The 53,819-nt window shown below is 38.4% G+C and overlaps 1 protein-coding gene and 1 long non-coding RNA gene across 7 annotated transcripts; one reads left to right on the forward strand and one right to left on the reverse strand.

The window, feature by feature from the left end:
* Nucleotides 1–4,676: 4,676 nt before the first annotated feature.
* On the reverse strand, nucleotides 4,677–53,346 carry MTMR7 (myotubularin related protein 7). Of its 5 annotated transcripts, XM_027456165.3 has the most exons (15): nucleotides 53,230–53,346; nucleotides 52,927–53,024; nucleotides 36,137–36,259; nucleotides 35,224–35,386; nucleotides 31,393–31,550; nucleotides 29,671–29,799; nucleotides 26,169–26,303; nucleotides 22,225–22,357; nucleotides 17,468–17,577; nucleotides 14,861–14,986; nucleotides 14,049–14,098; nucleotides 12,132–12,332; nucleotides 10,203–10,343; nucleotides 7,819–7,945; nucleotides 4,677–7,376 (listed from the first exon to the last, which is right to left on the reverse strand). In XM_027456165.3, exons 2-15 carry the CDS (start codon nucleotides 52,948–52,950, stop codon nucleotides 7,020–7,022), a joined length of 1,977 nt encoding a protein of 658 aa, XP_027311966.1. In that variant the 5' UTR covers nucleotides 52,951–53,024; nucleotides 53,230–53,346; the 3' UTR covers nucleotides 4,677–7,019. The 5 variants fall into 5 exon arrangements, with proteins under 5 accessions (XP_027311966.1, XP_012957234.2, XP_038034977.2 ...); XM_013101780.5 differs by lacking the exons at nucleotides 52,927–53,024; nucleotides 53,230–53,346 and adding an exon at nucleotides 51,728–51,921; XM_038179049.2 differs by lacking the exons at nucleotides 12,132–12,332; nucleotides 52,927–53,024; nucleotides 53,230–53,346 and adding an exon at nucleotides 51,728–51,941.
* LOC140002431 (uncharacterized) lies at nucleotides 20,740–45,969 on the forward strand. 2 transcript variants are annotated; one of them, XR_011808961.1, is made up of 4 exons: nucleotides 20,740–21,107; nucleotides 32,686–32,790; nucleotides 44,910–45,063; nucleotides 45,911–45,969. It is a non-coding gene; the product is annotated as an uncharacterized lncRNA (long non-coding RNA). The 2 variants fall into 2 exon arrangements; XR_011808960.1 differs by lacking the exon at nucleotides 45,911–45,969 and having other exon boundaries at nucleotides 20,750–21,107; nucleotides 44,910–45,386.
* Nucleotides 53,347–53,819: the final 473 nt, after the last annotated feature.

Below are 53,819 nucleotides of genomic sequence, written 5' to 3' on the forward strand. Positions count from 1 at the left end.
ACATGTATATTCTCTCTTGGTCTTGCAAAAAGACAAATTATTTTTCTTAATCTCTCAGTGAATTAGGTTTTCGTGGGGATAGTCAAAGTTCCAGAAGAACAGAAGTAACTACAGTTCTGGAAGAGGAATAAGGTAAAGAACTGATTAAGTAATCTGTCAGAAAACAGTTTGGAGATAACCTTCTTAGCCCAGAAATTACTCTCTTACCTGGGTAGGGCCAGAAAACATCACAGAATCGAGTCTGAAACTAAAGCAGGTCAGTCTAGGAGAGAATTTCTTTATATCACTCATCTTCAGCTAGTGCTAAACACTGGCAGAATGGAATAAGGTATTTCTTTATTCACTTTTCTCCAATTTTAAATTTGAAGTTATGGTAAAAAAAAAAAAAGTGCAAGAAGTCTGTACCGCAGCCTAGTGAATCTTCAAATGGAGCTTTAATCTCAGCCCTCTTGTACTTCATAGTTTTGTTGCCTGTTTGCTGCTGCCGTTCAGGGCAAGTATAGTATTTGCTGATGTTTGAATTTTTTCTTTTGAAAAGCCAGGCCAAATACTGAGATTGGATGTCCCCAGGTAAATACAACTATCATCTGAATCAAAAAAGATACTTAGGTGCCTGACAAAATAAGTAGTTTAAAAATGCCACCAGTTAAGCAATAATGTACAGAATATTTTCAAAAAAAAAAAAAAAAAAAAAACACACCAAAAACATTTCCACTGAGTGTGCATAATACTGCTTTTTTATTGATAGAGCACTTCTGCTAGCTTGCTAACTAAAGCCCTACTTTAAAATGAGATTGAAATATTTTCTAAGAGGTTTTGGAAACAGGTCTCTGAGTAGTGTGATTTCTGCATCTCTAGAGAAGTTAGACTTAAGTCATCAGTGTTACCTTCTTGGCAAACCCCATCTACTTCTGTGTTGAGTGTACAAGTAGCTTTGAATCCTTCTGAGTATCTAGCTAAGGAAGCTTAAACACTGGTCATGCAATTCTGTAGTGGTCTGTCATTTTTTATTTTTCCCCTATTCCTTGTAAGAAGAGAAAAGGATAGATGAGGAAACATCTGGTGCTCTTCCTCAGTTGGACTATTTTCCTTACACGTTTTATGTTGCTATGGAATGACAGGCTTCTATCTTCATTTGCCACCTCCTGTTCAATGTTCTGTGGTATACTATGGTGCTCTTCTGCCGTGACTGAACTCTCCAGTCAGGTCACTTTCAGATGATTTGCTTCCAAAACTAGAACAAGTTCACAGCATTTCAGCTTTTCCTCTTTGCTTAGTCCTGTTTTCCAAGAGATCAAACTTACAAATGTAGGTCTTCGTAGCATCCTGATGGTATGTCAGTCTTCCATGCAAGTTCTTAGTACAGTGTTTCTTTTTCAGGGGTATCAATGTTGAAAGACCTCTCTCATCTCCCTTCTTATTTTCTCTCTCATATCTGTTCCTATTTCTAAGGAGATTTTTCTCTTATTTTTTTTAATGGTTACAAACCCATCCAAAGGAGCACACAACTCCCTGAATCCAGTAACAGTGTACTTCGCTAACTACAGGTGTCCTGTAAAATATGCAGGAATGGCTTCCTTATGACCCTTAAAAGATAAAGCAACCTGCTGTTGTTTTTCCTACTGTTGTTGCTTTGTTATTTTAAGTCCAACGATATTTGTGCCAATGCAAACTTTTCTATATATGTAACCTTCATACTGTCACCAGAAGACATGGTAGAACAGTGATAAATACTCTGGCAGAATTAGCTGGCTTCTAGCTTGCTAGTTGTTAACTGTTAAGGATATTCTTTATTATATTTTACAGAAATGTGTAGTTGTAAATCCAGCTTTAAACAATTCCCTATGAAGTGTAAGAGGATGGAAGCTGCTGTGAGATGCATATCCTAAAAGTCTTTTGAAATGTGTCAAGTGAACTTTTAAGCAGCCTGAAGTAGTAGGCTGCTTATTGCTTACTGGTTTCTGAAGGGCCTTGCATTGTGTAAAGCTCGTACTGAGGTGTTACACCAAATGGAAAAGAGAAATGAGTAAGAAATACGAAAGTAAGGAGGCAATTTGTCATTGGTATTGCGGTAGTTTGGGGAGGGTTCAAGGGCACATTCTGTATTGTAACTGCTGATTGAGTCTGATTTTGCATACTTACATACCTCATCTCATTGCAAAATGGTGGTTTTTAAGCTGAATTTAGGCCTCCTGCTCTTCCCTGAGTCAAGAGACTACTTAAATCCAGAAGTGAATTCTCCATATAGCAATTGTAACTGATGGTATTGCAGACCAGAGAAACTTTAAAACATCTGAAATCAAGTAGGTTTCATTTTAACTGCTGTTAATGGTACGTTCTGCTGGGGGTTATCGAAGAAAGTTTTCTTGAATTTCACAGTATATTTGACATGCTAACTTTTCTGAAAGACAGATTGTCAGATACATACAGCTATGCTAACCACCAGTACAAACAAAAGACTAGAAAGTTAGATCTAAGTAATATCTAATCTACGGTATTTGCTGTATTTACTCTCTACGTACTCCTGCCACTTTGGACTTTGACCAGATACGGAAGTTAGAAATCTTTTAGTCTTGTTTCCATCTAAGTTCTTACTACTCCCTCTGAAGACTAGGAATAATCTCTCCTAGAGACATTCAGGTAAAGCTGAATTAAAACACTGGCAAGAGAGTTAAAGTCAGTTATTACAGCCTTATTGTGTACATTATTCTGAATAATAAATACTGTAGCGTGTTAAACATACGAATAAAGGCTTTGGGATTTTTAACAAAACTGGTAATTGTCTTAAATTATGGATAGAGTTGTTGGGTAAATACAGAATTGTGTTGGAAACTGGTACAGTAAGTTACTCAAAGACAAACTTTCATTCTTTGTACATTAGTGATTTGAGTTTTTCCAGCTTAACCCTTTCAACAGCAGTCATTACTAGAGCCATCTTCACTGAAATGGGTTTTGGAAACCCACACTGCAGCTCTGGCTACTGCTTTTGTAAATGCTGTAGTTTGGTCAGACAGCTACAGAAATCAACTTTACTGTCGTTCTTTGTAGCTTATTGCTATGTACAGTACCAATAATAAGGGAATACTTTAACAAAGTGAGAAAATGACTAAATTAATCATCAGAAACAATAAATTATTCTGAATAAGCTTGACAACCAGTAGACTTTTAAAAACAGGTCCTTGACTGAATTCATTTATTGATTCTAGTGAACCAGTAAAGGTTCATTAGCTTCTTTTACAGAACAATCTATATTAGAAGACCGCTAAATTTTAAGATGTAAAATAGTTTGATTTTCTGTCTCCTTGTGTTTTACTGGCAATTTAAATCATGTAAATAAGGTTGAATGCTTATTTTAATATTCCTTCCCATCTCCCCATTCTCTGGCAATGTTTCTGGTGTCTGAATTCCCACTTTCCTGTGCTCCTGGCTCTAGAACTTTGGGAGGTATTTCATTAGTCTTAATATTGTATAAATTGACCTACTTTCAACTTACTTTCTGTTCCACATGTTCCTCCTTTCACAAAGAAATTGTCAGAAACTTACCTGTCACTGTTTTTCAGTCCCTGTAGTGTTTACCTATCTCTGCACTATAGCATGGAACAGTGACCAGCCAATGCGAAAGCTGTGCTTGAGCTTCAGCTGGAAAATCATCCCATTGCCTTGGCTAAGATAGTGATAAACGTGAGGATTCTGTGTGCAGATCAGGGCAATGTCCTTAATTAAGCATCAAGTTAGCTTGTAATAAAATCCTTATCTTCATTGCACACATTACCTCTTTGTTATTGCTGGATTTTAATTGTTACCGATTTCTGTCATCAAACACTTTTTTATGCTACGCGAACTTGTGTTCTGACTTGCCCCCTATCTTCAAGGGGTATGTGTTTGTAGTATGAAGTATGTGGTTCCCCTCCCAGTCATTTTACAGAGAACTTTACTCCCTGCCTCCATCTTTCTGTTATTTTTTCTTCCTTGCTTGCAATGATACTGTTCAATCTCAGCTGTCCCCTCCAACTTATTTCATCTTACTTCTCGACTTTTCAGAATCCAATTTACTACCTTTGTCTATATTGTGTATAGAGCTACTACTAAAAGCAGTTGATGAATACATTTTGTCTGTTCTTCAGCTGGAGATCATGTGTAGAAAAAACTTCCACTGTTTGATCTCATTACCCTAAGTGTCCTCTAGATACACATTTTCATACTAAAGAACAGCCTGAACTGTTCTGCGGCTAAAGTTACACTGCAGAAACCTCTAATACTCTTCTAATCCCTTCTTCCCAGCAGTTTGTTATGCTCATGTGTGTCCTATTTTAAATTACAGTGGACTCATGCCAGAGTTGCAAGGATTTGCAGCAGAGGGAAGATCCCTACAAGGCTCCAAGGAATTAAGGTAGTTCATAGTGTGGTTTGCTCATCCTTTTTGTTTTGCATAGAAGAAATACAGGGATGTAACAGACTCCTATATAATGAACTCAAGTCAACTGACAGCAGCTGTTTTCAGCTGTAGGTTTCTCCACAGTTTAAAGTAATGAACCCAAGTATGAAACTAGGAAAGATGAAATAATCCCTTGACCTCAGTGACAAAATGCGTCTTGAGTAACTGAAGAACTGCATTACAAGAACTGGGAAAGCAAACCTTTGTTTCATTCAGCATTATGAAATAACGTAACAGTATGTGACCTTAAGTATTTATTTGGAAGCATTTCTCAGCAGGCTAATAATGTCACAAATACATACGTTACAACGATGAAAACAATAGTAAATAATGCAGAATTTGAAGGACGCAGACGCATCAGAGAGGGCTGCTAAGCAAAGACTTCATTTAAAATGTTATTATGTTAACTAAGAACTTGCATTAGCTCCATGAGGACAGTGCTTTGAGTATGCCTATATTCCTGTTCTGCATCTGTTTCTAAACCTGTTTTATAAGGTGCAATACCACAATACAGTTTTACATTTTAAAGATGCACAATGGTATTGCCCGGTCTCAAACTCATTTTTAGGAAGATAGCTGTATGTTTTGTTTCATTGCTGACTTTACAGTGTATTTCTTTACTTTGAGAAAACCCATTCAAAATCTCCTCTAATACCATAAATTTTACAGGGTATGTTCAAAATATGAAACATTTTTAAAAGTACAATTAAAATCAGGATTTTCATTCATTAAAAAGCCATAAAGATTAAAAACCAGAAGGCTGGATCCTCAGCAGAAGGTAAGGTATCATAGCCCTATTTTTACTTGAGCAACAGGGATTTATCAAACTGAGAATCTGGCCTTTCCAGTATAACAATAAGGTCTATCTTGTTAAGAATTAAGTTTTTTCTTCAAAGACAACAGCTCTCTTAAGAGGATATTAATCAGGATAGTAATCATACTGAAGTTTACCTACTCAATAACAAGTTCTTAGAACAAAATGAAGAGCCATTCCACAAAAGCAGGCTGAGAATAAAATCTAAAGCTTCTAAATTGAGGTATATTTATATAATTTAATTCTGCCTGTAAATCTGTACTTGAAGGAGTAGTAGGAAGTGCCATCAAAGTAAACTTACATCACTACCATGTTTTGCTTTACTAGAACTCAATGCTACATCATTATCTCCAAGGAGTTAAAAGCAGACATGAATTATATATTTAACTAATTTGCTTTAATTGGGGCATGGGGGAAGAGGAGGAGGCTTCATCTGGAAGCCTTTTAGTGAGTTTCAAAACATCGCAAGTTTTAAACATTTTTGAGTGGTTTATTTTCATATCTATAATTATGAAAGCTATTGCTTCTACTGATAAAAAATGAAAATTATTAAACCAAACTTAAGACTGAGTTTTCTATTGTGTTGTTCTACTCCATATTTAATACTAGAAAATGATTCTTTGAATCAGTCTTAAATTAGCATTGCTATGCTCAGGTTGGCAAATGCTATAAGGGAAATTTTGTGTGCAGATAAAAAAGCAACTTTTAGTTTAGTCTGAACAATAAAATTTGGAAGAAATATAATAATTCCTTTATGGGCATAACCATCTGCTAATTCTGGATTTGGAGCAACACTTGTAGGTGACTTTTATAAGTGATTTTGGACTATGCACATACCTCACTCCCACTGAAATAAGACTGACAAGTAGGAGTCAACATAGGCTGAAGAGCCTGGATTTTTATTATGTGTAAAACTTTACCTCTCTATCTTACTTAGGCATTTTTGAACAAGAGTAAACTATAAATAACGTTTGAGAACAAAAGACAGAGGCTGTAGTATGCAGCCTAACATCTTTCATTTTAAAGGGATGTTTTACCACAAAGATTGTGTTAAGTATTGTTATAGTCCTTGAAGTTTTGTTCACAGAAACTACTGAACTTTCAACACTGGTTGAGAGTTGAGTACAAATGGGATGCATTCACGTGCTTCTTACTAAGGAATCCTTCTGTAGTATCAAAGCTGCATTTGTTCCCTAAGCAAGCGTATTCATTTGTTAGGTTTACAGTGCCTTAAAGGATTCTAGTAGGAGAATATGCAAAATAAATAATTGTTAAAATTCAAAAAGTAATACCTCTCATGGAAAAAACAAAGGATGCTCACAATACATCTGAAGGCAACAAAAGCTATAAAAATAAGTTCTGACTGCTTCACCAGTAGCCTAGCACTAAGTGGATCTTCAACTTTGTCCATATATGTAAGAGTACTTTGGAATTTCATGTCTTTGGAGAATAACTTATTTTGTACAATAAATATGGAAATGTACAAAGTAAGGAATAATTATGTGCAGCATTGATAAAGTGAAAACAAACACCACATTGGCTTAAATTAAATATTCATAACAGCAGAGATTACCTTTCATTAGCATTATGTCTAAAAACTAATCATGGCTTGTTCTGCTTAATCTTTACTTACACAATTGCACGGTTCCCTTTCTTTGGATTATTTCTTTAGGCCACAGACCATTCCCATTCTTCATCTGGTGAAAATGCATCATTCTAGACCATGAAGGACTTGGCTTCCTCTAGCTCCTTTCCTGCTGAGAAGGTGTTTCAGACTGCCAGACATACAGCTTCATCTGAATCCTTACCACTGTCCTCGCTAGGCAAGCAGCCACCCACACTGGGGGACCTGCAGCTTAAGTCCTCCACACCAGACTCCTGATCACTGTTGGCTGAGAGGTCAGGATCAGAGCTTTTCAGGTTGTCCTGTGTCAAAATCAAGGCTGAATCTTCATCCCCTTGTGAAGGGCTCCGGGACGGGAATGATTTCAGATCGTTGCCATACTCCTGGGGAGTATTGGCTAAGCTGTTGGTGGAAGCAGAAAGCCCTAATTGTTTGCTTCGGTCTTGCTGCTTACTCTGGATTTTATTACCATTTAGTTGCATTTTCTGAAGATTGGCCAGCCTCTGAAATCAAGAAAACAGTATATGTTACATACACCCATTTAGCACCCAGTGGTCCCTTTAAGTATCTTTGCCTTTTGAAAAGTAAATAATTTAGAGCACAACCCAAGGGGCACCCTTTAAACTTTTTTTCTGTTTATGGAGTATCAGACATACACAAGTCTGTCACAAACTGATGCTGAACTGAATTACAGAAGGATATAAGTTTTCTTTCAGAAATAGTATGGATGCACTATCACAGATGAAATTCTCACCTTAAAGAGAGAGGTCTACCTTTGTGCCTCAGAATGTCAAAAGCAAAGAATGTCAAAATCCCCGTGATTTATGGGAGAACAGGGACATCCTTATGCCAGAAGAGGATGTATTGTGTAGGGGATTCTGTCACGTACTGGGTTTCATTTGCCATCAGCTCGAGTCTGGGACATACCAATCAAGTGTTTATTACCTCTCCTAAGACTTCCAGCTCTTCTTCCAGCTGCTGAGTCTCTTCCTTCACTGCCATCAGATAATCAGTAACTGACTGTCGAGGATGCAGCCCCTTTTCAAAGCGATTGTACATACCACTCCAGAACCTGGAATTGAGGGGAAGGTCAGCAATTTTCTCATTTGGCAAAACGGTATCAGAAGACTTAAATATGTGCATTTTTTCAGCCTTTTTTAGATCCATCACTGGAGTGCGTACACGCTCCATACATTCATTAGCTGTTTGGTAAGATTTATATTCATTTAAGTTGGAAAAGCTCTCTAAGATCACCAAGTCCAACTGTTAATCTAGCACCACCAAGTCTGCCACTAAACCTTGTCCCTAAGCACCATAGCAGTGGTTCATTACAGTTCATTTACATTGGGTCTGTCCTGAAGATGCAAATCTGTGGACATGCGCAGCTTGAACCACTTCTCATACACAACAGAAAGAAACAGGAATATCTTGGATCAGATGGCTCTGGCTGGTTCACTGATTAGGGTTTTCAGCAATTCAGGACATTAACTGTTAGAAGTGATATAGCTTATCAAAAGAACAGGTATCCTCTAAGACTAATTCAAACTTTTGCTCCAGTATTTTCTTGTTCTACACTGTCTGTGCTGTAGAGCAAAGGTACCTACCTAACCGTAGCCATGGTTACGACAGTTTTTCATAATCCTAGTTGTTAACCATTATTTAGCTTCCCACTAAGCCAGTTTTGGAATTCCGTATGCTTATTTTTGTCTGGGGTAGGGGAGTGAGGGGCAGCTAATTAGCAATTTGCTATTTTTTTCCCTGTGAAGAAGGCTTAAAAACAAAGGGTAAAAAACAGTATACTGTCTTGATCTCTTAAAATTTAAACTGAAATTTTAAACGACATGATTTTTTTTTTCTCTAAAATAATTATGGCATTTCAGTTGCTGCATAAATATATGCTTATACCTCTCAAGTAAACAGAATGCTTAAGAAAACAAGCAAGCTGGGAAAGAAAGAACAATAATTAAATAGCTGGAGGTATACTCAAGTGCTTTCCAGTACTGGGGACTTACATGTTGTTCTAATGGAGAAACCTCTGCTAGTGATACCAAGTTGCTGTACACTGAATTGCAATTGATTTAAAATAGCAATCCGTGGCAAAAGGAAAGGCAAACACCGGCCTACGGAAATTGCATGAAGCATACACTCTGGCTAGTTACCTTCCTGCTCTATGGAATTACCTGACAAACTCATAGCTAAACAGTTGAGTTGATTTTTCATCTTCAGGAGAAAAGGATTCAAACTGTAAGTAAGTCCGTAGCTTACTCTAGCATTCTTCTTTCCTGTTTTCCACACAACACATGGCCAGAACCTGACTTTGAGTATGTAAGTAGCTCACCAGACAGGTTAAGTAACTGAGAGACTTGCCCTCAGATGCACCTGTCCAGCCAAGCAGCTATTATTCCTACCCCAATACTATTTAAGTCACGTTCCCCCTTAAGTTTATGGTCTGATAGCTTTGAAATCTTTACACACCCAAGTAATTCAATTAAAATCAGCTGGATTGCTTTTCTAATGGAGTATTGGTATTTCTTTTACAAATCCCACTATGCCAAAGAATATGATTAATGTCTATTTTTAAACTCTTTTAACGTGGATATGCCCTGGAACAGTAGACGTCAGAAAATTCAGTTTCTGTAATCTAGGATACTTACTGACTTTTTAGCAGGTGCTTTTAGTTGCAGTTAGAAAGCAAATTAGTTGATTTTACTTACGTCACAGTTTTCATGTATTTCTAATCAAGTTCTCCTTAAGGTTATTAAAATTAATGGCGCAATTAATTACTCAAGTCAGAATGTCAATACCAACAATTCTCATTAGGTTTAGTTCAATTTTGGAAAAAAAAAAAAAAGTAGAATTCATCATGTATACTTTAAGGTATAACAACAATAACAGATAAAGTCTGCATTTTGTTTTACTGAACACTCAGTTTAGCAATTAAACCATATCAAATCATCATTCTAAAATCTTGAATGGAAGAAGTTTAAGGAAATTTAAATTTATAAAACATTGATGAGAACAGAACTGAAAGAGCCATTTCTCAGTGGAAGAAGTGAGTAACCATGAAATTAGGACACACCGCTGTCAATATAGCTCTAATCTTTTCAGATTCTTTTCTAAGCTTCTTTTCAGACTAATACTCTGCTGTGGACTGCTGCAGAGGTGTTGGCTGACTGTGAGCATGCAAGGAATGAACTCATTGCATCTGAACCTGAATTCACTCTCTGTAAGTTCTCTTATGGAGCAATAAATACATAAATACAGAGGCATTATGTTCTTTTACGTACTAACACATCCAATGCTTCTCAGCAGCAAGTGATATTACCTACTTGTACAAGAAGTTGCATGGAGCCATCTGTGGGTACAGGGTCCTTTGAGTTTGGCTGTGGTTTGATCGGTACAGAGGATTCAAGTAATCTGCACGATTTTTCCACAAGTGAGCCCACAGTGAATATGTTCGTTCTTGGATTCTGAAAAAATAGAGTCAAATGTATAAACATCTCAAGCACAACTCAGGTATCAATAAAGCTTGGGTAAGACATTCTAGTGCTCTGCTTGTTTACAGTCAGCTTTATACTTCCTTAGCAGAATAAGATGTATCCCTTTGTTGGTCATTAACAGCAAAATCCAATCCGTTCCCCATAAAGCCAGAGCAGCTGGAGAGAGAATGTAGAGAACTGGGTTCATTTTAGGTTTCCTCTGTAGAAGTCCTAGAAAAGCCCCATGAACCTTCCCCCGCAGTATGCATGGAAGGGTGACGGACAGCTTGGTGCTTTCTTTCCTGCCCCACTGCTCTGCAACCCCTTTGTGGCCTTGGTGAAACTCGAGGCATTCGTAACCCATGCTTGTTATGCAAGTACACATGCTTGTTATCAGTACACAGGCAGAAGCCTGACACGTATATGAACATTGCCTGGCTACAGAAGCTGCGTAGTCACTTGTTCTCTCTACTCTGAGTTAAATTCAGCCATTGGAGGGCTTGTAATTCTGAAAGCTGGCAACAACAGGTACTGTATAAAATAATTGAGATTGTTAAAAAAAAAAAAAAAAAAAAAAAAAAAAAAAAAACTGCTTTAAATGCCAGGATCTTGCTTCTGTGAGGTGAAGTGATTTTAAGCTTCTTTTTAAGACTCCAGTGATGGGTCACTTTTTTTCTGTGGCTGATGTGGAGTGAGTCACAGCAGGTGCAGGGCTTGGCCAGGTTGTGTGTTCTTGGTCTGAATCACATAATCATACATCTGAATCATATAATGGTGGAGTCTGTGGTCACATGTAAACTGTGATTGACAGTAAGATGCTTTGGGATGGTTTGCCCTAGCAGTATCAGCTAGAATTTATTTATTAGCATGAGAATTTGGGGGTATTTGGTCCCAAAGGTTTGAGAGATGGAGAGGATCCCCTCCATAAAATTGGCTCTCAGACCTATTGCTGCACTTAAAGGATGCCTACACAAGTGAGCTGAGATTTCTCCTGTGGTTATAGCTTGGGATATGATGAAGGTATATCAGATGCTCTGCATTTGAGCAGTGAAAGGGTCCAAACAGCAGCAGCAAGCAACGACTGCCATGTCCCTTGCAATACTATTGCTGTCATGATCATGATGCATGAGAAAAGCAGGGGGTACCATGAGGTAACCTAGGACCCAGGGCCCTGTACAGCAGATAACAAACATCAGCTCTGCCACAAGTGATAATGTTGGCTCTGTTTGGAACTGAGGACAGGTAGATTAATGCATAATTGCTTTGGAGCTAAACAGCAGGACAGTTTGGTGACTCAGTCCTCAGGAGGGGTACCAGACTAAAAGGCCGTTCGTAAGTATCCCAGAGGACAGGACTAGAGAGGTGGCTGGGAAGAACATGAGATCTAAAGACAGGTTAGAACACAGAAGAGCAGTGACTCTTAAACTGATAACTTAATTTTCATTAATATCATCTTTTCTTTTTAAAGCTTGCCTCATATGTTGTTAATGCTGCAATAAGGCTACGGCCACGTGGCTAAAGGTCTAATGCTCTCAACCGTTCTCACTAATCCCTGTCATGCACACAGTGGATTATACTCACAGCAGAGCCACATTGCAGAGGATCAACATTTTTGGTATTAATCTGTGTCACCAGAAGATGACAGCCAGGAATGCTATGCTGCACCTTGTGCCTTGTGGAAGCACATTCACCTGGGCTGGGAAACCCTGGAGTCTTAAACACAGCAACACACCCACAGACCCCAACATAAACATGCTTCTAAAGAAAAGGCTTTCATACTTCAGCTCTCGTCTCTCCTTCTGGCTGTTACACAGGAAATTACCGAACTGGCAAGAATAGATATGGTGCTGTATGTGGATCAGGAATCTCTCATTGAATTCAAAGGCACAAGGAAATTGTTCCATTAACTGCCAGACACATTCAATGAACTGGTCAATAACAGGGGATATCTCTTTTGGATCTCCATCTAAATTGCCGTACCTAAAACAGGACAAGATACATTCAGTTATAACCTGAAATCTGCTAGGAAAACTGAAATGATGACTCCTGAATTAATGAAAACAAAGCCCTCACACTTTCAGCGCACAAACTGTATTCATTTCTAAAATCTCAACCACTAGTGTGTTTTTACTTACAAAAATGATGCAAGGCTCATGGAGTAGAAGGAAAGCAGAATTTATCAAATAGAAACAGAAGCCCCTTGTGGGTGTCTTGTTGCTTCACATCTACTAACAACTGGCTGCTACATAGCCACGTTTTAATGCTATTAATACACAGTTATGCCACAGTAACAGAAGTCATCAGAAGAATGACTGCAGTGACTTTAGCAAGCTATCTTAGACAGTCTGTGTCAGCGTCAGACCATTGCCAAACCTAGAAGACTGAGCAGGAGAGGAACAGAACAACTTTGGCAGAAAACAGTTTAAAGCTGCCCTCTCTTGGTGACATTTTTAGAAAGTGGACAATTTTTTGTCCACTACTTTAGCTTTCCAGCTACTTTATCTGTAAAGTGAACACGAAACTTTCTAACTATAAAACTGTCTGTTGGAACCACTTGCTGTAGGGTACGTTGAAGAACAGGAACCTGAAAATACAGAACACACAGAAATAAAAAATATTTTATAAGTCTACCTAATAGGGAGAAGCATTTTCAATTAATTATTTTGCTTGTCTAGCGTCGTAAAGCTCGGGAAAAATGGAAAGTGGAAATCTATCAACATCTAAAATCAAAGCCTTCACTTCTACTGTTACTATGCATCAAAGCAAGCATAACAATACTGTACTGGAACTCAGAGTACAGCCATCGGTAATTACATTTCATTGTATCTATCACCTGATAATACTAGACATCTGACAGCATTATTTTTTAATGTGGTAATTCCTGCTGGAATTTCACAAGTGTTGTGGTGCTTATACTGAAAAGTTGTTTGTTTGTTTTGTGTGTGTGCTTTTTTTTTTTTTTTTAAGAATTTTAAATTTAAAATTAAATTTATATCTGAATCAAGCAATATCATGTAGTTAAGCTCCAATACAAAAATTACACTTTTTACAGAAACTAAAGGAAAAGAAAGAAAATAGAGAAAATATGGATATTTATCCATGTTTATACATACTCTTCAGACATTCTCATTATGTTATAGCCTTTATATTATGGATGCACAAAATAACTTGTCCAGATAGATGACTTTCTGCTTTTTCTTTACCTGATGTTTCTGAACAAATTCTATTGTTTTAATTGGAACAAAGCATAATAAGAAAAGTGTATTTTAGATATTAGGTAACTCAAAGACATGCTTAAATTAAAGTACTATCCTGGAAGACGTACACTCTCCTGAACAGGGACTTAGGTGGGAAGTCTTGGCACTACTGAAAGATCTGCTGGATTCCAAAGGGGATTTTCAAGCCAAATACTATTTTTTTTTCTCTCACATGCATCATAGCAATTGCAAGACCAGCACTCAGTATTCCTCACAGCAATCTTGTAGTGAATATGCAAGAAAAGGCAGATACAAAAATATTTCACTTTGATTTTTCCAGGCAGCTAAGTTATATAGAAGGGAAAAATGGATGTGGTGATATCCTGAGGGTGTGTTCTGTTGATATGCTTTGAAAGACAATAAGTAAAGTAAAACTGGGATGGCAGTGGATACTGACTACATAAAATATATATAGAGAAAAACTTAAGCACAGCCTTACCGGTGGTTAAATTTGTGACCAAAGGAAATCCAATCTTTTTCAATTAAAACCTGAAATGAGAATATTGCATTCAGTGTAGTGGAGCAGAGCTGACCTATTGAAGCAGGTAGAACAAGCAGTATTGGAATCCCAGGTATTTTTTAGAAAAAACAGAAAAGTGATGAACAAGATATGATATAAGCAAGCAGTATCGGAATCCCAGAAAAAATTTAGAGCAAGCAGGAAAGTGATGAGCATTGAGCACCACTGCCAACTGAGAAGAAAGTAGCATTTTTGATTATTGCAAGTAGGATGACAGTATTTCAACATAAATTAGGTTGCTTCATCATTTTCTAAACCAGAACCTAACTATGTTTTAAACCTCATCTTAATGTGTGCCCATTAACTTGATAGGCATTTCTAGATGCCTCAGTAGTGCTGGTGTGCTTGGTGAAGGATCAGATCTTCCAACATGCTTGCTCATTGCAATCTAGTGTCTGGGGATCACACACTTCTGACACTCATAACTTCACTTATTCCTGAAAATAAACACCAACTCATGCTTGCACCAAAAAGCCCCTTGGGCCGCAAGAAAGTTTCTTGGTTGAGATTATGAAAAAAAAAAAGATGGATACCCAACTGCTCCACACCTTTGATAGCATTTCATAAAGAAATGAGGAGACTTGGACAGATAAAAACCTTTATACTTAAGGAGAAAAAAAATATAGGGAAAGTTGATTTTCCATCAGAAAAAAAAAAAAAAAAGACACTCAACATTCTCTAAAATGATGCCATAATATTTTCATTGACTATGTGATAGAGAACCTGCTTACCATGAATCCCTTCATAGTTCTGTAATATGGGTCCAACAGAAGGCTTGCTACAGAGCAAACCTGGGCTGTTCTATCCCAGCCATCAGAGCAGTGAACAAGCACACTCACACCTTCCTCAGCCACAGCCTAAGAATACAGAAAAAGTCAGAGATTTCACAAGCAGCAGAAAGGCAATAGTAAGAGAGGAAAAGTGAGACAGCGCAGTATGGACGGCATTCATTTAAGAATTGGGAAAACTTTGGGTTTGTTTAATTTTGTTTTTAATTCTGCCACAGATTTCCTGAATGATGTTGAGCATTATTCCTCTCATTTGGAAGGTCTTAATCGCATCACATCCCATGCAATACAGTGTTTGCAGCATCACCTCTTTATGCACCAGTATGGGAGGACGAGGGATCCATTTCAACAGTTTCTTGTGCCAAAGGAGCAGTGAATCCTGTCCCACATGCCAAGCAGCTTTCTAACTGCTAAGTTGTTAGCTATTCTGGTTTTGAGTTACTTTCACCTCCTCTTCATGAAGCTGTTCTGAATAAAATAGCTAAGTATGCTTTTGGGCCATGGGCAGACAGAAGAGAGAACGAACCCTTTGACCTTATCCAGAAAGGAAGAGATCTGAATTTCAGCAGCTGTTTTTTTGTGAGCACCAGTGAGACACAAACATTGGATCTGGGGACTTGAAGGAGCACACTACAAAATCTCATTTGTAATTTGTGATAGGCATCCTTCCCTGTCCTTTAGATGCACTAAGAGGATAGATGCATTAAAAAGGGGTACTTAGCTATTAGGAACCTTGCAGATAAATACATTTCCAAAATATACCAGCAAATTCACCTAGAAGACAGCTTCACCGATTCTCAGTTCCAAAAGTCTACTGTGTACAAGAGGATCCATACCACACAGAGCAATTAAAATACATCAACTGACCAGAGTGCAGAACTGTCTAAAGCCAGCTCAGCTACTGCTAATGCTCCCACTCACATACCAGCAACAGAACAGCCATATTTCCATATGGCTCTTAATTTCCCTTCCTGATGGCAATGTCAATAATGGTAATGTCTGCCTCCAGTGCCAGGCTGGCATGGCTATTATTACACCATACTGAATTAAAGACATAATTGTAAAGATTTCTGACAAAGCCTGTGGTAGTAGTGAACATCCATACCTAATAAGCAAGATTGTACAAATACTTTTAAAGTGAATAACTGAGGAGAGAGGATCCCATTTTAACCATAATCCAGGAGAAACACACAAAGAGGGGATTTGTACAATGCTCTCCGAAGTCTCGTGTTGCATTATTTTTGGAACTTGAGGGTTATTTTAAATTCTAAGGATTTTGGCCTTTGCCATTTCTAAAGAGAACTATGTTTAGAAAAGCAAGAAATAAAATAGGTTAGGAAAGATACTGCTTAGATAAATAAACATTTAGGTTAAATTTGGGCTTAAAAGGAAACAAGGAATAATAATAAATTATCTATGTTTATCTCAAGAGACAAGTAAATTCTACCAAAATAGAACCCATACGGGCAGAAGACCAAAAACTGAGAACTGGGAACTGTGCAAATAAGAACAGGTCAAAATGCAAGCCTGAGTAAGCACGAGGCTGGCAAGCATATGGACAAAGGATATACTTTTTGGACATTAAACATTAGCCACTGGGGAAAAATGGGCAAGAGCTAATGTAAATGACTTGATTTCTATAAGCTAAAGAAGCTGGTAGGGCTGGGAGAAATGACATGGGCATTTATCTTGCAGCTGGCGTTCAGGTAAAAAGCTACAACTGCTGAGCAGGAAGAAGCAAAGCAAGAGAAACAGGCAGTTACTTAGGAGGCAGATCCATGAAGTTTATCCATATAGTCATATATAGCAGGTCTTGTAAATAAAATGGCCTGTAAAAAATTGTAATAGTAATCTTAAAAAGAAGAACTGAATCAGAAAGAGACAGAGCACAAGTAAGGGGGTGATAAAATTAAAACTACTGTTAGTAGATGAGAAATGTCTGTACTACTTGAGACGGGATTAGGAGAAATAATTTCTTACCAAAGCCAATACTTTTTTTTCCCTGAAGCAGTTATCAAGTAAGTAAGAGTAGAACCTGCTAGGGAATTTGGTCGTCATAATAAACAGGCACTGGATTAGAAGGTTAATTTAGGTGTTTCCTAAATAACTCAGAGTATAGTGCTAACATTCCTACAGTACAACTACCATGTGAAGTAGTAGTCCTAGAACAGAAATTGTCAGCAAAGAAAATATCCTGGAAACAGGGGAGGAGGCAAGGTAAATAGGGAAAGGAGCAGCAATAACCACTGCTGGGGCAGTAAAGAAAGGGCATTGAAATACATGGCATAACAAGATACAAGAAAGCAGAGGCCATAACACATTTGAGATCTTCAGTACAAATTAACACAAACTGTTTTTACCCTATTAGCAAAATGTTATGCCACAGCACCTAAAACCTTTCTCTCCTCATATGTGAGGCATCACAAGACACACTAGTTTCAGATACAACATCACTGAAGATAACAAAAATTACCCAAGTAGCTTGGGTTACTTGGTCCTCACTTTCTGTATCTGGTTAGTTCAAGTTTTATTTTATTTTACACACCTTACCTTTGCAATAAAAATGCCAGCATCCATAATGGCTTTGATATGCTTCAGCCAGCCCGAATTTTCAAGGCCCCACAGAAAGTCACTCATTGAAGGTGATTTCAGTTCACAAACTGCAAAATAAGCTACATCTTAAATGCATGGTAAATACAGGAAGCCTGATGCAATCAGTTTACCAAATACATCCTTCTGTGCAGCACAGATCTTCCCCAATTGTGTTGCAAGTGAAATTTTCAAACCCTTCAGAGAGGGGGGCTTCTATCTATTATTGAGGTCTTGGAATCAGAAAATGGACAAATTTCTGCCTTTGGACAGGCAGAAAACCACTAAATGCCATAGCCTCCTATTCACAACCATATTTGCTGTGAAGCTGGATTTGGTGAGCACTATAAGGGTAGCCCCACCAAATTTAGGTGTTAGCATCACCACACAGAATGGTGTTTCGGATAAAGCAATTCACTCAACAGCTCCCTGTCCCTGAATGAAACCTTATTAAAATTTCAGATGTAACCAAAAAACATCACCTGATAGCGACGAAAAATCATAGCTCCCCAAGGAAAACAATTTTGCTGAAAACTTTGCTATCTTAACACCATGTTTGAAGAACAAAATCTCCCAGCTTTTACAACATTAAATTTCTATCCTATTTACCCATTTTTTTTTTTTTCCCCACTTAAGGAATATAGTGAAAACACTATGTTTTTCATTGAGTTCATGTATGACCTGTGAGTTTAAAATGTCTTAGTAGATCTCATTTCCTCTGGACATCTTCTACAAGACTCAGCTCTTATTTTGAGCCATTATGACTGGTGGAAAAACTTCCATTTCTTTCAATATGACCAGAGTTTAATTTTACAAGCCAAGTTCAGACTTTGTACCATGTCTGAGTGAATCTGACTGTCTTCACTCTTCTTAATTCAGAGGCAAAATTCTGACTCCTTTTAATTCAGAGGCAAAACAGCCTAATGTGTCCATATGAAATCCAGTAATTTTTGTATGCAGGTCTCTTCCAGATGGTTATTTTAAAAGTCTTTTTGAAGGATATTTATAAAAATGCATAGATAGCAGCACTGAAAGCAAACATCTTTTCACATGACTAATGCTCCTGTGCAGATGGAAGCATGACCAATTAGTAGCTGGATTCTGCCGGAGGCTGCTGGCTCTGTTTACAAAAGTCCAAGGTAAAGCTGAAATAGTGCTTTGCTCATTCCCACCACCAAACTGGAATCAATATTTACCTACCACTTCACTGAGCAAAGTTCAGACTGTCCTAAATTAAAGGCACACACCATATATTTCAAATGATTTTGGCCACCAACCTGGACCTCAGTGCTGAGTTATGAATGCAGCTTATCCTGAGGGAAAAGGACATTTCTGTCTTGGCAGGGAAAAAAAAAAAAATATGCCAGCACACACACACACACACAAAAATCTTGCTACCTTCTTTCCTTCAGGAGAAATAAAATAAATAAATAAATAAACTTGATACCAAAATCTGGGAGAAATAAGACCTCCTGCACATATGCCGTGGGAAAGAGAGCATAGGCTGGGCACAGGAAAATCAAGAGCCTGTGCCAGAGTTCTTGGAAATCCAGCTGTGCTTCCTTCCCCTGGAGGGTAGGAAGAAATAGGGCACGTGGTGGAAACTGCCTCTTCCATCAGCACAAGTACCAGAAGGGGATGCAACTGATGCTCAGTTTTCCTCTTTCTGGCAAGGGAGAGGAAGGAGAAGGGCTGTGGGCCAATCCCTCAAGCTCTCTTTCTGGCTGATCTGTCACTGTAGTCCAAGGATCAGAGGGCTGCTCTGATCAACAACCAGTGCTCCTCATATGAGGAGAAGCTCATGTTTGCTGTTTAAATACAGACAGAGAGCATGTGGGGTCGCTATCTCAGTGCACAACAAACAGGGGTCAAGCTTTGGTTGTCTCCTGGAAGCCTAACAGGGCTCCCCCGCTTCACAAATACCAAACAACAGGCTCAGCACCTGAATCTTTCCTGAGAAAACATCTTCTTCTAATATTAAAAAATATTTCATGGAAGTTGTGTCCAGGATCAAAATTGGCACACGTTTCTTCATATACACCTCTCTTAAAAAATAGCAATAATAAAATTCAATATTATACAAAATGATATGAGGCAGCAGAGGCAATGATAAAACTTGTTGGTTTGTTTGTTTTTCTGGAAGGAAATTTCAGCACCTCAAAGTACATTTTTCTTCCAGTGTAAAGTGGAATCTCAACTTCTTTTGCATATTCTTAAAAAAATCTCATTATCCTACAAATTTAGTATTTACATTATTAAAAATCTGTCTTAATTTTTAACACAAATTTATAATGCTCTTACATTATGCTAAAATAAATATACAAGAGTACATACACGTTAAAGTTAATTAAATAAAACTGTTAGAATTGAAGTTATTAAAATTTCAAAGCTGATTTTTTTTTCTTTACTAATCAAATTCTTGGCAATAATTATAAACTAATTGCTTCAGCTTTTTTTTTCTAAAGAAATCAACATATTCCTAATTTAAGTGCATTTTTAGTTCAGATTTCTTCAGTGTTTGAAATAATTTAAAATTGTATGTTGACAACAAACTGCAGTCTTTCATCTGAACTTCACTTCTGCTTAATTCCAGTAAATGGAATAAAATTACCTTTGCTGCACTCCTGCACCAAATCAGACTTATAACACAGCACGATCAGTAGGCACATTTGGGGATGTTGGCAGTGTAATGTGATATTTACACTGGAGATTTACCCCGCTATATTCAAATACTTAATGAAAATGTAAAGCCAGATCAAGTGGATATTGTCGTTGTCTTTGGCAGGCTTTTTGATTCTGGTTCCCAGTAATAACATTTTAAAGGGCACAAGAAAAATAAGATGAAGGGACACTTCTACAAATGGAAAAAGAGAAAAACTGTATGGCTTTTTACATGAAAAAAGCCCTCGTGCACCTCAAGCCTTAAATTCAATGAGAGCCTCAAGTATTTGAAACTTCACTTCTTTAATTTCTAATCTTATCTGTTAGGTCTCTAAATGCGATTTCAACACAGAAAATATAAAAATCTATGAAAAAAAAAGAGACATATTTGGCATATGGCTCATTTAAGAACACATGCTAAAAAGTTATGCCCCCAAGCAGCATGAAATGTTAAATGTCTCAGAAATAACCTTGTTACCTATCAGTTTGTGCCATGGGCCTGGCTCATGAACTTCTGGCTCTAAAATAATACACAACACTACCCCGTGCAGCCAGGCTGGTTGTTTACTACTTTAACCTTGCTCGGCTCAAGCTGAACAAACAAAGGGAAAGGTTTGTTCACGAGGCCTCTGTTCCAGCCAAACAAGGCTTTGTCGTTCACTAAAACCCCTTCTAGTCTCCCCTTCTGAGACCCTTAGGCAAGGGACTAAGCAAGAATACACCACAGAGGGAGTGATGTACTAAAAATAAAACAAGTTGCCTAGCAGTTATTGATTTAACCTAAGATCCTGTGTAGGGCTGAGCACACATGCATCTGTAGTGGGCAGAGCAATGACTACAGAGCCTTCCTCCTTCATTTGGACAAGGTTACTGACCAGGGATCACAGAAGACTACGCAGACTGCCTTGGAATCGTGTGTGGCTGAAGAGGACATGGTAAGGTACGTTCCTGTGGTACCAGAAGGCATATTTCAGCCTGGAAAAGAGAAGGCCCCGAGGACACCTCTTTGTGGCCTTTCAGTACTTAAAGGGGTCTTATGAAAAGGATGGAGATGGACTCTTTACTTGGGTAGATAATGATAGGACAAGGGGGAATGGTCTTAAACTAAAAGAGGATAGATTTAGATTAGACATTAGGAAGTAAGTCTTCACTGTAAAATAGTGAGGCACTGGGACAGGTTGCCCCGAGAAGCTGTGGAAGCCCCATCCTCAGAGGGGATCCCCCAATTCAAGACCAAGGCCTGTTCAGGACCAAGCTGATTCAGGTGGGGAAAGAATTTAGAAGCCTTTTGTTGATGATATACATGAAATAAATACTAAGACTGCGTGGGATGGAGTGAGCACTTACTATTTGCCTGTTAAAAATCAACAAAACAACTGTGGGTCAAGGATGGCTTTTTATCCTTACCCTTTTCCCAGAAGGCCTCTAAACTGTAGTGTATTCCAAATGCTAAAGCTATAAACCAGTACAATGTGCTGGTTTATACACCGCTAGGTATTTATAAAGTGATTACTACTAATTTACAGGGGATTATGAAGGTGTTAAACGGTTACAGCCACTGACTGGGAGTTTCACAAACAGAACTGGTGTGATGTGCCCCATACAGGCCATGAACAAATTTCTGTTAAAATTTGAAGTCCCAAACACATGAGTTCCTTACTGACCAAATACAAAACTCAAGCCATATGTTTTCTGAGATTTCTTTTTTTAATCTTCAGTCTTTCCCACTATCATCTTAGTCAGATATAAGCATCTGTTTACTTTCTACCATCAAATTTTAAACCACAAGGAAAGAGTAGTAGCAGTAAGGTGTACTGAAGTCAAATGAGGTTTGTCATTAAAGTAAACAATACCTGGATTTCACTCGTGGAACAAGATTTTCACACAATTAGGAAAACATCCCTAATTGCAGTGATGATCCATGGTACAAGTCCACTAGACAGCAAGCAACTACATGCTGTACACCAGACTAAATTTTAGTTTGGTACTGATTTCAAAAAAGTTGTTCTGATTTGTGTCAAAACTTTTCCATAGCTTTCAATAAAGAAGAGTAATACCTTCAAGCATTTTCTGCAGACTATTTCTCATGACGTGGATGTTCTCAATGCCTATGAATTGAAACTTGATGTTGGAGTAGTTGTCTTCGTTCTCATATCCCTTCCCTGCTGCTCGATTTGCCATTGCATTGAGCTGAAAAAAAAAAAAAATAGGAAAACTGGATGAAAACAAGTAATACAGATTCTTTTCGAAACAAAGCTCATGGTCTACTGCAATAAATCAGAGTGATTTAAGTCAGGCATAAATTGGAAGCCTTCAACATTGTGTCAACACAACTGGTTAGGCAATGGGAATCCATTTACAGTATATTGCAGTCTGCTGGGTCACTAAGGCTCTGATCTCTATTTCACACACATCGAGTATTAATCAAACACACACAGAATACCCCACAACTTATGTAGGGCTCTTCTGCAAGAGCACAAAGGTTTGATTTTGCTTTTAAAAGGCCGTTTTGATTTTATTTGTGGTCAGCGTTATGTTTACTAGCAGAATACACCCAGAAGGTGGCAGTGTCTTATCTGCCATAACCCTGTTCCATGGCATATGGAACATATATTTCCCAGAAATACATTTTATTGCTCAAATCACCCAAAAGTTCATACAGCTTAGTTCTCTTAAGCTTGAAATAGTGAAGAGTCAGAGTAGCTTTCCCAAGTTTAGAGTGTCTTGGCTCCAGTTGTATAAGACCACAAAATATCTGAATTGACAAAATTACCACAAACATCTTCATCTACAATGCAGCACTACCAAATATTTTGCTGTGCTTCAGAAAAAAAAAAAAGAAAAAATACATTGAAATGGAAGCTGGAGCTTTGTCTTTGAATCTGCTGCTTGCTTGCTAGCCTGGGAAAGTCACTACATGCTTCTTTAGTTCAGTTCTCCCATGTGTAAAATTAAGTGTTTTGGTTTTTCTTTAATGTTTATTTCCCCCTTTTTGAGATTCTTGGGGGGGAAAGAAAGCTATCTGCCAAGCCCCTTATGCCAAATTCAGATCTCCACACACACAAAAAAATAGAGCTGATTGAAATTAAGCCCTTTTACTTTATTAACCTGTATCCTTTTTTTTTTAATATTTATTATTTCCCATACTTTTTTCATGTCTTACTCCAAACAGTCAGCATTACAGGAATTCCATGCCTCTAAGCACAACTAACAAGTTCTGCTCAGGAAAGATCTCTGATTTAAAGTAACAATGCACATTGCACATCTATACTGAAGGACACTAACAAAGCTTTTGGAGACACCTTGTGAGGTATCTGTTGACAAAAAAAAAAAAAAAAAAAAAAAAAAGAGAGAGAAAGAGAGAGAGAGACACGTCTTCATTGCAAAGAGACATTATGTTCTGAAAAAAATCAAAGTGAAGTATCTCAAGTATTGTCTAGGGGACAAAGGACTAGGTAGGGAACTCCTCCAATTTATTTCCAAATGTTGCAGGAAGCATTGTTGATTTGCTGCTTCTCTGGTTGCTTTTGAAGTTCACAATAGTATACTTCAGTACGCAGCTAATGGTGTCATGGGGAGAATGTGTCTCTTCCTGATCTCCACCCCAAACACACATACTCCTGCTATTCAATTTTAATTTGGAACTGAATGCAGGCCATTAAGGAGGATTGTCTGCTACCAGCTTATCTCCAACTAAGATGAACAGGTCTAGCTTTATGTCATAAGTCAAAACTGGTTCACATGCCCCATATCTGACCTCTTAACTTCCAGAGTATTAAAAACTAAACCCTTTTTATGAACTTTAACTTAATTTTATATGCATAAGTAAACAGGTGAGATCGCTTTTCAACTGTTTTATTCTAATTCAGAAAGGTGAAGACAGGGTTTTTCTCCCATCTTCGTGTTTTCTAACACATCCATTCTCTTGAGTAGAACTTAGCAATAGGAATGCATAGTTGCATTTGTGGAGGACCATTAGGAAATGAAATATTGCAGGACTTCCATGATAAAACAGAAGAAACTATCCTCTAAAACAGGAAACTAGACAAAAAAAAAAAAAAAAAAAAAAAGGAAATAAGAAAAAAGAAGAAATAGTCTACCAATGAGCAGTCTGCTGATCTTTGACAGTCAAGGAACAATAAAAAAAATTACTGCCTGTGAACAGCGTGTCCTCTAAGGACAGAGCCCTCAGTGTGACTTGCTAGAAAGATTTAAATCATCTGTCAACTCCTAATCTTTCTCTTTTGAAGTAGACCTCAGTGTTCTTATATCAGCAACATGAAGCTGTCCCTCCTGACAACAGCATATAGCTTCAGAAAAAAGATCTGTATGTATGTCTGAATCACCAGAAAGCCCAGAAGCCCTAAATGAAACATACCTTGCCCTTAACTGACCTAATCCTCAGCACTGCAAATGTTATAAACTGTCTCTGTATCAGAGCAATTTCATCACAGAAATCCTTAATTTAAATAAATAAATAAATAAACCCGAGACAGCTCTCTTTAAAAGTAAATAAATATAAGGTTAAATTTGCAAGGCTTTCTGACACTCATTTATTTTAAATATTATCAGTTGCCAAATTTTGCAGCTGCCACAATATTTACTAACAACTTTTCCACATCACCTACCCAAATTCCATCTGTTGCTCCTAAAGCAGTTGTTAATTTCTAAATTGTGCCTGCCCCAGTTTAATCTCAGCAAACAGGAGGATAAAACCTTTAAAGGGAACAGACCTCACTTGCCAGTTTTCCTGGAACCTTCTTTTGTGTGGAAGGTAACAAAGACCTTACTTTTTAAAAAGAGTAGTAGAACTAATGTGTTTCACTCATAAATTTATATTAACATCTTCCGTAAACATACAAAGGAAGGAGAAAATGAAGAAAGGCAGTCGCCAAAGTAAAAGCTCTGTGCTTGGTCACCCTGGCCTATTTAAATAAAGTGGAAACAAAACTTTCCTCTACAGCCAAATCTTTTGTTTTGAACATTAGCAATCACAACGAAAGACAGCATGCAAGAAGCACTTGGGAATGCTGGGTTCAAGGATCTGTCAATATTCATTGTCTTCACAAGTAACTAGTCCCGGTGAGAAAAGAGGCAGGTAGCTCTTTAGCTTAGCAGAGCAATGGAGGACCTTGCAGCAGACTTGATAATTTACCTGTGTGTTTGTTCAGGTCTCCCAGAGAAGTGCCAGGAGCAGCTTGCACTGGGATCTACCACTGCCTACATGCTCCAGGGTTATATATGCATGAGGAGCTGCACAGCTGTAACAAGGCTGCATTTGGCACCTGGGTTCACAGAAGCTTTGGTAAAATAGCCCAGTGCAGACAGAGATGAGTGGGAATCTAGGTATCTGAATTTCTTTCCATCAGAACTCTTTTTTCAGAGAAGTTCAGTGAAAACCAAAGAGTCTTCACCTGCTGACTGGCTCTTGAAGAACTCAGCACTGCTGGAAATACAGAGGTTTTTGTAATTTCCAGCCAATTTTGCTCTCTTTACTTAAAGTTGTGGCTTTTTTCACTGCTCACAGGAGGTGTCTCAACAAAGTCATTTACTGGAAAAATTTGCAGGATTAGAGCTTATTCCCCCACTTATAGGAGTAATCTTGCATGGTAAGTTTTATTATAAGCAGGTAGAGGTTTGCAAGACTACAAATAACTGTAAATACAATTTTGTAACAGAAATTATTTTTCACTAGCCTCATCAGTATTACTGTTAGCTCCTTCATGTGTTGAAACTAGCCTTTTATCTCATTACAGTTACTATTTCAAGTTATTATTTTTCTGTATCTTAACATGTTGCTAAGAACAAAAAAGAGAAAGACTCAGTGTAAAGAATAAAACTCTCCGAGTGAGAAAAACATGGGCAAGATTCCTAGTTAAGATATTCCTGATAAATCCTGATTTACCTGTGGATTTACACAGGTGCAACAGAGAGCAGAAGTACAGCCATTTATTCAGCCCAGATTCAGTCTTTTTACGGGCAAGAAAGGCAATATACTTACTTTGGGTCGAGTGTCAACAACATATAGGAAATCACTTCCTGGGTTTGCTTTTCGGATGGCCTGGAGCATCTGTTCATCCTCAAGACATCGAGCACTAAAGCCAGATAAAGGCTGGCTGCTCCTACATATGGAGGCCTGCAGGAAAAGAAGAAGAAATAAATAAATTAGTATACTTATTAAGCAGAAATGATTTAGGATCCAGAAGCATTTACAAAAGCAGCTTATTAGACGTTCACCATACGTGTACAGTTGCATGGAAATGGTAAAATGAATTGCATGTTACTAAATAAGTTATTTTTAGAAAGACAAGGGAATATTATGGCAATAATACCCCAGTGCCCAGGTCTAATTTTGAATCCAACTTTTAGAGCTATTTTAAATATAGACTTTTCCCTCGTGGAGAATATCTCCTGAAAGGTGGTCTCTAGAGAACGATGAGTACAGCACTACAATCACAAGAGCACTGATGTAGCATGAGGAATGGATCCCTCTGCACGGTCACTCATGCTTCAGTTACGATACCAGTTACACCCAACTTACACCAATACACACTCTACTAAACAGCCTTAGACATCATGAGTCCAGGAAGCAAAAATGCATACTGTGCGGCCAGATCAGTGATGCTGCTGTATTTTTAGCACTGCCTCTGGAGAAAGACCTCACAACATGGGAAGTGGGTCAGGCAGCCTGGCTCCTGGAGCACATTTATTAGCCAGAGCTGTTGAAGAAGGCAAAGGAGTTTCTCCCTAAACCCATTAGGAACAGGCTGCTCAATGAAACTGGGAAAGAAGGAACTGGATGTGGAACAGGGAGGTTTTATTTCCCTGTCACTGCTAGGCAGGGAGCAGCTAGGTTTGTAGGAGGCACAGGGCTATTGCATACACTTTCTAAGCACTGAATGTAAGCATGAAGAGAATCTGTACTCTGAAGGTCGTGACCCACACAGACTGCCCTACAGATTATTTATTACTGTGAGAGGGAACATGCTTATTTTCAGCCAAGTCTTTGAACTATCAGGGGTTAGTAAAATGGGTATCTTTAATACATAAATTCTGAATCGTGTGAGAGCCTGTTCAGACACTAAATGTTATTTGCAACCAGATTATTAGTCATTTAATTTTGCCTGCTGATCAGTGCAGTTCCCAGTGATTTAATATATGCTAACACCTCTTTTTCATGAAGCAAAAGATACTCATGAATATGTTCACAACTTATTATTTTAATAGAAGGAAGACATTTCACTCTCAACCATGGTGTGCCACACTTGAGGTAGATATGGACATCAAGACTAAGGCTAAAGTTAGGGTTGTGGATTAAGGTTCAGATTGAGGAGTAGAGGGGCTGGAGCTCATTATGTTGTGGCACTCTGGGGGCTCAAGGGCTAAGATATGTGCTGCCACCAGAAGGAGAGAGCAGCTTGTCTGTCAAGCTAAGATTGAGGTTAAGATCATGTTTAGCCTCAGCTTATGAAACAGCTGCACTGACAGCAATGCAAAACTAGAAAGATAAATTGACCTAGATACCCATTAGGTGTCAAGCAGGAATCACTATACGCTATCTCCATGAACAGCTTGCCTTCAGCTGACTCAGGCCAAATGCTTATGACGAGCCCATACGTCTGTAACGTTTCTTGGGATGTGGGGAGGGCAGGAGATCAGGTCACTTTGTATCGCACAGGCTGAACAAATAGTTCCAGGGTTTGATCTTAGCATAGCCACAATGATCCTGTGAGACGCAGAGTAGTGTCGCAACATCATTTGAACTTGGGCGTACCAAATTACTACGGGACAGTAGTGGTTATGAAAGACTGAATGAGTGGCAGCCACCCCCCTGCCAGCAGCAGACCTCTTCCCACCCTGCTGTTACTCTAGTTGTTCAATGCCTACCTTCACCAATCTTACCCCACTTCTTTTCCTAGCCCTTTGAACCTTGCAGGATCCAGGAGGGAACACAGTACTTCAGACGCTGGTGGTCTGAAAGTGAACCTTAGCCTTAATCTGAACACCAGCTTAAACGGGGAAAACATCTAGGTAGAAATTGGGGAATACATCCAAACTGGACAACTATATTGCAATCCAACTGACCCCCAAAACCTGTTCTTTTTCTGATATTTGAAAGTGTCCAAGTGTTTTGAATCCTAAATGCATGTATTTGGACTTAGTTGATTACGCAAAGTGATTCATTTTGAAAAAATTGGCTTTCATTAAATATTAAATACGATATACAATTTATACATAGACTGCATTTACTATTTAAAACCTTTATTTCCTCCTGTTTTGCAGTCAAACCCATAGATCTTTACTGAAGCAGAATTCTGCTGAAATAAGGGGGTAAAGAATGAGTCAAAAATAATGTCTCATTCCCTTCTGAAGCTTAAACCTAGGATAAGGACCACAGCAAGGAAAAGATTTCTGTGGACTGTAGTTTATCATTCCTGCTTGTAACAGCCTATGGAAATAGTTCCCATCCTGTGTGAGAGACTCTAAAAATGCACTGTGATCCCACAATAGCTCTGTCCTTGGGAAGTCCTGGCCATCTCCCAGAACTACCAGGGAAGACCTCTTGATGCAGTTGCCAGTCTGTGACTGAAACATAAGGAGCTATTAGACACACAGGTCTTCTGTGATTACCAGGGGGACACCATTCTCCTAACTGGTAATGACAGGCAAGCTAAGCCAGTTCCTAGAGGTCCAGGACACAAATGTAAAAACACTCAGTCTATGGGATCCTTCAACCCACCCATCTCCTTTACATCAGCTGCCAAAACCAGGAGTGCCAATAGCCTAGGTGCAAGTTTTTTTCCAAATGGTTAGACAAGTGGGGCAGCTCCTTACTCAGCCCTGAGAACATCTAGCACAGGGATTAGGTGGCACCCTTCTCTTCTACCAAAGACAAGGACAAGGAAAGCCTCTTCAACAAAGCCACAACACATCATACACACATAATACGTGCGCTCAGCCAGAATTTGGTAGCTCTTTCAGACATCCTTGCTAGGTCAAGTCGCAGATTTATTTTTTGAGAGGCTACTCCCAATTTTCCAATGGTTTCAAGTATAGTTTTTCTCCTCCTCATCTTGCTCTCAGGCTGTGGCTACCACATCCTAAATTCCTCTGTTCTCCTCCAGTCATCTCCCCAGTCACCTGTTACTGGCCTTCACTCTTCTGCCACCAATGTTTCAGGCTGCATCTCATCAGTTCTCCCCAGGCCCCTCTGACTTCTTGTACCTTGTCTTGATTCCTTCTCATACAGGGATTGCAATAATTTTTTTTGATGTTAGCTTGATGATGAGTTTAAATAAATGCATTAAATGCCTGTGAGTGATCTAACCATAATGTCAGTATGTGCCTGCTCACAATATGTAAAAAACACATTAACCAGATTACATCAACAATCTTTAAAAACAAAAACAAAAACTGATTCTTCTTGTAGATGTTTACTAGAAGAATTACAAAGTCAAGGACAAAAATAAGTAAACACATCAAAGCTACAAATCCACACTTACATTGTTATCCTTGCAGTAGTAGGAAAGAGCTGGGAAACGCCTTCGGCTCCGGAACTTAGAGCTCCCCACTATGATGTGTGCAGTTGCAGATTTTGGTACGTACACTTCTGTAGGATAGGAGTCACAGACCTGCAAAAGGAAACTGCTCATTTGGTCTACAGAATACAACAAACATTAGCCAGCTCCACTGCAAAAACAAAATAGCAAGGAGCCCTGTTCTCAAGCAATACAGAGGCATAGTACAGCTGCTGTACACATCACCTACATTTCTCAAAACAGTCTTCTAAAATTGGAATGTGTTAATTCTATCTTGCAGACAACAAAGCCAGAGGAGAAAATTAAAAGGACTGTATTTCCAAGTGTTAATTTAGGCCATGTTGAGAACATACATGTATATTCAAATCAGAAAAGAACCAGCATTATGCACAGCATGATTTTGTTTACAACTGCTGCTTCCTCCAGAGCAGAATTTGGAAGTAAGGATGGGAACGGTTGAAGTTCTCAAACATCTCTCTGTTATAATGGGGGCTGTAGAGCCAAATTTTCTGGTAAATCTGGGGAAAATAACAAAAAACACAAGCACTTGGCGAAAAGGAATTCATCTGTATGAAACAAGGATATTAAAAGGCTAGCAGCCCTGCCAATGTCTTCCTTCTCAAAGGAACACAATGACCAGGCAACAAACAAACAAAAAACTAGAGGTTCTTCTGGACACAAATAGGAAGAGAAATGGGATTCCTGCTTAACTTTCTCTTCTTGATATCATGTGCGGCATTCTGGCTGGGGCCAAAAGGATGTTTACTATTTCCCTGTGACTTGCTGAGATGAATAAAGAAGTTAGGATGCCCAACAAGAATTCAGTTTCTGAGACTGCTAGAGACAAATAATGAAGAGGAACGCAAAGGAAGGGCTTGTGGTTAAAGATGCTGTGGTGAATCGGGCTTTATGCATGATCCCATTTTTCCTATGCTTTATCTTAAGAGAGGTCAAACATTTTTTTCCGCTTGCTTTACCAAAAAGAAAACAAACCCTGACAGCACACTTAGTCTTCTCTGAGAACTTCACAGGCCTTCCTTATCATGGATACGATCCAGCAACAAAGCCAATGGAGGGCATGGACAAATTTCTTTCGGATCATATTTTGGTTGTTATTTCTCACAATTAATTAACATTCCGGGGACTTCGGTTGTACAAGACTGAATTAGACAGGACAGTACATGGCTAGGAAGAGAGATAATCTCTCAGACAACTGTAGAAAACTCTAATAGTCAATCATAGAGGCTTCAAAAGGACTGTGAGAATAGCCACTGAGGAAAAACTGTTGCCAAATTTGCTGTTACTAGTATTTTTTTCTTAAAATGTCTGTGTAGCAATTTTATGTAACAGTACATGTCAGGAAAATTCTCATTTAGACACTTTAACATTAGGTATGATTTACTTAATTTTAGGTATGATTTACCAGCAGCCAAGCACTAAGGTTTAAAACTTACTCTTGCCAAATTTCTGCTCTTCAGCTTCCAATATATTAACTGAAGACATATCCTTTATCCTGCTATCTATTTTCCTTTCAATGTGGAAGAGGAGAAGGTCTGCATTTTACTACAAGTGCGTACAGGACTGGGCACACAGGAATTCTGCATCTAAGCACTAGGGTAGCCCACAGTCGGACTGCTGGTCCACGCATTGCATGGGCTCCATGACATAAAAATCACAACAACTCACGCCATAGTCTCTGTTAACATCACTGATCTGCCAGTAATCGTTCGGAATACCCATCCGGTTATATTCTTCATTGAGGTCCACAAGCTTCCAGCCTTGTTCTCGTTCTTCTTTATCTAATTTTGGATTGAATGAGAAACAATACAGCTCTTCGTATTTCACTGAAACAAACAAACAAACAGAACAGTAAGATATCTAATTTCTGATCCTGAAGTCACTCTTCAGAAACAAAACTTGGCACTGTCTTTTTTTGTAGTTTTTCTTTTAAAAATAGCATAAAGTGCTACTCCAAATCCTACAGCCTGGCTTATAACTATTGTCAAGCATACTGTGATATTTTTGTTATTCACATAAGTTATAATATATGTGCCTTATTAGCAATGCCATTTGAAATATGCTGTTCCAAAGAATTAAAATTAAAGGAATTAATCTTAATTAAAATTAAGATTAAAATTCTCCCCCAGCGCGCACACACACAAAAACAAAAGAAAAAAAAAAAAAAGCAAACAGAAATTATATGTTTTTATCTGATGAAAATTGAAGCTAGTGACAGAATCGGTATTAGGCCTGCAAAGCAATTTGCAAGTCAGAGGTAGCTTATAGATCCCTTTATTAATATAACATCTGTTTTGTGCAAAATGACTGTTGCATCAGTCATTTCATTGTGACCATAAACTCATTTTAGCAGCTACGCCACTTGTCACCCTCAGTCAAGTACCATATAGTAAACTTTTCTTGTACTGGAGTTTTATTTATTTATTTATTAGGAATGTCTGTATTATCTGTATTTTTACTAAAGAGTGTCTTAATTGTGGTAGTTTATGGTAGTCAGACACCATTGGCATTAAACAGCACTTGTAACTGATACGAAAAACTATTCCACATATAGCTTGAAACAAAAGTTCTTGCTGCTGAAGATAGTGTTATCTCATGAGGGCATGTTTTATCCTGTTGATTTAAGTTCCTTAAAACTTTCTGATGAATAGGTTTTTAACTTTGAAATTGAAATATGTAAATCACAAGTTGAATCCTCTTTGGTGTCATAGTTCCCCATGGATACAGGTCTTTTATGATATAATTTTAACAAGATCAGTAAATTTTACTACCGCACTTTCCTTTCTAATAATATCTGCATATAATAATATGCTAAGCAGTCTTAGCATACCACAGTAAGAGACTCATGGATATAAAAATAATAATATCAATAACAACAACAACTATACAATTAATAATGATAAGGCTTCCACTTTTTTTTTTTTCTATAGGTAGTCTTTATTTTTATTTTAATTTTCACAGAATCACAGAATGGCCGAGGTTGGAAGGGACCTCTGAAGATCATCCAGTTCAACCCCCCCTGCCAAGCAGGATCACCTAGAGCACATTGCACAGGATGGCATCCAGGTGGGTTTTGAATATCTCCAGAGAAGGAGACTGTATAACCTCTCCGGGCAATTATGTCTTTTAAAAGTGTAATTTAAGTTATATTTTGCACTTTTTAATTAAATGGATTGTATGTACACTCATGAAAAATAAGAACAAGCATAAAGAAAGAAAACTTCATGTTAATTCTGTCAGGAAAGTACTGAAAGACAACAAGGTCATGAGAGAAGAGAAAGGAGAAAGAAAATAACGATTTGTGGTCTATTTCTCATCTGCTAACAAAGTTTCATCATTATCCATAAATCCAATCTGAGCTCATTTCAATAAAGTGCTTTAAGTAGCAATCTAAGCTCTTGCTTTTATTGTTCAGTTATCAGAAACATCTGGAAATTCTTCCCAAGTGGACCTGCTTTCAGGCATAGCGGGAAGCCTTTAAAAATCCACCTGTTACAAAATATCCAGGTTATTTATGACTGAAGTCTCACTCCACATTACAACTACTACAACATGATGGTATCTATAGGTGGTAACAAAATTGCTTAAGTATTAATAATCAGTGTCTTAAAGCTCATTTATCAATTCTTCTCCAGCACTTCCAGGACCTTCCACAATCTTCCACACTTCTTTGGTCATAAATGTCTGCGATCCTGTAATAACTGTTACAGTCTGCTTGTTTCACAAAATGTCTTAACTAAGCAAAAAAGGATGGATTCAGCTGACGGCATGATATTGAAATGCTATTACCTGCTGGAAAGAATTAAATCAAACACAAATTTCTCCTTCTCAGACAACATGGAAGAGATTAAGTCAGTACATGAGAAGGCTTCACTCAGATTCAGCTGTGCTGGAATCAATGCAAAGATCAGGCAGAGAAGGCAGAACAGCACTTAAACAAGTCCATTTTTCTCCTCATGGAGTAAAGCATACTTTATGATGCTGGGTAACTGTGTAACCTAAAGAAGTGAAGCTTCTTGCCCTGACAAAAAGAACAGAGCAGAGTACCATCAGGATACATTTGGGTCAACTTTTGGTTAGAGCCTTCTAAATTTTAAGTAAGCAAGATTTTATCCTGCCTAACTTGAAGATTGGATACTTTGCTGGAGAAAGAAAGCCACTGTGCACCTGAACTCTGCCAAAAGCAAATTCTGCTGTGCTATTACTGCATCTTCTTTGTTCAAATGTCTTTGCCCACTGTGGTCTGGCACTGAGCATGTGTCCGTGCTCCTCAGCCACTCTTCTCTTGGGCAGTCTGTATGTCCGTACCGAAGTGTCCATCCTGGTGCACAGCAATAGGCACACATTCTCCTGGCTCCAAGGAGATAGTGTTACAGAACTGCTTTCCTTCCAGCACGCATGAGCACATACTTGTGGTGAAGGCCTGTGGAATTAATCCAGATCTACATCAGCAGAAGCACAGGCTAAATGTTTGTCTCATTGTTTCAGAATTTCTCCAGTTGCTTTCATCTTGCATCACCTAGCATATCAAGTTACATCTGCTGCACTTGCATATTACTACTACTACTACTACCCTAATTATAGAAGGCACTTTACAAAGATCAGTTACTGTGCTGGCTGACTGTGCAATTTTTCCTCTCTACACACTAGATAAAACTGGTGTTGTCCTAGCAAGATATAAATTAAAGCCCATGCTGTCACTTTTGTACAGACTGTGGCAAGCATTTCTTTGCTTACTGTTAAAATAATACTACAAGACAGAGGTGGACATTGTCTTTATGTAGTTATCATTTTATACAAACAATCCAGAGGCCTTGTGAGTTGGCTCCTGATGTGGGGGATCAGATGCTGGACTCCACTGCAACATTTGGATTTTCACTGTAAAAAGGAAAGGCTTCAAAAGGACCTTGTTTGGGTTTAATAAATTAAAAAATGGCACATTCATCTTTCATCATTAAAATCTAGACAATAATAAGCCAAAACACAAGCACTCCAGTGGCATAAATTAACTACTTGCTGCAGCACATTTCTTTGATTTAAAAAAAAATTTATGCACAGCACAGAAAAATCAGATCTTGATGTGGTCACTAGATTTATCATAAGTTTTTCATCACCACAGGAATGTGAAAGTTCCCTGAATTTAGAGAGTTGTCAGTGTTTTCCTAAATTCACATTTACACAAGGCATCCAGTAAGCAACAGTGACATGTAAAATAGCATTATAATATATTTTATGGTCAGCAATCCCCTAGAGTATCATTTTAAGTTCATGTCAAACTTTTTGGAATGAACTACTTGTTATAACGTGTTCTTCATTACTCTAAAAGTGATTACTTCAATAGCTTGTGTGCTCAGAAACCTTTTTTTCATTGTAATGCATCCCCAATGAAGTCTTTTCTCTTAAACTGCAAAGGAGAAAGATGCACAGCTACACTTCTCCCATTACATTCTCTCTCTTCAGGAAAGTGATTGACTTTAGTGCCATGTTCCCTTCCCATACCTGGCCGTGCCAGACGTATTAGAGAGATGTAAACATCGTGGCAGTCTCGTTCCTGAGGGATGATTAGCTGGATGACCTGGAAGTTCTTGCAGCGGATCAGCAGTGGGCAACCTGTGGCAGTTGTGGCCTGCTTCTCAATGGAGGAAATTTGGCTGTGGAGAACCTGGGAAGGAATTGTAAATAGTTATGCCACATGATGTAAATCTTCAGGAAGAAAAATTGTTTCTTATAATGATCTGCCAGGACAGAGACAACAGCTTCCACTAGTGTTTAAGAAAATCACCCCACACCTCCTCTTGTAGTTTTGTTCCTACCTCCAGCATCAGGCTCAGGCAGTGCCGGATACATACCCTACAGACAAAGGCTTATAGGGTGTTTCAGTTGGTCAGACATTAGCCTGGTCATGCTATCCAAAGCTTTCTGGTTTTGTTTGTTTGTTTTGTAGGATAAGCTAATGGTTGCCAGAAAAAGAGCTCTTATCATCTATCTGTGCAGTGAAAAGATGAACCAACATCAGTTGTATAAAATTCTTCCAGAGTCCCTAGGCTAAAAAATTGGGCATCTCAACTAACAGAATGGAAGTACAGGCAGTCAGGACCTGATTGAGACTGGGTAGTAACTCACATTCAAAACAGATGTACTTTACAAAGGTGGTTCCTCTGTGAAACACATCCAGTACTTGTACAGTGAAGGCCCTTGCATTCCTCTGTATTACAATATCCAAAAGCCACTGAAAGTGCTCAAGAATTATCAAGCTGCAAAGGTCTTCAATTGGAATTTCACATGCTCTGAAGTTATAAAAGCAGCCATATAACCTGATTTATCACATTTAATCTACTTTGCAATATATTTTCAAACTACCATCAATGAATTGCCATGCACTTACAGCTAACTGAAAAATAAAAATTCATACCCAGGTTTCTTTACGAGTGTCAGAAGAATTCTCCACAAATATGACATGGGTAGCTGTTAAATACAAGGTTCCCAGTGCAGCTTTTCTTGAGGATACACGATCAAGTAACCGAACATTTTCCACCTAAACAAAGAAATGACAGAGAGAAAAAGAAAATGAAAAAATGAAACCAAAAACCTAGGCTATGGCATAGCCTTTCACAGTGAGATCTCAAAATTCACATTTTGTCCATTATGAACACAGGTTTTTCATTCTAAGATCAGACATTTACCTCCTACACAGTACATATATATGTGAGGTTGATCTACCTTCACAAGCAATAGAACACAGGATAGCTTCATAGGACAATTTAGGTTGGAAGAGACCCTAGGAGGTCTCCAGCCCAACCTCTTGCTCCAAGCACAGCCAGCTCTGAGGTTAGATCAGGTTATCCAGGGCTTCTCCCAGACAGGTCTTGAAAATCTCCAAGGATGGAGCTTATCCAGCTGTTCTGGGTGACCTGCTCCATTGTCAAACTGTCCTCACAGTGAAAATGACAGAAAAACATGCTGCAGGACAGAGTAGTACCAAAAGAACCATTGAATCCCTTAGTGATAAGCTTCGTCGTTACTTTTTAGGTTTAGCTATTGGGTTTGTGCCTATAGGCTTTTCTGAGGAAATTATTTTTACGCTGATTCTCAAAAATGGAAAAGCTAAAGCTAATACAAATGCATACCCTTCCCTTGAGCCCACTCTGTGGCCCCCACTGATCTCAGCTGGAGGGTTGCACGCACCAGTGCACAAATGTGGACCCCAGATTTCTACTGCACTATACATACGCTATATAGATGGAATAAACTGAAATTCTGGGAAAGTACAATAAGGGAAGCAAATTGAAACTGAGAGCCATAAGTAGATTTTTGTTTGTGTGGTTATAGGAGCAGTCTATTCAATGTCCCCACTCCCAGAAAATTCCAGTGAATGTCCAAGTCATAAACCAAGTGCTGGTTTATAAGGAAATACAGAATGGTCAAAAAAATAAATCAAACACAGGAATATCTCAAAATTAACAGTCAAGCCTGAACCAAATAATGTTGGAAAGCTGCCTCACTATTGAAAAAAAAAAAAATAAACAAACTATCTCACACATAATATGGAAAAGCATAGCTAAGACCATCTGAACCAGAAATGCTGTGTGTGAGAGCATGAAAAGATGTTTTTCCCATAAGATCTTTCCAGAGCCATATGAAATGACTATCAGAAAAGTATTTATATATGAGAAAATATGATTATATTATGTAGTCTAACTCCAGATCTTACTTAATGTTCATTTTTTTCCCCTCTTGTGGTACTTCTGTATCCAAACATCTGTTAGTAAAGAAATCCAAAGACAATTTCTCCCTTGAGCTCTTTCTTTTTATCTCACCTTACCAAAACCCTGTGATAGCAAGGCAGGGCCTGACATCCCTCAAGCCATTCAAGAATTATCAGCGATACAAAGAAACCTAAATTGAAAATAAAAACATATATATATATAATTAAAAAAAAAAAAAAAAAGAGGTGATCTTTCTTCAACAAGTTCCACTCAGGCTTGCAGACAAGTCTCTGGTAATAGTTCAAAAAATGTCTAAGCTATGCTGCTATTAGTGGACGTATCTGGAAATTTTTGCCTTCAGTCACCTTCCAAATGGAATCAAAGACTTAACACCCACTGTGGGAGGACATAATCACATTTTACAATGAAGTAAAAGTAATTTTGCACCATCTCATGAAACCAGAGTTGGTTTCAAAAATAAATAATGAAGATCTGCAAAGTCATTCTGATTTCCAGTAACATAGAGATCCCAGATTACATTGACAGAAGCTTCCTACAATACTCTCAGAGACGGGATGTAATGTTTCTTGACATGTATCATCTCAGTCTTTACGGACCTCCACTGAAATCACACAACAATCAGAATGATGCCAGCACCCAGAATTGGATGTTTGCAGTGTGTAATCTAAACACATTGCACTAATTTAAGAATAGGAACAGAGAGGTCCTTAAAACCAAAACAAGCCAGTTTGGTAGCAAAATGCTTAAAAATCTAACAATTAGCAAAAAAGCAAAAACCAAGTCTTCTCCCTCAAGGCCAGTTATAATCTGCTTTAAACAAAAATAAAACAGCTAGAAAGCATGAATAAAGTCTTTTCCCAGGACCATCTACTTCAGAGGTCACATATTGGGGTGAGGAGGAATGAAAGAAACACAGTGTTAACCCAAAACATTCACTAATAAGCCAAGGAGGAGATATAAAAGAGCCCAGATGGTACAAAACAAAGATTTAAGCAGTGCTCCAAACCTAAAAAGAACCCAAGAATAACAACAAAAATGAGGTTCATCTAGACAAAACAGGAGTACCTACAGTGTAGTCTGGCCATGGAGGACTCTGCTCTACAGGTTCTGGTCTTGTTCAAGGAAGCTGTCACCCCCAAATACCACCCTACACACCGAGGTACTTCAAGATACGAAACACAAACAATGCAGACTCAAACAGCAGGGCAGGGGCTGAACGCTGAATTTTCAGGCCTCCTAATCATACCTTCATCCTACTCTTCAGTCAGAGACCCTCAACTGAATAGCAACCAGGACTCACTATAATTATTTTTTGAATGCAAAGCTACAAATAGAATAAAGAGTAGTCATGAATAAAGAGAAATAGCTGCAATAGGAACTACACAGTAAGTCATATTTCATTAAAAAAAATTACAACTGCATGGTTCATCCAGCCCTGCAGTTTATCTCTTAGAGTGGAAGAGTATGGGGCAAGCATGAACTGATGCTCCCTCAGGATGTTACTCCAACTTCTAGAAGCCAGCAGCTCTGGGGTTTTTCTAAGCTGAGGTCATCGTTTCTAATAGCTCTAATTAGATTTACGTTCCATGAATTTTGTCCTGTAACGTTTTGAATCCCTGTAAACTAATGACACTGGCAATGCCCTGTGAGAGTGAACTTTACATTTTGCTATGCGTTGTACAAACAAATATCCTTTCCTCTTGCTTGTTTTGACTCCGCCACCAATGGCAGGTGCACTTTGCCATTTTGTGACTGAGTTCTTAAACAGTGAATGTTGTTCTTCATTTACCTTCTCTGTCATACACACTGTTACAGATCATTCCCTCCATTGTCTCATTCCCAGAAGAGCCCAACTTGATGTAGTTGCTACCTGTATGGAAGCTATTCCTGACAAGCTCTTCCATACTTCTGATTTAGTGACAAAAATTCAATTTCTTAAGAGGCCAAAAGTGCAAACATAATTCAGGATATGGATGTATGGCAGATTTGTGGAGTGAGATAGTATGTTTGCTCTTTTGTTCTCTATTGATTTTTTTTTTTTTAAGTTTTCAAACATTGCTTGTTTTTTTTTTTTTTTTTTTTTTTTCTTCCTTGATTAACACTATTTTTTTTTTTAGAACTAGGTATTGTAACTCCAAGTCAACCCTGCATACATAAGCTAAGACTCCCCCCACCCATTTGTATTATCCTACATTTATCAATGATTAATGTTGTCTATCAGTATCATGAGACATTGCTACAAGCCTCTACGGCAATCTTTCATTTCTCCTACACTAGGTAATTAAAGTACTGTCAGTGAAGGTTGCTGCCTATGGCATCTCCCCCCTATATCCTTTAAAACAGCTGTCAGCTGAACATCGGAGGCTTTCATATATTACTTGAATCTCTAGAGAGCAATTGCCTCCATTGCAAAAACTGAGTTAATTGTTTGTTTCTGTTGTGGCTTAGCCCCAGCAGGCAGCTCAGCACCACACAGCCACTCACTGTCCCCAGGTGGGAAGGGAGAGAGAATCAGAACAGTGAAAGTGCAAGAACTCATGGGTTGAGATAAGGACAGTTCACCAGGGAAAGCAAAAACTGCACACAGGCAAAGCAAGACAGGGAATTCATTTACTACTTCCCATCAGCACGCATTTCCAGGACAGCAGGGCTGATCGCGTGTAGCGGTTTCTTGGGAAGACCAATGCCATCACTCCAAACATCTCTGTTTCATCCTCCTTTACCCCAGTTTTATTGCTAAGCATGATGCCACATGTTGTGGGACATCCCTTGTGCCAGCCTGGGCCAGATGTCCTGGCTGTGTCCCCTCCCAGCTCCTGGTGTACCCCCTGCTTGAGGAGCTGGGAAGGCCTTGGCTTTGTGCAAGAACCACTCTGCAACAACTAAACCAGCATTATTCTCATCCTAAATCCAAAACACAGCATTGTGTGAGCCTCTATGAGGATATTAACTGTGGTGCAGCCAAACTTATGCCAGTGTCTTATTTTTTAGTTATTACTGAGAGGACCTTTGTGGTGATGAAGTTTATTTAAGAGCCTTTGATAAAGATATGGAAGATCACCTGGGTTCTAACAGACGGATTCACCCTAGTTCATATGTTCGATTACTTTTCCAAAGAAATTTAAAGAATTATAAGTTCCTCTATGAAACCTATGCTGATGCTTCCCCCTTTTTAATGACACCCATAAATCTAAAGATTTAGAAGGGAGGAGCAAGGGGTATAGCAGCTCCTATCAGTTTTCTCAGATTAGTATCATTCATCACCTCAATTTTATTTATTTATTTATTGGACTAGAACACCTTTAAGCAACTCACCATAGTTACTGGCTTGACAGTTTTGTACTTTCTTTTAATTGTTTTGTGTGGATACCATCTGGCCATGGTATTTTTTTTTTTTTTTTTTTTTTTTAAAACCATTCACTGTCGTCAGTTTCTCATGAAATCTTCTAATAACACTTTTATTGGTAACAAATATTCTGGCACATTCTTGACAGAGAGGTAGCCCTAAATACTTTTGCCACCTTGATCATTTATTAGCCCTATATAATTTTGTCTAGATTTTGTCTACTTAAAGACAGCTAAAAAAAAGGTTTTGCTACTTTTTTTTTTTTTTTTCTAAGTTGTTCTTCAAAATCTCTTTTGGCCTGCTTTATTTTGTTTATGTATCTGGCTTGTTTATGTTCTATTTTCCTCATTTAAGTACAACTTGAACTTGAAAGAAGCCCTTTTACTTTTATTAAAAGAAGTCCTTTTAATAAAAGACATCCTCTTACTCCTTTACCCTGCTGTTTAGCTATGCAAATCTTTTGTTGGTCTTTTAAAGCCTTCTTTCTGGAAGTTGGCTTGCAGTAAGCCCCCGTATTTAAACAATCTTCATGACTCCCATAAACATTTTAATTTTTGGCTCTCTTTCTTTTTAAACAGTTTTCATATTTTTATGTAGTTTCCTCTTTGAAGTTAAACATTACCATGGGAGATTTTTCTTTTCTTTTCTTTTTTCCTTTTGCTATTTCAGGAATACTCATCTAAGTATTTTCATTGCTGTCACACAGAGGTTCCAGTTTTATCTTGAACCAGGTCTTTATGTCAGGTCCTAGAATTACGTTCAATTTTTTTCAAAATAAGCAAATATCCTCTGTATAAACAATCATTTAAAACACCAAAACTTTTACTCAGAATCGCATCCCTAGCACATCCCTATACCAACTTTGTAATGTCTCCCTTCATTATTGTATTTTCTGCCTTCATGCCCTGTTTGATTTCAGTTAGGCTGCCAACAGGTGATGTGACAGCAAAGTTCCCAATTTTTCCTGTGTAGTTTGCCTGCCACATTGATTATTGTTCTTTCACCAAATTTCTAACATGTGTATCATAGCAACACTCTTATTTACAACCAGTAACTTTAGTTTCCACAACTTTCTTCAGACTTAATATTTGTACAGAAACACAGACACATTTGGTCCAATTGTCTATGATTTTTTTTTTTTTGCCATGGTTAAGTGGAACTCTTGGTGACTTCTGTTGATTTGAGAATATAGAATTTTTTATACCACCCAAAATTTTATGACACATCATAGCATCCAAAGTACCAGACATTTTCTGCATTCTAACAAGAGCTTCTCGTTTTTTCTTCAGCATGGACAAGTACAACTCCAAATTAGCTCTCTTACCAGGCTTGACAAGGAAAAAGTGCTGTTTGTTAGATAGTGCAGTTGAATTTTTATCTAGCACTTATTCCTGCTGACCTCAATGAGTATAGTAATTCAGTTAAAACTAATGGGAGCCTCAAAATTTGACTTGATTAAAATTAGCATGATTTGTTGATTAATCTTGGTTAACTCTCATGCCACATATGCTAGTCTGTGATGATAGTAATAGAAAAAATAAAGCAGGTTTACTAATAACTTGCCTCATGAATGACTTCATCATATCTAACATTCTTTTCAATGGGGAAGTAAATTACTGTCGTCTAATCTCTTTCTAGATTCAAAACCACAGTTCTGATTCACTGCAAGCAAGTGGCACTGAGTGCCTTCAGGAGCAGTAAGGGTTTTTAAGCCCTCAGGAGCTTGTTCTAAAAATCTCTGCATAACCCCCAGCTGGTATACATAGCTTTCATCTAAACTTCATCTGTGTTTCTCTGCCTAGTTTCCAGTTACTCAAACTTTCTGGAAAAGACGTATATTTCACCCATGGACAAATAAATAAATAACAAAGCAATCTTCAATCTTAGATTTCATTCTGCTCATCAAAGGATTCAGAGAATGAGTCTTCTGTCTTCTTCTCCACCCTTCTAATCAGGAAAAGAAAGCCAAGTCAAATAGTGTCTTTAAATGGTCAAAATGGAACAGGAATACATTCATTTCCTCAAGAGGGGAACACACATTGCAATATTGCTTTGAAAAAGTTTAGTTTTTCTATCCAAAAAAAGTACAAGCATGAGGAGAAATTGGTATTAAGAATAGTTAAAGAAAAAAAATTGAATTCAGTATTAGAAAAAGTCACTGTAGTAACTATTCTCCTACTTCTCCCAAATGCGCCCTAATTTTTAATCAAAGCTGATGCAGATGTTGTTGCAGAACATGAGAATTCGTGTATGTACACATCACAAAAAGGCATACTCACCAAACACACGGGCTTTGCCTAAAATGAAAACCTGGTGAGAGAGACCAGGGCAGAGTATGACAGGTAAAGAACAAAAAAGAGCAAGTAAAGCTGAGAGCTTGGAGAGCTTGAGGAGCAAAGCACTAACCAAGCCAGCCTGAAGAGTGGCACCTAAAGAAAACCTTTAATGATTTATTTGAAGCTGTTGCCCCCATCATTTATTTTTGCTTGATGACTGTGGTTGTCTAGGCTTAAGGAAAAGACTGCCAAGAGATTTATTTCAATGATTACAACCCCTTACATGGGGCTAAATAATGTTGGCCAAAACCCCTATTTTCAATGCAACACAGATGACAGAAAAAGGAGGCAAAAATAGAAGTTACAGGGAACACAAATTAAGAACAGATGGAAGGCACTTTTTACTCAGAGCATAAACATGATAAATTGCTTATGAACAAGGTTGCCAGAAGGTCATTCAAGAAAAAGATGTCATATTAGGGAAAAGCACAGGTCAAATCTTTATTCAGGCACAACTCCCACTAGTTTCAATGGGACTCCCACCTAAGGAAGAACAGCAAAGATATGACCCTGAAAGTGTTCAGAAAAGCTGCTGTGACAAAATGTTACTCCTAAAAATATCCATGTACCCTAATTTGTTTTCATCGCTAGCATAGATTACTTCTTGAATAAGCTCTGACTGCATGGCCTATTTTTAAAAGATTCTTGAATATGGTACCTTCATTCTCGCTTCTTTAATTTATGTAGGCATCTCCAAACACATAGCGACATCAAAAAATGCAGAAGTTACTGCTAGTTTTTCATGCTGTTTATAGCTCCACATTTTAACTTTCAAATAAATACAGGATCAGTTTTTATGGTGGACGTAGGCTTGAGCCAGGGAAGGAGAGAGAAGTAAGATGACAAGCAAAACCATCTCATGGAGCTCTATTTTCATTACACAGGCTTTCTCTCGGTGTGTTTCCTTCCCATATATGAGCTAAACCTGTAATTGCCACATAACCCACTGCAATTTAACTGCACATCTGAAAGATGTGCAGGCAGAAAACCCATCCGGTAGCTAAGAACAAAAGAGCTCTGCTCCTGCCCATCACCAACGAGGAACTGTTATTAATTATTCTAATTCCTTCCCACCAAAATGGAAGAAAGGCGTGAACACCCTCACAGCTAGGAGGAAGCTGCTAATTAAAGGAAACTCTTAGCTCAGGACATGTCCTCATGAGTTTCTCCATTTTTCAGTTAAATAAAAGTTATTGCTTTGCAGCAAAAGCCTAAGTGATAGAAGTTGATTGAGTACCTTGAGATTTGAGTATACAAGGCAGGGAAGTCATTTTTGGTGGTTCTTTAAAGGTACAGAAAGTGCAATGGTTTCAGTCACTGATTCACTGTATATGACTGAGCTTCTAAGGTTTTGTATGATGTCCATGACCAAAAGAAGCAGGCCTTCATTGTGGGTTTGTTTTGGTCTGGAAAGTGAGGAAAGAAAGAATCATTGCAAAAAAAGCTAGAGGAAACAGAGACGTCTGAAATCTCACAGTGTGTGTCAGGGCAGGCACACAAGAACACCAGAACACAGTGGTAAATGCACAGGATCTGCAAAAAGGATCACACTTTCCAGAAGGGTCTTGCAGGCTCTGTCTATGCCAGCTCAACTGCCGCTATTTCACAACCATCAGCACTGCTGAAAAGCTTGCTCCAAAGCCAAGAGATGGGGCTGGCTTAGGTCAGCAGCACACACATAGTCCTAGAAAGGCTTCTTCTCATCCATCCATGCCTTCATCTTCCCTCCGGCTTCTAGACCCAGGTTTACTGCTACTTTACCTACTTCTCTTGCAGTGTTACACATGCGAGTAGAAGCAAGAAGAAACTGAATCTTGGGAATCAGTGACGGGGCTCCAACTGACTTCAGCACTGCAGGCACGCAAAAGCTAAGGGAAGAGCTTGTACAAGCCAAAAGCCTAAGCCTAATGAGAAAAAAGCAGCACAGCTGGTATGGTTTGAGGCCAAGTGGAATATTTGAGCTTTCTTCACCCTGGTTGACCCCAGCTATCCATGTGTTTAGCATAATGCTCAAGAGTGAAAAAATATAATGTGCAAAAGACCAAACGCTGTTAAATATTTTTTTCCACACACAGAAAGTATAATGTCGTACTCATTAAACAAAATATACAATAAATCATCTTTCTGCATAGTTTTGGAACAAGAACAAAGGAAAACAGAGTTGTCACTTTAATGTCATTTAATGTGGTTTCTATTCTATTTTCAATAAGAATCACAAAAACTGTAGTTGATCCATGTAACTTTTTTACATTTTCATCTTTGAAGAGGTTTCTTAAGTACAGTAAAATAATGCACAATCAATTTGTACCACAGAGTCAGAAGGCTGCATATGTCAAAAAAATCAACCCAAACCAAAAATACCAATATAATAAAATTTAAATAAAAACACCTTAAGTTCAACATTATAAAAAGCTTCCTCGGGGCAAACCTGCCAGGGTGGGGGAAAACATTCAAGAAAAATCTAAACAAACTTAATTCATTAAAGGACAGAAGTTAAGTTGAAATACTGGAAAAGAGATGGAAAAAAAAGTTATAACGAATGACTAGTATGTGAGCAAGACAGTGAAAATACTACTTAACAATTTGTTTGATTAAAAAAAACCTCTATTTTCTGCTATGATCTACAACTGGGAAGTCAGTACCTTATTAGCATACACAACTGAGTAGCAGTTGTATAATGGATGCAGTGAACTGTAACCTATTACAGGCATATACAGCATTGCAATATGGTGTCAACATCACAGCTCAAAGTTTTTCCATAATGTTTTCTCTTTCAGTCCACATTCAGTCCCATTTATCTAGAAAAGGAGAAAGGAGCAACTGAGGAATTTCACAGGTCAGTGCATTTTACTACATTTTCCAAAATTATTTAGACTTAGCTCTGAAAAATAAAAACAAAACAAAAACTTCCTGTGCACAGCAATAATCTATAGTAAGGAGAAACAATTGTGCATGGAGCTAAGGTGCAGTGAACAAAATCATGTATGTATACATGTATATATAAATTCCTCCATTTGATACAAGTTGCTCCATTGTGTATTCAAAACTATGCACTGTTCAGCAGTCTATTTCAGAGCAGCAGCACCAATCCCATTGAGCTGCACAGGCCAACAAAGACTTGCATTAAAGATTAATCTGTAGGAGTCCCTTTTCTCATGGTATGGATCTGGCTTTCTCAGCAGGAAATGGCAGTGTACGCTTTCTGTGCCAAATAGATCATTGCTCTAGCTAGCAGACACGGACAGATCAAATACCACCCACTCGAGTCCACCAGCTGCAAGCTTAGAGATTCCAGCCTTGACCACTCCAAAGCCAAACTTCCCAAGTCCTTCACTCCAACCTCAGTCTCCTCCTACACAAAAATACAAATCAAAGAATATCCTGCAGGCACGTTCTAATGACTTTCAGTACCATCTTCAGTGCAACAAGTTTTAGAATTGCTGGATTAGACACAGATACCAAGACAGAAAATTAAAGCATGTGGTTAACCATGTTTTTAGAGCTTGTTTTGTGACTTTATTCAGCTGCCTCTTTATTGAGGGTCACATTATTGAAAATATGAAAGTCTGGCATAAAAACCCAAAGGGGACCTGCCAATTCCAGGATTAGGAAAATATTTACATTACTATGGACTTAACAGAGCAACCTATTTATTTATTTTTTTTTTATTTAAAAAAAAGAACAAAACTAGAACTATAAGGATATAAACTACCTTTCCAGTTAATATAGTGACACAGTATATGAATCTCACACAGAAGAAAGTGCCTTGCTACTCAAGCAATGTGAGAAAAAGCAAGATACTTGATTTTTTTTTTTAAACAACACTGCAACAAAAACAGAAATAAAGTGCATATTGAGAACAGGCATGTGTTTGAAAATCAAGTTTCAAAAGTGAAAAAGCATCCAGAATCAAAGGGCTCTAATGCCAAAGGTAATGTAAAATAAAGAAAACCAAGTGAAAAAAGAACCAAAACCAAAAAAACTAAAGTGCTGGTTTCTGAGACCTTTAAAGCCAGAGGAACACCTTCATTACCTTAAAAAACCTTTGGATCACTGGCTTCATCAGTGTTGTCGCTTCAGCTCATAACTTCGGCAGCAGCTTCCCAGATGGATCATTCTTACCTTCATCTTCTAAATGTCTTTTAGTTAATATTCTGAATCAGATGTTTTGGTCTCTAAACCAGAAGCACAATTATCCTGATCTAGTATGACAGGTCCTTTGCTCACTTGAATAGGTAATTCACTTCGCAAAAGTCAGTATGCTCCTGGATTCACTAGCTTAGATATAACTAGGAACTAGTTGAGTCTGAATTAGATATTATATAAATGTTTAGCTGTCCCGCAGGCTAATACTAATACACAGGCACGGAGTTTTGAGATGATGAATATATGACATGTTTTAACAGCTTAACCTGTTTCACGTGGAACTTCCAACAGGATAACCAAAGACTAAGAATTAGATATGGATGAAGAGGACCAAAAGTACTATTCTGTTTCTTTAAGAGAACACATATTAATATATCACTATGAGAAATATGGCTCAGATTACAGGACTGAGAAAGCAGGTGTAAGAGTAGTGAACAGATGAAGCTGATTATTTTAATAGACACAAACAGGAGAAAAAAACAAGGCAAACTTCCACCAGAGAAGCAGAAAAGTGACATTTCAGTTGAAACTGTACTCCAGAGTTTTATTTGTAGTCCTCTGTCACAATCAAGTTGTTTGAAAAAATACACTGACGTAAGATCATTTAGATAATATTTCAGTATGTTGAGAATAGAAAAATTACAACCTACTTGGACAAAATAGGATATATTTGGTCCACTCACTCCATGCTCAAGAAAAAGGGGGAAAAGCTGTTATAATCTTGTTAAATTTTGAAATTCCAGCAACAGGATGAAGGGTTTTGTCTACTGTCCACTCTTCTGTGCTGAATCTGCCACAGTTGCTTTGGCTCCTTGCCCTAAGCACTGCACATCTCCTGTCCATGTGGCTACTGCCATCAAACAGAAATGGCCAGTGCCTTGGATCAGCCCTGAGCTTCCAGGTTCACAGTTCCACAGAAGTGAACTCTCAAGTCCACAGCCAAAGGCAAGTTTCCCAGCACTTTAAGATGTGCTGTGAGCGCTGTGAGAGCTGCAGGTGTCAGCTATGGAGCCAGGAACCAAGAGCTACATATGGTTAAATTTCCAGGTTGGACAACTGACTTAGCACTGTGGAGCTCAGACTCTCTAAAACGTCCAATTTCACTTCTGACGTGAAGGAAGGACAGTTCTCAGATCCCCAGTAATCTCCTGTGGAGACAGCCAGGAAAAGGGAAATTTTTCATCACAACCCTGCTGGTGCTTTCTCAGAACTTCAGCTACAACAACAGGCTTCTGGGAGATATTTTTTTTTTTTTGTCTGGTAAGTAAGAACATGCCAATGTAAAGCAATTTAATTCAAAAGTTCCTGTCAGGAAAATAAAATGATGAAGAATGGAGGGAAGGTGGGGTCCAACAGAAACACTCCAAAAGAAGGAAAACAGTGACACTATAAACTGATAAGCCTGAGAGAAAGAAGTAAAACATCCAGACAGGTGAAATACTGCTCAGGGATGTAAACCACATCCCAAATCTTCCAATATAACAAGACAGAAACTGGTATTCACAAATATATAAGAACATTGGGAATGAGCCAAACAAAAACCATGATGTGAGGGAGGAAGAGATCCAAGACCTGAAGAGCAGCTCTGGCTATGTGAGTCACTGGAGCTGCAATATTTCTTTTCAGCAGGAGTTAGTTTAATTTCACTAATAATGAAATTATCTCAAAACCCTCCAAAATCAAAGGCACCTCTGGATTTCCTCTAGTGCTATTCCAAAAAGACACAGTAAGTGACTTAATGTGTCACATACGAAATGGATGAAAGTTATATGGATTCCCAATGGAGACATCGGGAAAACTGACTTGTATTATGAAGTTGTTTGAATAAAAAGAAAGAACTATGAAAAAGAAAATAGATTTAAAATAAAATGAAACACGACTCATTTACAGATGCTGGAAATTAATTTTGTAAAGTAATACTGGTAGAAAGACTTGTCATTATCATGAGAAATGTCATTGTATCTTAAATTCTGCCAGAGAAAGGGATCATTGAAAGGAAATAGCTCACTATAGCATCACAAAAATGAAAGCACTTGAGCAACTCAAGTCATCCCAAGTATTGCATTAACAAGAGTTACTCAGCCAAATGAATTTCCGAACTAACTCCACTGAAGACAGCTGCTACGCCAGGGATATATATGATGTACTCTTTATAATAGGAATCTCATTTAGTAGGCATGCTGCCAATATGCAAAGACAAATGATATGGAACAGAAGTAAATAAAATAAAGTAACTGACTAGCAACAGTGTGTGAAGTCCCCCTAAGAAATAAGTGAATATTTAGAGCTTTTATCTGTCAACCTGTCCATGGTCAGACACGCCTCTGTGGATGTTAACAAGATGTGCTTCTAGTCTGCATCGAAGTATTACTTATTAACTTTTTATGGGTGTTATGAGCAGTTTATCACATTTTGGGCTTGGGCAGTTATCCTAGGCAATCTTGCTGCTCAGTCCACACTAATAGCTGACAGTGGTATTATTCATTTTTAATTTTAAATTGATTATTGGAATTATATACCATTCTACTTAGCTCTGCAGGACAGTTAGCAACTCTTAAATACTCAAATTACAGTCTTCATATATAGGATGACATTTTCATTGTGATATTTACATCATTACTGCCTGTGTATATTTGTATAAGCATACATCAAACGTTCACTCTCCATTCTACTAATAATATCACAACAAGACGATGGCATTTGCTACATAAAAGAGTGTGTTAGAGACTCATCTATCTGTTCTCCGGTAGGTCTAAGGAATACCATTTCAAAAATAATGAAGAAAAGCTGTGCTGTCAAGTGGTTTCTATTTCTGCTATTGACATGCTATTTTTGCTTATTAAGGAGAGATGGCACTTAAACTCTTTAAGAGTAGAATTAAAGGCATTACATCTTCCGGTGCAAGACTAGGCAATGTACCATTTGCAAAATCATGTCATCACATCAACAGCATGTGGAAGAACAGGACTGTTGAGCAGGTGGATGCACACAGTCTGTTGGGAAAAACTCAGAATGGCCTTTGCAGTAGGAAATCCCACTGGAGCTGTGATGCTGCCATATAGGTAAAGGTCACCCAGAAGATTCGATATATTTAGAATTCAAAAAAGCTTTTGACAATCAAAGGATATTAGAGAAACTAAGTTGCTATGGTACTAGAGGAAAGCTCCTCTTACAGACCTAAAACTGGTTAAAGGATAGGAAGGAAAGAGTAGGGCAGTGAAGTCCTACAGAGCCTCAGATCTGCTAGTTTCCACAAAGGGAAGAGGTCTTGGGGTCATTGTTGACATTTCCCTAAAACTATCATAATTGGGTGGGCTGTTATCAAGATTTATGGTAAAGACATGGATAAGGTGAACATGAATTGTTATTTACCAAATCATTGAAGCTAGACGCAGGGGGTCGTGAATGAAACTACTAAGATTTTTTTTAACAGATAGGAGAAAAGTAATTCTTTCTACAGCTGTGATCTTCTGGAATTTGCTCCCACGCAGGCTGTGGAGGCAGAGGGTGTCAGCACGTTCAGAAAGGTTTTTGGCGAACTCACGCACAAGAGGTCCATAAATGGACACAAATCAAAGTAGGGAGGGCTGGACCTTACTGCAACAACCAGGGATGCTGACAGGATGCAGAAGGTGGACAGGCTTTCCCACTGCCACTGTCAGGCACGCAGTAATGACCTAAATTAATTATTTGTCCAAACAACATGGAATTACTTCACTTTTTAAATTATTATTATTATTTATTATTATTTTGTTTAAATGATGGCTATGTTATATTGGATTTATTTTAATGTTTACAAACAGTAAATCAATACTGTTGTACTTCAACTAAAATCAAAAACAGTTGCCAGGTCCTAATGCACATCATGCTTTTTACTGCCTTTTGAAGGAAAAGCTTTTACTTGGGGTAGGAATTTTGTTTTCCAGTATTATTAAGTTCATTAACTTTCAATGCATGGGATTTATCTTGATTTTCAAAGTAGCTGGGAATCTGGCAAAGTCCCATTATTTCAAAATAAATACCTCTACAGAGTAGGGCAGTTGCTCATCAAGCTTCTTTCAGGACAAAATTGGATGGGGTCAGGAAACACGATACTAGAGACTAACTTCCACGCAATACGGTGAGAATATCCTCGTATTAACATAGCTCTCTCTTATCTCTTTTTACATTGCTGGGGCTCCAATTCATTTAACATTAAACTCCAAGTTATCAGTTAGAAATTCAGCAAAACCCAAGCAAACCAGAAAAAAAGAAACTTTTGTCACTCGTTTTAAGCTGAGTTTTTCTGAACAAACAAATCAAATATATCAGTTCTGCCCGGTAACTGTAGAAACAGACACGTGACTGTATTTAGGAATAACTGGAGAGATGTATTTCAATATATCCATACTCACTTAGCTTTTATACATTTATGGAAGGATTTCTAAAGGATTTAAACGCACCTTTACCTCAAGCCATCTAAACCACTTGATTATACCAGAGACATAACTTCTAGCATAGCTACCACGTAGGGGGATGCCAGGAATCGAGACAGCAGAATCAAATCCCATTGAGGAAAGGTTCCAGGGCAAGTTTTCAGCCACCAGTACCAGGCCTTCTCACAGCTGCCTGATACAGAAAGGGGCTTTACATATGCATAGCAACATTTTAAGGCACCTGCTTGTAGAAAAGCTTCCATTGCTCATAATAGGGGCTTGCTGAGGCCATTTGTTCAAAACAAGTGTGAAGATTTAAGATTTCCCCCCCTTATTCATCTGCTTTCATTATCTTTCTTAGTTGTGCTTTCAACATTCTTCAGCCAATGTGCAGAAGCACCTGTGCAGGCAACTTTCACTGATTGTTTCTCACCTGTGGTAGGAGAGATTGGTGTTCTGAGAGCCTTCCTTACGCAAAATGACAGCTCATCAAATAAGAAGGGAGGAAGGGCAGTTCCTATAATACCTACATTCCTAATGTATGCAGTTTAGCACCAAAAGGCCCAAAAATCTAAGCTGAGCAAGACAAATCTCATCTCAAATTAATGTCCTCATACTAGATATTAACAATAAACATATATTACATAATGTTTGTTATATAACTAATGTAACATGTACACAAAACAAATAACTTTTAATAGATCTTTTAGGGGGTACAGAAATAACTAGATAAAATAAAAATATCTCCTACCCCCAATTCAAGCTGACATACTGCTGTTTATTTTTAGCACTATTTTGAATGAATTGTTGTGTGTGTCAGAACTGTGTCTTCTTTTTTGGTGCAAGATGAAAATTTTAAAATAATCTTTAAAAAATACAGGCTTTATGCTTGGGAAGATGGAGACGTAGAAGGAATACACTGTTGGCCTACAGAAACTAAACAAATTCACGGCCAGATCTTACATGCTGGGATACACTAAAGGCGGACGAAAGGCAGGGTGCCCCTCTCTGCTTACCCACGAGGCATGGACAAGGCAACTCAGGAGCCCCATAAATCCCCAGCCCACATCGCAGTGCTCACCCCCTAGGGGAGCAGGGGCTAGGGTAGCCCCTGAAACAGCAGAATGGCTTAATAATAATAATGGTGGTGGTGATGATGATGATGAAACCACCTCACAGGGGCCGGATCCTGCCTGCATGTCTGATCCCGCTGCCCGGCCGCCAGGACCCACCTTGGGCATCCGGATGTGCTCCATGGTGGCTCCGGGCCCCGCTTTTCATGCCAGCCAGGCAGCCATCCACACCTGCGGCTCGCTCCCAGTTTCCCCTCCTTTAAAAAAAAAAAAAAAAAAATATATATATATATATATATATATATATGTATGTATGTAAATATGTGTATATATATAGTAATTTTTTTTTCTCCCCGCGCTTTTCTGCGCAGGTAGGGAAAATAAAATACAAAAAAAAAAAAATACAAAAAAAGATTATTAAAAAAAAAAAAGGTACTTATTTATTGAAAGCAGATAACGTGCCTGTGCGTGTCGGTGCGGGCAGGTCAGCGGCTGGCCCCACCTCCCCGGCAGCAGCCATGCAGCACCGCCGGCGGGGATGCTCGGCGGGGCCGCATCCTGCCCGCCCGCCCGGCCCGGCCCCGGGCACCGCGGGGCACAGCCCGGGGGAGGATCTGCGGCACTTCGCCGTCTGGTCCGAAACGACATGGCGAGGTCTTTTCTTTCAGAAAAAGGCTCGGAAACGGCCAAGGGAGCTCTGGCTGAGATGGCCTCCCCCTGTGTTTAGCTGTTCCCTGGCCCGGCGTGCGCAGTATCCCAAAGACAAAAGCCGTGCTTATTGAAACCGAGGCACTGATTCTGTTTGTCTCAGGCTTTGCGGGTCTGTCTCAATAATTAACCGTTTTGCTGCATCCTCAGATTGGAGCAGGGGGAGATTTTTTTGTGTTACACATTTTTCAGTCTTCTGCAAGAAATTTCTTGTCCTGTCTTTTCCTTACCTGGCCCGAGATACCTCTTTTTACCTCTTGAGGCAAAAAGAATTGCTAGAGAGCTGATTTCCCCAGACCGCAGCCCCATACAGTCATGAATAAATCTCTAACCATCTTGGAATC

This window comes from Anas platyrhynchos, chromosome 4 (genome assembly GCF_047663525.1).
Source record: "Anas platyrhynchos isolate ZD024472 breed Pekin duck chromosome 4, IASCAAS_PekinDuck_T2T, whole genome shotgun sequence".
In the NCBI taxonomy this organism is placed as follows: Eukaryota; Metazoa; Chordata; class Aves; order Anseriformes; family Anatidae; genus Anas; species Anas platyrhynchos.

What these genes read in the sequence shown, in the direction of transcription:
- MTMR7 (XM_013101780.5), bottom strand. Translation starts at nt 51,829, where the DNA reads ATGGGATTTGATTCTGCTGTCTCGATTCCTGGCATCCCCCTACGTGGT. An exon ending in GAACTATGAAGGGATTCATG is followed by an intron (nt 14,099 to 14,860) that starts GTAAGCAGGTTC and finishes TTCTCATTTCAG; the next exon opens with GTTTTAATTGAAAAAGATTG. An exon ending in CCATGCAACTTCTTGTACAA is followed by an intron (nt 7,946 to 10,202) that starts GTAGGTAATATC and finishes CCTCAATTCCAG; the next exon opens with GTTCTGGAGTGGTATGTACA.